This window comes from Chrysemys picta, chromosome 7, assembly GCF_011386835.1.
Source record: "Chrysemys picta bellii isolate R12L10 chromosome 7, ASM1138683v2, whole genome shotgun sequence".
Classification (NCBI taxonomy): domain Eukaryota; kingdom Metazoa; phylum Chordata; order Testudines; family Emydidae; genus Chrysemys; species Chrysemys picta.
Window position 1 is genome coordinate 102,232,133 of NC_088797.1, and position 72,089 is coordinate 102,304,221.

The 72,089-nt window shown below is 42.9% G+C and overlaps 1 long non-coding RNA gene across 2 annotated transcripts; it reads left to right on the top strand.

Moving 5' to 3' along the window:
- Positions 1 to 8,049: 8,049 nt before the first annotated feature.
- LOC122174331 (uncharacterized) lies at positions 8,050 to 41,844 on the top strand. 2 transcript variants are annotated; one of them, XR_010589559.1, is made up of 4 exons: positions 8,050 to 8,215; positions 8,444 to 8,530; positions 38,944 to 38,992; positions 41,727 to 41,844. It is a non-coding gene; the product is annotated as an uncharacterized LOC122174331 (long non-coding RNA). The 2 variants fall into 2 exon arrangements; XR_006175999.2 differs by lacking the exons at positions 8,050 to 8,215; positions 8,444 to 8,530 and adding an exon at positions 17,313 to 17,462.
- The last annotated feature ends 30,245 nt before the right edge of the window (positions 41,845 to 72,089 follow it).

Here is a 72,089-nt window from a genome sequence, read left to right on the forward strand (position 1 = left end):
TATCACAGCAGTTGGGAGGATAAAAGGACTGGGAAACTAAAGGGTGGGTCCATGGGGTGGCTACAGAGGAGTGAGCAGGCTGGAGAAAGGGGCACCTGCCTGAGCAGCTCTTTAGCAGCTTCCTGAGACAACAGCCCAGAAGGGTATGAACTGACCGACAGACTGGAGAGCCTGCAGAGACCAAGGGGAAGGTAGGAAGGAGCTCAGGGTACTGTCAGAATCAAAGAACCCTGGTCCTGCTTATCTAGCTTGAGGGCCCTGAGCTGGAACCCCACAGAGTGGGAGGGCCTGGGTTCCCCTACTAACCCCTGATAAACTTGGGAGTGAAGAAAGGTTTTCAGACTCCTGGGCACCAGGAATAGACTGACAGCCCTGCTAGGCCATGTGAGCCTGGGGGCTGTGCCATGCTTGGCCAGAGGGGGCACTGTTAAGCTGATGCACCACTGCACACAGTGGGGTCAGGCAAGGAATACATAACTGCTCTGACTACTCCTAGGATCCCCAGATCCCAAATGTTTCCTAGCTTGCTGTTTTCAGTCAATGATAAGCTTCAAAGCAATAATTAATTTAATGACACCGAACCAGTTAGGAAAGGCTCAAAACAATGATTTTTGCATACTTCCTTCCTTTGTTGCATTATTGCCAATTTAGTTGCTTATTACTACATATTTGTGTTTGTACATTATTTATTTAATAGATTTGCTTTTGCTTTTCATGTTCTTCTGTAGGCTAAGTGTAGCCAGGCTCTTGGTTACAAATACTTTTCATCAGGGATGGATGTAGGCTCTCTCTCTTACCCTAATGTCCTGTGTACACTATACTACTATAGTGCATGCCTTGTTTTAAGCCACTCTGTGGGACTGCATTTCTTTCTATGATGTACTAATTGAGGTGCCGTTCATTCCATTAGCAGTATGCACTACTGCTAATGAAGACTTTGCATGGTCTGATTCAGTCTCATCTCATCTTCCATTCTCCATATCTGCTGAATTCACAGATCTCTTTTCTGTAGTTTCTCATCAAACCCTCTGACTGACTGGAAATAATAGCTTTGTCCTTTACTCCTCTCTAGGCCTAACTTCACTAGTCAAGTGTGTTCCTGGTGATGGTGGGGAAACATAGCTCAGTGCTGAATGTGGATTGAATTTCTTACTTTCTGTTCCAATGAAAAAAGAAGAACAGGAGTACTTGTGGCACCTTAGAGACTAACAAATTTTAAATCTGTACAATTATCTCTGCCTGACACACCTGGGATGAGATGTAGAGTTTAATTAGTAGAAACATGGAGGAGCTGATTATCCTATGAAGAGCAGCAGGATGCTATGCTCAGGGAGAGAAAAACAATGGAGGGAAGGGATGGCAGGAGAAGACAGTTGGAAGCAAGTAGACTCTGGCAGGGAACAGGTTTCAGGCAGGGAAGGTTTGGAAGGCCTCCCGTGGGAAAGACTGGGAGCATGTACTTGATGGATATCTTGAACTTTGTTTTGGAAATGAGTTTATTTTAATAAATCCAGCCTCAAGGCAGGATATTGTTGAACCAAAGCAGAGTTGCTTTGATTGTTTGATTTAAGGATCCCTGAGCTAAAGAAGCTGGGAAACTGGGGTATGGTGCCTGCAGAGCAACCTCAGGTCATTAGTGGGGGTTCAGGAGGCAGCTGGTCAATTCACAGTGGGGTTATTTTAGGCCTTTCCTTAACATTCTCTTATTGAAGTTGGTGGCCTACTTGATACATTTGTATGCTGTATTTGTAGTGTGTTGTACTAGAGTATTATTTGTATATTTAGCAAGAATAATGGCTTGCATTTAATAGTACCTTGTGTCAGGTCCTACCTCTACTCAAGTCCACATACAGCTCCAAGACCTCTTATGCTGGTAAAACACTGAATGTAGTTTATTTACAGTATTAGTTGCCACCTCCCTTACACGCTATGTAGTCACTGCTGCCTCACCTCCTCTCCTGAGGCAATTGAGGAGGGGGCTAGGAGAAGAGCTCACATGCTCTTTACTTCCCCCTTTTCCTACTTCCTTCCTGTGCCTTTTGTATTCTCTGGCTAATGGCTTAATTAGCCTCTTAGCTGTCTTCAGCCCCTCAAATGGCTTAATTAGCCTCTTAGCTGTCTTCAGCCCCTCAATTCGGCACAGCTCTCTTTAGAGGTTTGCTCTAGACAGAATAATTAAAGAGTTGCAGTGATCAGAGTGCTAGCACAGCAGCTGTTGCTCAGGGTGTAACAACCTCTCTAGCCAGGACCCCTCTTGCTGTCTCCCTGGCTGGTTGCTAACTTCAAGGAGGACGAGATGCTGTTGCTACTGCAGGGGTGGGAGTGCTGGACTGAGTAACTTTATTGTCATCTTTGTTATCTCCTGGGCCTGTGGTGGTTGCTGTTGTCCTTGCAAGGGGAGGGGGGAGTGATGAGTGGCCACTCCTCGGGGAGTGCCTCCACTCCCTGGCCCGGCTGCTCGCCTTGATCCTGCTTCCACCTGGGACTCAATCAGCAGTGGTGAGTAGTGACTTCTTTGCAAGCACACGTACCCTCCCACCCCCTGGGCTTTCCCTCCCCTCCCCCCCCCACTGTGCTAGGCTGGTGTCCCTCCCCCCCCCCCACCCCCCGTTCTGTTTGCCCATCCACCCTGCAGCAGTTTGCCACCTTTCCCTTTTTGGTACCCAACTGTCCCATAAGACCATAAGGAGGGCAGCCCCTGCTGAGCCTTTCACTGTGCCCCCTGGCACAGTCCAGCGTGTGGAACTAGCTGAGGAGATCATGGCAGCAGAAGGGGGTGGTGTTGCCCCCCCCCCCTTTGGAGACCCTTCCTGAGGAGGCAGCCCCTGCCCCTTTGTTATCTGTGCCCCTGTCGATGCAGAGGTGGATATCGCCTTGGTCGCTGACGGGAAGAACTCCATGGTGGTGGGCAAGGACCTATGCTCCATCTTTGAGGAGATCAAGGCCCTGGGTCTGACCTCTGTCAAGGGGGGTTCTAAAGAGGATGGAGCTCGGCTGTTCTCAGTGGTGGCAGATGACAGAACAAGGAGCAATGGTCTCAAGTTGCAGTGGGGGAGGTCCAGGTTGGATATCAGGAAAAACTATTTCACTAGGAGGGTGGTGAAACACTGGAATGCGTTACATAGGGAGGTGGTGGAGTCTCCTTCCTTGGAGGTTTTTAAGGTCCGGCTTGACAAAGCCCTGGCTGGGATGATTTAGCTGGGAATTGGTCCTGCTTTGAGCAGGGGGTTGGACTAGATGACCTCTTGAGGTCCCTTCCAACTCTGATATTCTATGATTCTATGATCCTCTGTGAGGACAGCTCCTTGCCAGTGGGCCTTGGTCTGGACAATGACTTTGTCATGTCACCCTCTCCTTCTTTCTCCCCACTTTCCTGGGCTGCTATTCCTGCTCCCCCTTTCAGGGTGCCCCTGGGCTCATCCACCTCCTCAGCCATGGAAGGCACCCTGCTTGAGGTCGCTGTGCCCATTGTGGCAATGGCTGATGCTGAGTGGGCTTGGAGCCGTTGGGCATGCCTTGTGCCCCCTACACAGCCTCTAGTTTAGTGTGCAGGTGGTGGAGTCCCCCTTGGTGCACCGAAGATTGGTCCTGGTGGGTACTATCAGGATTGGAGACCTCCTGGGCTATGAACGGAGGGACTGGGTGAATCCCCTTGTACTCAGCAGGTGCAAGGGGCTCTTCACTCCTTGTGTCCCCCAGCGCATACTCCAGGAGACGAGGGCAGCCTTACTTCCCTCCTCATGGGTCTTGCTTGAGCGGCTCCTGTGGGAGAGAGCTCCCTGTCCACCCCTCACCTGTGGCCCTCCAAACATCCCCATTGGGTGTGTGCCCTGCCACCCTCCCTGTACCACCCAAGCTGGCTGCGTGACCTGCAGCTGGTTTGTTTCTGAGCTGCACTCAGGAAACAGGTGTACGCGCTTGCGCTCCATACCCCTCACTTCCTCACCGTAGTGTGTTCCACCCCAACACCAAGTGGCAGGACCATCTACCACCTGTGGTATAGGTATAGTTTGGCTTCTGTATTTGCAGGGGTGAGACTTGGCAGGGGATCCAGGTGTGTCTGTGGGGGTGGGGGCTTGATGGGGCAGGGGCACTGGATGCTGGGGGTGAGTCTAGTGGGGATTCAAGTGCGGAAGGGCAGAGTGGGGGGATCTGGATGCAAGGGTGTTGGGTGGCTGGGGGGACAGCTCCCCATATAGTGACTCCTACCCCCAGCAGCTGAGGAGCGATGGAGGTAGTAAGTGGGGTGGGGGGTGCGGAGCTACCTGGAGATAGGGGAGGTTCCTGCGGATGGGCCTGAGATGGCCCCTGTGGATCCCTGCAGGGGCAGTCCTGTCTGCCTTTCTTTTTTGGGGGGGGGGAGAGAGAAGAAAACAGCTGGGACTAGCAGCTGAGCACTCACCTGAGTTGGGAAGCACCTCAGCTGCCTGACTTTTGTTGAAAGCCAGAGCTCTGCTGTGAGGGTTGCTGCACCCCTGCCCTCCCCTCACACAGCCCACATGGAGAAACTGACTAGCAGCCCCCCCAATCATTCCTTTGTGCCCCCTAGAGGGATGGGGAGGGGACGGTGAGTAGCAATGCCAGGCTCTGCCTGCTGGTCAGTTCCCCACATGGGCTGTGCAGTGAATCATCAGGAGCTGCTTTCCTGTCCTCCCCTTACGCAGACCACGTGGGGGAAACTGCCCAGCAGGCACAGAGCTTCTGGCATCACCCCTCGCCCCCACTCGCCAATGTTCCTCTGCAGAGAGGAAGCAGGACCATCTACAAGGGAGAAATCCCCCACGCGTCCTATTCAGTTTGGGGGCAATGTTCCCCCCTGCCCTCCCAATCTCCGCTCATGGTGAGGAGCCTTGGTAGGCCAGTCTGTATTCCACCCTGGTCCCCTGGCCCATAGAGGATATAAATTGATGGCTCCTTCGTGGAGCTGTGAGCACAGGCATGTATCTGACTTGTTTCATCCCCTTCCTGACACTTACCCCTTTTGCTGCATGAGAGAGACCCTGGTGCACGTTTATATCGAGCCCCTCTTCTGTAGGGTTACCATATTTCCACAAGCAAAAAAGAGGACACTGGGGGGGGAGGAGCCCTGCTCTAGCCCTGCCCCTGCCCTGCCCTCATCCACTCCCTCCCACTTCCCACCCCCTGACTGCCCCCCACAGAACCCCCCCCCGCTCTTTGTCCCCTGACTGCCCCCTCCTGGGACCCCTGCCACTAACTGCCCCCTAGGACTCCGCCCCCTATCTAAGCCGCCCTGCTTCTTGTCCCCTGACTGCCCCCTCCTGAGAACCCCCCACCTTAACTGCCCCCCTAGAACCCTACCTGTCCCCTGACTGCCCCGACCCTTATCCACACCCCAACCCCAGATTCACACCCCCGCCCCCAGACAGACCCCCGGGACTCCCATGCCCTATACAACTGCTACCCGCCCCCTGACAGGACCCCCAGAACTCCCGACCCATCCAACCCCTTCTGCTCCCTGCCTGCCTCGACCCATCTCCACACCCTTGCTCCCCTGAAGCCCCCCCAGAACCCCCGACCTATCTAACCCCCCCCGCTCCCTGTCCCTGACTGTCCTAACCCCTCTCCACACCTCTGCCCCCCTGACAGCCCTCCCCCGAACTCCTGACCCATCCAACCCCCCCTTCCTGTCCCCTGACCAGGGCCGGCTTTAAAGAGCCCAGGAATCAGGCTGTGCTCCGACTGGAGCTCCGGCCAGGGTTGCGGGGCTTGGGGCCGGGGCGGGAACCGGGCCTGCCGCCCTGGGGCCCGAGCTGGGCCAGAGCCACTGGGTCCAGGGCCGGAGCCACTGGGGCCATTGGGCGCCGCTCGGCCCGGGCCAGAGGGAGCCATTCGGCCAGGGCCGCGCCTCCCCGGAGCTCTCCTCCTCGCGTCCCCCCTCACCCCAGCCCCAGCTTACCTGCTGCTGCCTCCCGCCTGCCCCTGCTTCTTTTCAGACTTCCCGCGAAGATCTGATTCACGGGAAGCAGGGAAGGGGGAGGAGCAGGTGTGTGGAGCGTTCAGGGGAGGGGAGGAGGGGGAAGACAGCTGCGGGGGGACGGCGTGGTAAGGCTGCAGGGGCTGCAGGGGATGGGGGGGAGCTGGGAAGAGGCTTTGGCTGCAGAGTGGCGGCTTTTCTGTCTATAAATAGCCAACCGGGGGGAAGTCCCGGACATTTTTAGATTTTTAGAAATCCCCCCCGGATGGCTATTTATAGACCGAAAAGCTGGACATGTCCGGGGAAATCCGGACATATGGTAGCTCTATCTTCTGGCTCCTCCAGAACTTTTTCTTTAGGTTCCGGCTGCACTTTTCCTTGCACCTCCTGATGCACACTCACCCCATCCATGGCCCCACGAAGTCACAAGACTTCCTTGTCAACTTCCCCCTCGTGTTGGCCAAGGCAGCCATCCGTCATACCAGGAGGAGGATGCTGGATGGGGAGGTGTTCTGTGGGTGTGGGGCCTATTTCTGCTCCTCCTGCTCCTCCCTCAGGTCATGTATCTGGGCAGAGTTCCTCTGAACTGCGTCCACTGGCTCCCTGGATACCTTTGAGGAGCAGTGTCCAGGATCCTCTGCTTCGTGTCCCCTCCTGCCCCCCTGACTTTGACCCTATGACCTCACTCCTGTCCCTGTTTATCATAGTTGTCCCCTGAGCTTAGTGGCTTCTCTGTTTAGGCTGGGAGAGGGGCTGTTAGTTCCCCCCAGGAACTCAATAGGTGCTTTTGCCAGCACTCTCACACACCTTCATAGATTCCAAGGCCAGAAGGGACCACTGTAATCCTCTACTCTGACATCCTGTATAGAACAGGCCATAGAACTGCCCATAAATAATTCCTAGAGCCAACCTTCTAGAAAAACATTCAATCTGGAGTTAAAAATTGTCAGTGATGGAGACTCCACCATGACCCTTGATAAATTGTTCCAATGGTTACTTACTGTTACTGTGGTGGGGGGTGGGGGGGGGGAGGGGAAGGGAGGAGGGGGAGTTTAATTCTGCTTGTTTCCAGTCTGAATTTGTTTAGCTTCAACTTCCAGCCATTGGATTGTGTTGTACCTTTCTCTGCTAGGCTGAAGAGCACATTGTTAGATATTTGTTCTCCATGTAGATATTTATAGACTGTAATCAAGTCACCACTTAACCTTCTCTTTGTTAATCTACATAGAGTGAGCTCTTTGTGTCTATCACCATAAGACACATTTTCTAATGCTTTATTCATTTGTGGGTCTTTTCTCTGAACCCTCTCCAATTACATCCCTCTTGAATTATGGACAGAGTATTCCAGTAGTGGTTGTACCAGTGCCAAATATGGAAGTAAAATAACTCAGAGCCAAGTTTTACCTGTTTATGTGAGACCTCCAAGGATCTTTGAGCATATACAAACATTAATAGAAATTGCAGCACACCTGTGAGGCAGGGAAGAGCAGAAGATTCCCATTTTACAGATGGGGAAACTAAGGCCTGGTCTACACTGGGCGGAGGGTGTCGATCTAAGTTAAGCAACTTCAGCTATGTGAATAATGTAGCTGAAGTCGACATACTTAGATCTACTCACCGCAGTGTCTTCACTGCAGTGAGTCGACTGCTGACGCTCTCCCGTTGACTCTGCCTGCACCTCTCGCTCCGGTGGAGTACCAGAGTTGACGGGAGAGCACTTGGCAGTTGATTTATTGCGTCTAGTCTAGACGCGATAAAATGGACTACCCTCCCCTCCTGCGCTGGATTGATCGCTGCCTGCCGATCTGGCGGGTAGTATAGACAAGCCCAAAATAACACTGATTATATGAGTTGTTTAGTATCACAGTATATTGCAGTAGTATTGAATGCAAGTTGGTCCCAGGATACTAGAGAGACAAGGTGGGTGAAGAAATATCTTTTATTGGACCATCTTCTCTTGGTGAAAGATAAGCTTTACAGCTATGGCATAAATAGAATCCAGGAGTCCTGACTCCTAAGTTTTCCCTGCTCTTGTCTCCAGACACACTACTTTTGCTGTTACTACTAAAACAGTTTCTAACCCTTAACTTGCTTTTCTCTTCTTTCCAGTAAAGGCAGACTCAGCTCAAGTCTGGGTAGAGAGACCTGATAAATGAAACTGATGAGCCAAATGAAGATGAGTGTATGGGAAAGTAATAAGTAATTTCTGGCTAATACTCCAGCAAGAGGAAAGAGATACAGGAAAAGACCAGGAAAGATTCAGTATCCCTCTTATTACTAGTATGTCCTTTTTTAGAGGCCATTGGTAGTTTTATACCTTGGTGAAATCATGTATAATGTGTTTTACAGACACGATAACCTAGCCTGTCAGCAACCTGCAATAAGAGATTAACTTCCTCATACATTATCAGAGCCTAGATTTAACCCTCACTGTTTCTTCTTTGTATAGCATCCTTTATTTAAAGTCATCTGATGATATAATTCTTTATCTCTACATTTTCCCTGCAGAATGAACAGCAGCCTCAGAGGTCAAATAGTCTTTCTTGCTGAAGAATGGACTGCACATGGAACACGGGATCTGAAAATGGAAGACAAGTAGGTCCCGTTGTAGTGTGACACCTTCTGTAAAATTAGGTGTTTCAAACATATGAAGATTAATTTTTCATTGCTAAATAGACTTATTTCTATCTACTACTAGCCTGGTTTTATCAACTCCAGCACAACATATGGTTTATACTCAGAACATGAACACAGAAATATAAACTTAATTGTATTAAATATTTCATATTAAGACCCAAACGCTGCAGGGTTTTCCCACCTTGTCTTGTCAATTACACAATTGTTATATCTCTTAGTAAGGTACCTGATTGTGTTTTTGTTTGTAGGAAAGATAAGCCAGAACCAAGTCCCCATCTGAATGCTCCCAACACTTGGGAGAGGAAGATAGTATTGTAGTAGTAGTAGTAACAATAATAATAATACAATTATTAGCAATTGTACAGTGTTTTTTCTGTCCATAGTCCTCAAATCTCTTCACAAAGTGGTAAAACATGATTTTCTGGATCCTAACCGAGACCTTAATTTTGTGACTCACCTATATCTAGGGATTTGGCTTTTATGCAAACTAGCATCAGTTCTGCAGGAATCAGAAAATCCATAGATCCATATCTAATTGACTGTATTTTAGGTGTTTTGAGGACACCTATAATCTACATATAGCTAAGAGTTCAATACAGTTAGACAATGTTATCACAATGTTATCACAAGAACTGTTACTTCTGTGTTCATTCAAGTATAATTTAAAATGGTTGTCTCTTAACAGGGCACTCTTCCTGGTAAATAAGGAAGTGCACCTTTGTTCTGATGGCACAGGACACTACCTTTGACTTCTTCTCCAAAGAGCATTTAACAGTTTCAGTTCTGTCCTATTTATTTGCTCTACTCTTCCCCCACGTCTTTTGGTTCTACCTCAGTTCCACTACAAAAATGGGGGGGGGGGGGGGGGGGGGAAGGGCAGATTTTTAGCTCAAACCTCCCACCCGTTGGAGAGCCTTTAAAGCTACAGGGATGTTTTTTCATTTTTTTTTTTTAATTGAGCCACCAAACCTTTCAAGCCTTGCAGGTCAACTGCAGCCACTCTGTCACATTAGCCCCAGTGGCACAGCCAGCAGGTCCTGCTTCAGCTGCCACTGCAAGCAAGCAACATTCCAAGGCTGTCTCACAAGATTTGTGAGATGTGCACCTTTTTATACCCCTCAAGCACAGTTTTGAGATCCCACAACAGGATTAATGGCCTGGCTGCTGGTTTCCTATTGATATTGCTCCCATTTCTCCCCCCTCCCCCCTTTTCCTTTTCGAAGCATTTTACAAATAGCAGCTGGAAAATGAAATCTCTTAACACTCCCGTGAGTCAGTACGCTCATTCTGCAGATGGGGTACCTGCAGCACTGAGGTTAAATGACTTTCCTAAGGCAACAGAAGGAATGTATGTCAGAGCCAGGGCTAGAGCTCATGTTTCTTGATATCTGCTTGCATAGAAATTTAAGTTGTCCACTCCAAAACATTTAAAAATCATGAATCAGGTCCAATGAAACCCTATTTAAAATTACAGTACCTTGTCTCCACTTGGATTTTACAGAGGGAGAGCTGATGTGCACTAGCTATCCCATGGTAATGAACCTTTTTGTAGCAGTGAAGAGTAAATTTCTGATTAACGTCAAGGCTTTGAGAGGGGCAAGGATGAAGTGAAAGAATTATGGTTATCTTGAGTTTGTTCTGTGAAATGCAAATAAAGACTGTTCCTAAACTTACCACTCCATTGAATTTCTCCATAGATCTCTTCTGAAGTCATTAACACTGGAAAAGGATTTTAACTGTAATTAACTTTAAATTTTACCTGTCTGTTAACATGGTGATACTCAAACAAATTAGTTTATGAGTATATGTGGCACTCAGATATGCATGCTGTACCTTAATTGCACTCAATGGGAGGTCCAGGAACTCATCCTCTCACAGGATCTGGCCCATGTAACAACACTGAGGGTGTCAGTATTATTAACATTACATTAAGTTGAGTATATTATTGATGTGCCAATACTCTATAGTGGAGAGGAATGATGGCAGTGGGATAATGGCTGGAGACTGGCAGTGTCAGGATTTCCTTGCTAGTGTTGAGAACATACTTGAGCCACCTTCATTTTCTTTAACAAGGGTGTGTGTGTATAATACCTATCTATACATCTGTATGAATTTTTAAACAACTCTTAATATTTAAAAAAATCCCTTCTCCCCTCATTCCTTCATCATCTTAACTATTAAAGGTATTTAACATCAGCAAGGCCAATAAAACATGTTGAGTTGGTATGTTGCGTCCTTTCGGAGGTACAATGAACAAAAAGAAATTTGAAATGTTAGGAAAATATACCAAAATACCAGGCAGGCATATTTTCTAAACACTGACTTTGAAACTTTGTGTGTGGCGTTGTGTTTTTTTTTTTTTTTTTTTTTTTTAAACCTTTTCAGGAAGACTTCAGCCTCGGCTGAAATGCAGCATGTGAAATTTCCAAAAGATGGGTTTGTATCTGCAGAAGTTGCAGGGGAAGAGTTTTAAAAACAGGATTTATAAAGGGAAGCCAGCTTCAACCTTAATGCTGGAGTTGTTACGGCCATGCCATAATGCAGCCTATTGTTTTTGGAGCTTGCCTAAGAACTTGAATGCGTTGAACAGGTGTTTTGTTACTGCTTGGCTTATTGGCTGACTATCTCTGTGGATTTAGCAAGAGCGATTGCTTAATTAGGGACTGTCGGAAGTCTGGACACTCTTGTCAGGGAATTTATTTTAGTAATTTACCTCACAGATGGCATGGATATCAGTCACACATTAGCTGCACTTAAGTTTGCAATACTTTTGGAGAATCACTTTTTGGGGGGAGACAAAGCCATAAAATGGATGCTGTGGTAGCACAAATAGTAGGATGGTGGATTATCATAGTGAGATACTGGTCTTTTTTAAGAGAGAAGAGGCCAGTGCACCTGTGAGTGATCAGTTGACCATAATTAGGCTTCAGAGAGCACCTAGCCCTGAGAAAAAGGGAGCAGGTGAGTTCTGCCTGAAAGACTCAGGAAGGAGGCAAGTGACTGCTGCTTCAGAACCAGGGCCGGCTCCAAGGTTTTGGCCGCCCCAAGCAGCCAAAAAAAAAAAGCTGCGATCGCGATCTGCGGCGGCAATTCGGCGGGAGGTCCTTCGCTCCTAGGCGGAGTGAGGGACCGTTCACCGAATTGCCGCCAAATACCTGGACATGCCGCCCTCTCCGGAGCGGCCGCCCCAAGCACCTGCTTGACAAGCTGGTGCCTGGAGCCGGCCCTGTTCAGAACAGAGGAGTGATAGAAGAAGCAGAGTTGCCTGAGAGGAAGAGCTGCAGGAGAGCAGTAACTGAGCTGCTGGTAATGAGTTCTGTGGAAAACTGTTGGGAGGATGGACTAGAGCTAGGGCCAAGTTGTAGGAAGGCTTATGCATTGCCCTTAGGAATGAAGGGAAGAACCCATGTGGGCAGTATAAGCCCTACTCAGAAGCAAGGGGTTGACTCTGGAGGGATGTCCTGAGGAACAGGGGTCAGACTCGCAGACAAGGAGGGCTGGGGACGATAAAGCTACAGGGAGCCCTCATAAATGTATAGATTTCAAGTCCAGAAGGGAGTAATGTGTTCATCTAGTTTGTATAAAATAGGCCATAAACTTCTCCAAAATAATAGGCCTGGGGGAATGAAACACTGTAGGGAGCCCTTTCTGGGGTTACAGGAGAACTCTTAGGAGCAAAGTAGGTGGTGGAACTCTCAGGGAGGAGGCTTGGAGAGTAGGACCTGGGAGTGGGTCTAATGGACGTGGTACAGTGGTTACTGGAGCTGGAGTGGGTGATCTGGGAATGGTGACCTATGAATGGCATGGAAGAGCTGCTGTGTTGTAACCTTGTTTTACTTAGCAGTTTTAAGAGGAACTATCTTTGCTACAAGCAATTTGAAGACCATGGCACTTAATATTAAGGGTTTGAATTTGCTGCTGCGAGAGACTAATATTCCTTTGTATGGCCCTTATAAAGGGGAAACGGAGGCAGTTGTGCATGGCATGCCAGGGTTTGCCACAGGAGGGCACCCCGGGCAGGGGTAGCCTTAGACAGGGATGTTTAGGACTGCACTATACAAAATCAGATCTGTGCACCAGATTGTGACACCAGGTTACAATCCAGACCAATGAGTAGCTGTGTGACTCCTGTCCTGTGACCCAGGATGCCCTTTACAATGCCTTGCTGCTGTAGCCTCCAACTTGGACTACTCACAAACAACCTCCAGCATTTTAAGCCCCTCCCAACTATGCCTGTGTGTGCTGCAGCCAGCCACATCTTGGCTTCTACTAGCCTTAAAGATTTCTACAGGGTGACCCAACACATTCCCAGTCCCAGATTTCCCCCATCCCCTGAAATGTATGTCCAGTACTGCCCAGCCCTCTGCTGTACAGTACAAATATATTGAGTCCCTGTATTGCTTTATGGGAATAATATGCACACAACTTGTTACCCAAACACTTCACCTTAAACACATTGGAGTAGATAAAACAGTAAAACAAGTTTATTAACTACAAAGAGATTTTAAGTGAATAAAAGTAATGAGGCATACGAGTCAGAGATGGTTACAAATGAAGATAAAACACCTACTGGTGCCTAATTTATCAAACTATATTAGGTTCAAAGCAAAGTTTTCTCCCCACAAGCTTCAGCAGATTACTGACCAAACTCTCAGGTCAGGCCCCCTTCCAGAGAATCTAGTGACTGCTTCCTTTGTCTCTTCAAGTGCAGTGAATGCAATGGGCACTGAAAGGGGGCGGGTGCTTTGGGGGGGGTTGCCCCTTTTTTATAGTCATGTTCTCCCTTTGAAAAGCATTTCCAGCTGGGAGCAGGGCAGTGTGTGTGGACAGGAACTACAGCCTTGGCTACACTCAGGACTTCACAGCGCTGCCGCGAGAGCTCTCGCAGCGCTGTATGTACTCCACCTCTCCGAGGGGAGTAGCTTGCAGCGCTGCAGGCTCTGATTACACTGATGCTTTACAGCACTGTACTGGCTGTGCTCGGGAGGGGGGTGTTTTCACAACCCTGAGCGCAGCAAGTTGCAGCACTGTACAGCGCCAGTGTAGCCAAGGCCTACGTTCTGTTTGTTTGCTAAGATGTAGGGTTCCCCCCCCCAGCCCCTGTCCCTTTTCTGCCAAAGAATAGACACTTAGCAGATGAAATGGTCCATCAGATTTGTTTACATGTGCCTGAGGCATCAGCTTACACTTGGTCTCTGAGGAGCTGGTTTGGCCACTCCCCAGACTTCTCTGGAAAACCTACTTTTGTTCATGATTTCAGCTGATGTTTATAACATTATATATAACACTGCTATGTGCATATTGCCATTATATACTGATCAGCAAATTATATCACAAGTTTCTAAATGATACCTTACAAGACATACTTTATAAAAAGATTATGATAATAATGTATAGGGTGGGAACACTGGTATATTCTGTTACACGGATATGTATAACTTTATATGTGCCACTTTTGATCCAGCTTCACTCTGTACTGCATGCTCTAACTGGATGCAAGTGGTACATATAATGTAGGTGTATGTACCCTACTTCCCTCTAAGGGGGAGAATGGGGCTTCCAAGCTTCCTTGTAGGGGAGGGAAAATATCTGTTGCACCTAGAATTGAGTGTACAAGTTCTCAGTCCTGGAGGAATGGGCTACCAGCTGATTCTCATTAAGCATGCAGGCCATTAAAGGAATTGTTTGGGCTATGAGACAGACCCTTAGCTGCAGGGTTGGCCATACTGTTCCTGGCTCTGGGTCAAGAAGACCTCTGCCTAAAATTGAACCGCAGAGAGAGAGCGAGAGAGAAACAGACCATACTGATGCTGCCTGGGAGTCCTGGGATTCTTAATATTGTGCAACCCTTCCAGGGAGATTATTACAGAATTCTACTCAGTACATATGACTAGGCAATGCCTCATTGCGTGAACCCGAAAGTCAACTGGAGGCTGCCTACCTCACTTAGTTTTGCTGAAGATGCATTAAAAAGATTAAAATCCACAACAGAGAAGAAATTTATTTTCTTCTTTCCTTACTTCTCATCCTTTGCTTTTTCACTGGCTATGCCTCTAATACTGTAAACTGATTCAACTGCAGTCAAACACTTTCAGGAAATTAATTCACTTACGGGAGACATGAGCAGTAATAACGCAAACTTCCTCACTCTGTCCTCTGTCTCTCCCTTGAACACTGAAAATTTGGCTCAATAGTAACAATTAAACTATATTAAAAAGATATAAAAGAACATTAAGGTTGGAAAAAGTCAAGCACTCAAATCAGTTACGGTTGTCCATGCAATCTTAATTTTGTTCCATATTTATTATGAAACTGTCTCTAATTACATGATCAAGTGCTATTTTACCACAAGGCTGTTTTTTGTTTAACTTTGAACTGCTGTTTATACCCAGAGGGGAAAGCTGTAGGGGATGATTCTTAGCCAGTACATGTGACCATGCAAACCTAGCTTAGCTTTAGACAAATTGATTAGCCTCTTTGCAGTTGCTGTCCCTGGACTAGGTTTCCTCATTGTCTCCTATTTTCCTTTACTATTGTAGCTAGATTTTCTGAAAATCTTCTAGGTGCAAGGATATGCTCTAAGCACAAGGCAATTGCTGAGTTAGGTCCCCACTTAGTCCGGACTTCGGACTAAGGTACGCAAATTCAGCTACGTTAATAACGTAGCTGAATTCGAAGTACCTTAGTCCGAACTTACCGCGGTCCAGACGCGGCCGGAAGTCTCCCCCCGTCGACGCCGCGTACTCCTCTCGGCGAGCTGGAGTACCGGCGCCGACTGTGAGCACTTCCGGGATCGATTTATCGCGTCTTAACCAGACGCGATAAATCGATCCCAGAACATCGATGGCGTGCCGCCGGACCAGCCGGTAAGTGAAGACTAGGCCTTAGTGTTGAAAATTTTTGTTCCCACTTCATTTTTTCAATGACTGCATTTTTTATCAGGTGCAATTCCTCATCTTCGAACATTAGTGAAGCTAATGCTTTTATTTACTTGAGGGACACATAAGACATCCACAGATGTTGAACACATGACTGTGGCCTCTGCATTTTAAAGAACCTAGTTCGTAATGGCTAAAATAATGAAAACAACAATTTAAAAATGGGATAAGTCTGTCTGAACTCTCCTGCCATGTACAACAGTAATAAGGCACATTCCACTAAACATGAATCAAAGAAATAGTTTGATATATAGTTCACTAACAATTCTACAAGCTAATTAAAAGAAATGGAGCATTAGAACAGAAAATAGATAATACCAAAGGTCTAGTGGGTGAGATGGAATTGAATAGCAATGTACAGGTTCCAAGAAATGACTTTGCTTGCAGGACACCTTGAAAGTCCATATTAGTTTCATGATCCTAATATCACCAAGCCTCAGCTGGGTGGAGGAGTATATGAAACATATTCTAGTGGAGACATTACTTTATGATGCTTTCCATGCTTCTGCTATTGTCTCAATGTCTGTCTGAGAAGATACTAGGAAGTTTTTCCTGACCATTGTGTGCTTGAATTCTCAGGCTCTCCAGCTAAGTCCCCAGCCTAGTAACATAGGAACAGTTACTGTAGAATTCACTGCATAGTGCTATCTACTAAGGGTTTGTTTTGGAAGTACAAAGAAGCAGATGTCTCTTAATATAGTCAGGGAGCTGCTTAGGGGTAAGAAAATTAAATCCAGCACATTCTGAATGGCTACACTGCAGATTTAACCTCTAAATTCATTCCCAATGTTTATAAAATCTTTTAGAAAGAAGAAACCGAATAAATGAGCTGAAAATCCACACTCGCATGTATGGCAGGGTAAAGTACAGAATTCCAGTCAATGAATAGAGAAAAGGATAGAAAAGTATCCATTGCCTCTTCCCTAGAAAATCTACTTTAGAGGAACTTGTATATAGTGGGTTTATAATTAATAAGCATATTAAACAGAAAATGCATTTTAAAATATTTATACTAGCTTAAGGTTACTGTATTGGCTATACAGTACCTGAACTACTCGGTGAGCTGAGGGGTGAAAACATTATTAATCAGATATATAGATGGTGCTATTGCCATGAAACGGGATTCCTCACAGAGATAAAACATTGGGCCAGATCCTGGTTCTGGCTGTACCCATTTTGCTGTAAAACAATAAAAAACAACAACAACAACAAAACCAGTTTAACTGGCTACCCAGTGATGCACACACAGTGGGAAGGAATTCTCAGGCGGTATACAGCTGGCATAGCAGTTCCTGCGCCACCCTATCTTGACTGCTCCCATTGTAGCAGGGCATTGCCAGGAACCTGCTATTTCTGTTTGGCAAAATGGTTCTGTGGCATCAATTACAAGCCAGGGAGCCCTGAGTCTGCTGTAATTTAATTAAATTAATAATTTTAAATTAATGGAGATATCCTATCTCCTAGAACTGGAAGAGACCTTGAAAGGTCATTGAGTCCAGCCCCCTGCCTTCACTAGCAGGACCAAGTACTGATTTTGCCCCAGATCCCTAAGTGGCCCCCTCAAGGATTGTGCTTTGGTCTGGCCTGGCATCCCCAGGATCAGGAAGGTGTAGAAGTGCCTTAATGTCCCTTTCATGACTTTGAAAATCACTTTGGAAGCATTATGTATATAAAGGTTGGAGTTATAGTCTGTGTATCATCTTGATTTCGGAAGTAAATGGCAAAATGTGATTCCTGAGTATTTTGTTCTTGTTTTACGTATTGACAGCAAATGAATTTGTTCTTTTTATTTACCAGATCAAATTTTGACTACACCTCTACCCCAATATAACACGACCCGATATAACACAAATTCGGATATAACGCGGTAAAGCAGCGCTCCGGAGGGGCGGGGCTGCGCACTCCAGCAGATCAAAACAAGTTCGATATAACGCGGTTTCACCTATAACACGGTAAGATTTTTTTGGCTCCCTAGGACAGCTTTATATCGGGGTAGAGGTGTATTTCCTTGTGAGTATAAATACATTATTTTATGTGGTTGCTAAACTCTGAGTCAGCTCCAAAGAAAGGCCCATTTGAACAGACTACTTATTTATTTTTAATGCATTCAAATAAGGCATTCTTAAGACTCAATATACAACAGCTCAGGTCTTGGTTTTTATATATTTGGTTGAACAGGTCAAGAGGAGATTTAGGATTTCGTCATTAGGCTACTGGAGAAATCTATAGAACAATCACAATCCACTGACTGCTTCAGGAAACAAGGGAATCTTAGTATCAGTACACCCTATAGAACAGATGATTTTTATATCACAAGCATTATGACCCATTAGAAATTTATGAACTATTACTCAACTGGTTTGCCCCCAGATACCTTTAACCTAACATCAAGACTACAGGAACACTGATAGTATATGTTGGTAATTCATTTTACAGTTATCTTGGGACCCCCGTTCCTCACCCATCACAGTTTATTAAACAATGGATCAAAAGATTTTGAGTCAAAATGCAGACACAGATGCTTTTTTTGCTAGTGGTTTGGGATGCCCGCAAGGTGGTCTTCTAATAGAGAAGCGATTACATATTCAACTAATGTCACAGTGGGATTAAAAAGGAACTATTAAATAGGTAAGGAAATATCAGCATATCCTAACGGATACAGTTACAGGACCCCAAATCCTCATTCTCTTTGAGCTGCCTCAAAAGAGACGTTAACAGGTGCTAAGTGCCACATCAGATGAAATGGCCATATTACACCCTTGGCCAATTATTATGAATGAGAAAATAAAACTGGGAAATTGTTAACTTGCCAAATAAAGAGCATGAGAGACAGTCTGGTGAATAATGAGATTGCCTTGTCCCTTCAAGTAATTACTTCAGAGTCCTGTGAAATAAATAGTGTAGTAAAGAATTTCCCCACTCCTTCTGCAGCAGGGATTGGAGCCGGAAGTTCTGGGCTTTCCTCCAGAGGCTGTACTTGATAGCCAACACTGATACAGGCTTGAGGGAAATGTCTTTAAGGAAGAAATACAAGAGGTAATACAGGAGTTACAAGGATAAACACTAAGTCCTGCAGAATAAGCTCCCTGTAAAATGATACAAAGTTTTCTAAGGTACATTGGCCCCATGTTGAAAGTTGCACTGTACTGAATTACATGATACAGAAAAAACAGAGTAGAAAATGTTGATGTCTCTGAATCAGTCCAGTATTATGTTAACAATGAAAAAAGATAAAGATGATTCACAAGCTGAGCAGTCAGAACCTTAGATAGTTTGATAGGTGCTATTTATAATTTTCTCTCTATATGCCAAAGCTTTTGATTAAGTATTTGGGCATCTTTAGCCTATGCACACCTCAGTTTAACTTATGAATATGTAAAGTGGTGTTCTTTCCATCCTATCTTGCACAGGTGTTGTGAGCTTAAAGTGTGCAAGGAGATGTATTATTGAATGAAAGGAACGGTATAAATACGACGTGTTAATTATTGTTTATTGTTTAATTGTTAATATGTTTAATGGAAAACATATGCTTGATAGTTTAATTTATGTTCTTTGGAATTATCCACTTGATTCTATTACTGTTAAAGGAAGGTCCTAAGTTTTCCCACTTTTGTGGAAAAGGGGCAGAGTTGCTCCCTTTCACATGTTGTATCTGGACTCATTATGTAATACAACAACTGGCCAAGACAGACCAAGAGGAGGGAATGTATTTGGGGTAAAAAGAAAAGACAACTGGAATACTATGTCAAATTTTCTAAAGGGTCTATTTCCTTCCCCGTATTAGTAGAAGATTGACAGCTCATTTCTGAGTTAAAGATTAATCAACCAAAAAGGGAGGTGATACACATGCTTGCATATATGAATATTAAACTCTGACAATGGTATCTTTGAAAGGAGACAAGAACACTAAGCACCAGTTATTAGGGAGTGAATAAGAGTGCAAATTACAATGAGCTGAATTTGAACTATGACACATTCTTCTCTAAAGATCTTTGAAATTAAACTGATCTTTTCTTGCACTGTAGAAACAGATAGTACTATAATTAAAATGAATATTTAACCGTGTGTTTCTTGCCTATGGATGTTTCAAGCTTCCTGAAGTGAAGGTAGGCTCGACTATAGTTTCTGGTGGCTAACCAGCAGGTACTGAGCTGGACTGTGGCTTGACCAAGGCCTTCCCTCCCCTTCCCCCACCCCCCACACCTCCTGATCAAAGAGAGTTTGGTGGCTTGTCTGGCATTGGCTGTTTGTTGGGGGTGGGGGTTCCCTCTTTCTTCTTTTCTTTTTCTTTTTCCTGGAAAAGGTAAACTCCTGAGGAACTCAGCTGGAGGGCAGAGAAGCTGTCCTAGGCCCTATCCTACTCTCTGCCCAAATCTAGATGACTGGAATGTGAATGAGTATATAACCCTGTCACAACCTAAGGGGGCTCATCCATTCACTGTTGAGTGAGTGGCTTTTTTTAGGCTTATGTTTCATTTATCCAGGGACATTGAGCCAATGGATAGGGGGGCTCTCCTACATTGGTTTGCCTATCTGCTGTTGGACTTCAGGGGCAAATCTCTATTTTCAGTTCTGATCTTACTATATTTTTATTTTTTAATATATTTTTTTCATTCTTTTTTTCCTAATTCTTTGGGTCTATATTAGGCACAGCCCAGCCAAGGATAGATACCCAGGGCACATATAACTATATTTCATGAACTCCAAGAAATAAATAATGATTCTGAAATTATATTACTGGCTTTTTTTAGTTTTCCTAGATATTTTTGATATATCTTTTTGGCATGTGATGTGCTATTAAAGTAGCCTCTTTCCCTTTGTCCATTCCCCTATTTATTGTAGTCTTTAAAAGGGATGAGGAAAGAGGGGAGATGCAACGGACAAATTTATATCTATATCTAGAGAACCTTCAGCCAGGATGAATCATCCAAATCCCAAACCCAAGATTTGGTGGTGATGGGGGACTTCAACTATCCAGATATATGCTGGGAAAATAACACAGCGTGGCACAGACTATCCAATAAGTTCTTGGACTGCATTGCAGACAACTTTTTATTTCAGAAGGTTGAAAAATCTATGCGGGGGGAAGCTGTTCTAGATTTGATTTTTAACAAATAGGGAGGAACTCATTGAGAATTTGAAAGTAGAAGGCAGCTTGGGTGAAAGTGATCATGAAATCATAGAGTTCGCAATTCTAAGGAAGGGTAGAAGGGAGTACAGCAAAATAGAAACGATGGATTTCAGGAAGGTGGATTTTGGTAAGCTCAGAGAGCTGATAGGTAAGGTCCCATGGGAATCAAGACTGAGGGGAAAAACAACTGAGGAGAGTTGGCAGTTTTTCAAAGGGACACTATTAAGGGCCTGAAAGCAAGCTATTCCGCTGGGTAGGAAAGACAGAAAATGTGGCAAAAGACCAGCTTGGCTTAATCACGGGATCTTGCATGATCTAAAAAATAAAAAGGAGTCATATAAAAAATGGAAACTAGGACAGATTACAAAGGATGAATATAGGCAAACAACACAGGAATGCAGGGGCAAGATTAGAAAGGCAAAGGCACAAAATGAGCTCAAACTAGCTACAGGAATAAAGGGAAACAAGACTTTTTATCAATACATTAGAAGCAAGAGGAAGACCAAGGACAGGGTAGGCCCACTGCTCAATGGGGAGGGAGAAACAGTAACAGGAAACTTGGAAATGGCAGAGATGCTTAATGACTTCTTTGTTTTGGTCTTCACCGAGAAGTCTGAAGGAATGCCTAACATAGGCCTTGGCTACACTCGCAGATTAACAGCGCTGCCACGGCAGCGTTGTGAAGCGTGAGTGTAGTCATGCCGCCAGTGCTGCGAGAGCTCTCTCGCAGCACTGCAAGTACTCCACCTCTCCGAGGGGAATAGCTTGCAGAGCTGCGAAGGAGCGTGCAGCGCTGCAGGCGCTGATTACACTGATGCTTTACAGCGCTGCGCTCGGGTGTGTGTGTGTGTTTTTTCACACCCCTGAGCGCAGCAAGTGCAGCGCTGTGAATTGCCAGTGTAGCCAAGGCCATAGTGAATGTTAATTGGAAGGGGGTAGGTTTAGAAGAGAAAATAAAAAAAGAACAAGATAAAAATCACTTAGAAAAGTTAGATGCCTGCAAGTCACCAGGCCCTGATGAAATGCATCCTAGAATACTCAAGGAGCTAATAGAGGAGGTATCTGAGCCTCTAGCTATTATCTTCGGAAAATCATGGGAGACAGGAGAGATTCCAGAAGACTGGAAAAGGGCAACTACAGTGCCCATCTATAAAAAGGGAAATAAAAACAACCCAGTAAACTACAGACCAGTTAGTTTAACTTCTGGGCCAGGGAAGATAATGGAGCAAGTAATTAAGGAAATCATCTGCAAATACTTGGAAGGTAGTAAGGTGATAGGGAATAGCCAGCATGGATTTGTAAAGAACAAATCATGTCAAACCAATCTGATAACTTTCTTTGATAGGATAATGAGTCTTGTGGATAAGGGAGAAGCAGTGGATGTGGTATACCTAGACTTTAGTAAGGCATTTGATACGGTCTTGCATGATATCGATATACTTATCGATAAACTAGGCAAATACAACTTAGATGGGGCTACTATAAGGTGGGTGCATAACTGGCTGGATAACCATACTCAGAGAGTAGTTATTAATGGTTCCCAATCCTGCTGGAAAGGTATAACAAGTGGGGTTCCACAGAGGTCGGTTTTGGGACCGGCTCTGTTCAATATCTTCATCAACGACTTAGATATTGGCATAGAAAGTACGCTTATTAAGTTTGCAGATGATACCAAACTGGGAGGGATTGCAACTGCTTTGGAGGATAGGGTCATAATTCAAAATGATCTGGACAAATTGGAGAAATGGTCTGAGGTAAACAGGATGAAGTTTAACAAAGACAAATGCAAAGTGTTCCACCTAGGAAGGAACAATCATTTTCACACATACAGAATGGGAAGAGACTGTCTATGAAGGAGTATGGCAGAAAGGGATCTAGGGGTTATAGTGGACCACAAGCTAAATATGAGTCAACAGTGTGATGCTGTTGCAAAAAAAGCAAACATGATTCTGGGATGCATTAACAGGTATGTTGTGAACAAGACACGAGAAGTCATTCTTCCACTCTACTCTGCGCTAGTTAGGCCTCAAGTGGAGTATTGTGTCCAGTTCTGGGCACTGCATTCCAAGAAAGATGTTGAGAAATTGGAGAGGGTCCAGAGAAGAGCAACAAGAATGATTAAAGGTCTTGAGAACATGACCTATGAAAGAAGGCTGAACGAATTGGGTTTGTTTAGTTTGGAAAAGAGAAGACTGAGAGGGGATATGATAGCAGTTTTCAGGTATCTAAAAGAGTGTCATACGGAGGAGGGAGAAAACTTGTTCACCTTAGCCTCTAAGGATAGAACATGAAGCAATGGGCTTAAACTGCATCATGGGAGGTTTAGGTTGGACATTAGGAAAAAGTTCCTAACTGTCAGGGTGGTTAAACACTGGAATAAATTGCCTAGGGAGGTTGTGGAACCTCCATCTCTGGAGATAATTAAGAGTAGGTTAGATAAATGTCTGTCAGGGATGGTCTAGACAGTATTTGGTCCTGCCATGAGGGCAGGGGACTGGACTCGATGGCCTCTCGAGGTCCCTTCCAGTCCTAGAATCTATGAATCTATTAATTCAATGGCTGGATTGACACAACATAGCCTTTATTTCATTCCCTTTACAATAGAAGGAACAAGCATAATACAAGTAATGCATCTTCTTAATAATCCAGCTAAAAATAGCCCAAGACCTTAGTAATGCCACAGAAAAAAAGTTACAATGGAAGAGAAAATAAAGATATAGGATGTTAGGATTTGGTCCTTTCTAAGATTTTACTCAAACTGTCCTTGACTCCAAACTAAGTACAGATCTCCGAATTTCTCTCACATTTTCCTAAAGGATATTTCAGTATCTTTGAGATTGTGTTGGGACGTGGCATCTGGAAGGAGAGCAGCAGTGTGTGAGGCCACACTTTAGGCAACCTTACATTTCTGTACCTGGGTAAGGAATTTGGAATTCAATGTTTGACTATATCCCCCTTCCCCACTCCTCTAACTTGCTGATCATCCAAATATGTTATGAATCAGTCCATTCACCTTACACATTCTAAATGGCAAAATGTAGCAGTGATACAGATCGAGATCATATCCTTTCATGACATCTCACAGTCTCCCACACACTTCAGTGCCACGAGCCATATCACAGGAATCCGTTTCTTTATTAAAATAAGTGACTATAATTTTACTTGCTTTTGGCAGAGGGATTGGGGCCTAAATGCCTGAGTGGTTGCATTGGAGTGCTTGGTTTCTAATTTGACATTTTTTGGTTGAACATGCTGCCAGTGATTTTGCTATGGTGGGCACTTTAGGAATAAAACTAAATGATACCTACTCAACCCCCCATTATTTCCATGCAGTTTTTCTTTCAAAGTTGTAAGTTAACTGTTGCATGAGCGGCAAAACAAAGTGCTCTGCAAGCTCCCCCAGGCAGCTCTGCCAGTGCACCTGCAATACCCATTAGCTTTTTGGACTAGACACAACACTGTGTAAGAGTCAATGAAAGGACTCCCATTGGCTTCACTGGGCATTGGATAGGGCCTTTCATGAGCAGAAATTGTCAAGACTATGAAACTGTGTGGCAGATTTATGACCTGGGCAAATGGGACAAGAATGACATCACCAATCACATTTTCATTTGTGACCCAAGGTAGGATCCGGTTTACAGACATGAAAGATTGCCCCTCGGTTTCTGCACTATATAATGTCCTACCAAAAAAAGTACTTTTTTTTTGCATGAGAAATCCCATATATAATCACTTGAACCCTTTCAACTGTGGCTAAGGCATTACTTTGTATTTTAAATACAAATGTTTTGCAACTCCTGCCTGATCATGTGAACCATGATCGTTGTTTTAGCAGGCACACAAAATGTTGTGAACAAAGCAATGCAGTTTTCAAATGCAAAATGAGCCCAGATCCAGCTGTGCCATACACTTCAGGATTCCCACAGTGCATCTGCAAGACATTGCTTTTCTGCTCCAGATCTGCCTGTTAATTTTTTAGATGATCTCTTGACAATCTGCGAAACTGAGAACAAAAAGAAAACAGAGCAGCCACAGAGCCCCATTGTAATCCAGAGTTAAATGAATAATCTTTCTCTTAAACTAGGCTTAGATTTAGAGTTATGAATTCATATTATGTAATGCTTGTGACATGGAAATAAGTGGAGAACAAAACTGCTGGTATGGTCATGGAATCTGACATCTACCTTAAAAGAAGCATCTACAGATGTAGATTAAAATCAGTTCAGGGGTACAAGAAAGGGTTATGTTCAGGATGGGATAGCTTTTTTGGTTTGTTTTTATCCTAGATATAAGATTGTATCAAGTTCATGCAACCAAGTAAGGGTTACAATTAGAGCCATTTCATAAGATCTTTTCAGGGAACAAGCTGTTCTTGGGACTCTGCTGGGGTTAGGGTCGAGACCAATTTGTTTGCCTAAAATAGTTAATTGTATACTAGTCCATGGATGTGAGATAGGATTATGTTGAGCCTCACTTCATGAGACAGGGCTAGGTTTATGTTAAATTTATGAGCCAGTTAAGGATTAGGATTGAGGCCAGTTCATAGGTTTAGTCTACCTTTAAAGTCTGTGCCATTTTACATGTCCAATCAAGTGGTAATTTTTGGGCTTGTTCTTGGAATAGGTGAGGGCTTGTTAGGTCAAAGTTGTATTCTCTGACTAGGTTTAGCACCAGATTGTAAAACCAATTTGAAGGTGAGGGCTAGGATTAGGCTTGGAGCAAGACCATGTGCCTGGGATAGGGTGGCTAGTTTTTGGATTTTGTAGGGTTAGAAGTGAAATGAAATTTGATTCCCAGATTAAGAGTACGGAAGGTCAAGTTTTCTGGTCTGGTGTAAGGAGAGGGTTGGGGCCAGTTAGCTTCTAGCCTATTGTAGTACTAGTTCATGAGCATGGGTTAGATGGCAAATTCATGGGTCCAGACTAGATTTAGGGTGTGTGCCAGATAGTGTACTTTGGGTAAGAATAGAATCGGGGCCAGTAAACAGGCCCTGACTAGGGTTAGGGCCATCCAATTACAGTCTCTGATATGTGACATTTATGACTCTATGCAACTACTCTGTAAAATTTACTTCAAAATGAAATGCCAGGACTAGTAGAAATATTAATCTGTGTATTTTTGGTATGTAAAAATTCAAATGGCTTTAAAGAAAAGCTTGAACAACAGTTAAGAGCATTAAATAAAGTAGCGTATTACTGATTAGCACAGATTTGATGTTTACAGTAAATTATTAAGGAAACTTCATTTAGTAATTATGGAATTAAAGTCACCAAGAAACATAAAACACTAATTTACTTTTAGTAATCCATTAGGGCTTTCTGTACCATTTATGAATCCTGATTGATATTGCAAAAATTTTCGGTTAAAAAAATTGCTGTATCATGAATATCTCTATGTATGTGGATCATTGCTGACGGATCATGTAGCAGGGACATACCAGACAGATACAAAGGGAAATACTTAAGGTTAATGATGTTACTTAAACCTTACAAGGCTATGCTAAAAAGCCGTTCAAGCCTTGGAAATCCAGTTTAGTTGGATTAGGCAGGAAGGTAGGACCAGTAGAAATTAGGCTCGGTGACCAGGAGGGATTTAACTACACACTCGAATAGTGGGATGCGCGGGAAGAGGAAATGTGAGACAGGAAAACATAATATCACAAACTGGGTAGGGGGCTCCATGAGAGACAGAGACCAGGCAGCATGTAACAACCTGTATGAGGAGATGCCCTGCTAGCTTGCCTTTTTGGATCCCAATGGTTCCCCAAGGACTCACAGGGGAAGGTTGAGATAGAAGTGAGGGACATTGGGGTTTGAGATGCTTATTGTTCTGTAGAATCAGTAGTCTCTTGTGCTTTATGTGACTAAATGTTAAAGAGCATAAAGGTGTTAGACACTGACTCTGTTTAACTGCTTACTATTGCTGCATGCCCTAGAGAGAGTTAAACTGTAAACCAGAAGCTTCACACCTTTGGCATGGAGTTCTGGGGGAGAAGTGTTTAAGTAACTGGGGTATATCAGGGATCAGTGCTGGTCCTGGGGCTTAGGATTGGTGGGCTGAGGAGCCCCATTTCAGAGAAGGGGTAGCATACTGAGAGTCAGTGCCCAGGAAATGTGCCAGAGAGGCCAAGGGAGGAACTAGTCTGCAGCCTGCTGAGGCCCTACAGCTTAACACATCACAGGGGAGCCAGAAGAGAGATGCTTTGAATTCCCCTCATGACTGACCTCGTGGTTGGCTGGAAGGAGGAACTTGCTAGGATCTGTGGCACTGACTGCTTGATTTCTCAGAGAGAAACGAACTGGGCTAAACTCTGTTCTGTTATACTTGTGCCATCCTGCCCACTTCTGTGGAGTTGGAGGAGTATAACTGAAGGTAGGCTGTGTTGCACAGGATGGCAGTAAGGGGAAGCAAGTCAAGGCTGGTAGGATTATAAACTACTGGGGTCAGATCTTCAAGACCAACTGAACTGTCTCTGGTGCAAGACTTGAAGTGGGAGGACAGAGATTGGGTTCTTCAGTATGGAGGCCACTTTGGTCTGAAGTGCAGGTGAGGCTTCTATAAATTACCCATTTATGATTGCCAGAGTGCAAAGCACTCTGAACACCCCTGATGCTGATGAAGAAAGTGGCTTACAGTCTGTTCACCATCCAGGTATTCTGCTATACAAGGAGAAGGTAGGGCCTGTAAACTTCCAGGAAGCTTCCTCTCCTTCATTGTAGATAACAGGATCCTTCTTTGTGCTGTTATATTTTGTAAATTCCAATACTCACCCTGCAAATAAGAACTGAACTAAACAGCCAGCCAGAGAGGACAGTGAAATGTGCAAACCAAAACCAAGTTGGTAGATCTAATTTGAGGCCTGAGCGGTGACAAAATGCCTTTAATGCAAGCAAGTCCTTATTATTGTAGGTTTATGTCTCAAATATAAAGTTTTATTTAAAGACAGAGTCACCTGAAATGAGATCCAAATTATTTTTGCCTTTTACAGCTGAAAATTACTAAACAAGATTTGAACTACTAGTCTTAGTTGAACCTGGGATGACTCCTTGCGTGTTGTTTTAATGTGATTTGAAATGTGGAGACACTGAGCCATCTATGGTGAGCTCCACTTTAAGGAGAGCTGTGTTACTCTTCTTTATACACTTGCTTTGTTAGTATTTTATCATCTTGCATACAGTACATCAAAGAATTTCCAAGCAGTTTAGAACATAATATAATATTCATCCATTTCCAGCATACCTTCTTAGCAAGTGTGCTACAGAAGTGGCAAACCTTGTTCCCTTTACAAGGTTACCAGCTGTCATAAAATATAATGCACCAATCGGCTGAATATCACAGAAGAAATGGATAGAGAGGAAGGGAAACAAAGAGCAAAGTACTGTGAATCAAGAGAAGAAAGATAAACAGGAACATCTATGAAAAAAAGCAATTTGTATTAATATTGTTACTCCTTTTTGATCTGAGCAGTTATCCAAAGTTCAGGGCCCTGCAGGTGGTTTCTGCTAGGAGGAGAAATTGATGATAGTCTGTATTATGTGTCCGTGGGTTTTTTTTTGTTTTTGTTTGGGTTTTTGATGCAATTTTTTTACAAAGAATAAAGTTCTGGTTCCCTGCACACAGCAGGAATCAAATAGGAGACCATTTATTTGCTCACCGCTCCAAACCTCTTTTCAGTCAGTACTTAACCCAAAAACTCTCTCTCAGCTTTTTCCTAGGGCCACTATACTGGTGCTCCTGTGTCTGTCTGGAGCTTCTCTGGTTTTTTCTTCTCTCTGAGACCCAGATGTACACAGCTCCACTACTTTCTGCCTTATATTCTGTGTTTGCTATCTCAGTCCCCATGGTACCCTCTTGGGCTATACAATTTAGCTTCTCCTTTAGACTTGCCATGTCCCTGTGTTTTGAATAGTGCTCCTATTATTTCTGCTGCCTGGTTACATAAAAGAACTGAATGGCTTCTTTACATTTATCGTGAAAGAAAGGCAGTGATTACGCCCACTGACTTCCACAAGGTTTAAACAACATTTAAAAATATTTATGCTTCAAAGATCAAAGGCAAAACTTAATATGGTCTAACCCAAGGGTAGGCAACCTATGGCACATGTGCCGAAGGCGGCATGCGAGCCGATTCTCAGTGGCACTCACACTGCCCGGGTCCTGGCCACCGGTCCGGGGGGCTCTGCTTTTTAATTTAATTTTAAATGAAGCTTCTTAAACATTTTAAAAACCTTATTTACTTTACATACAACAATAGTTTAGTTGTATATTATAGACTCTTAGAAAGAGACCTTCTAAAAACGTTAAAATGTATTACTGGCATGTGAAACCTTAAATTAGAGTGAATAAATGAAGACTTGGCACACCACTTCTGAAAGGTTGCCGACCCCTGGTCTAACCAAACCTCTCATACATAAGTGTAAGCTACAATGGCTTGGATTCTTACAGCTGGGTTTTATTTATGGGAGCTATGAAAGGTCTCTGCTCCTTTGGGATGGCCTGTGGGAGCAGCCTTTACTTTCAGGGGGGCACAAGGAATCATGGCTGGCATTAGAAATTAGGTTTTATGTAATTTAGTTTGGATTCTTATAGGTCATCAGGAAAGAAAAATAAACAAAAAGAACCTGAAACAAACACCAGGCAATGACATGTCACACAGAAGATTTGCCTCCTGACTTGCTAGTGTGCTCCTACAGTATACTATTTAAATGAAAATAAACTAGTAGTGAAAAGTCTAATTCAGCTTGTGGAAAATAGATGGATAAATGAGTAATATTGAATTGATCATGATTCTTAATGTAAAATGATTCTGCAGCCAGGTATTTAGGATTTTATTTCACTCCCAAACTGAGGTTTGGTGAGAATCTTGGCTTCTGGAGAGAGAGAGAAGGTTGTGCTTTATGTCACTGGGTAAAAAAACCTCACTGAGATCAGGTGTGATGATGCACCCTACAATTAACATATGTGTGAGGATGAATTAATCAGAAGAAACCACCTAGTACAAAAGGGGGTTGTGAACTCACCCAGAGTTTAGACTGAATGGGCAGAGGGCTTTTGGGGGGGAAGGGAGGAGGAGATTAAGGGAAGGCTGTAGATACAGGAACTGAGAACAGAGAGAGTCAGAGGCAAAAGCATGAAAGTCAAGCAATTGCTGGTGAGCACAGTGTGACCCCGGAAAAAGCTTGAGAGAGCTTTTGAGTGAGTTGGCTATAGAGGTTTGTGGTTGTAAGCTAAGATCCTACCTACACTATGGTTACTAGAGTAGCATAGCAGTGGCACCATATCTATGCCACCGTACTTCGATAGTGTAGATGCAGACTACAGTGATAGGGGTTCTTCCATTGATGTAGGAACTCCACCTCTCCGAGCAACGGTACCTAGGCTGCTGGAAGCATTCTTCTGTTGACATAGCTGTGCCCGCACCTGAGGTTGGGTCAGCATCGTCATGGTGCTCAGGAGTGTGGATTTTTTCACATCCCTTGGTGCCATAGCTATGTCGACCTAAGTTTTAAGTGAAGACCAGGCCTAAGAAACCACTCCCTTTTTTCTTGCTTCTTCCTGAGTTTGGAGAAGCAGGACTTCATACATTCCTTGTAAAGAAACAAGATTCTATCAAAGAAAATACCAGCTTCCATCAATTTCTGCTTCCAGCTGGAAGTCTCCAGGCTCCAAACTTTGACTAGCTGCTCGTGTTAAAATGAGACAATGGCCTGATAGAAAGGTTTCCTGTGATTATACATTGTCTGTGGATGGAATACAAATGCAGACACTGGGACTGAATCTGGTCTCACTTGTACCAGTTCTACACTAACGTATCTCCACTGACTTCATTAAAATCATTCTGAGTTTACACTGGTGTAAACTGGAACAGAATTCAGCACTTTACCTACTTTCTAAGGCTTAGTTGCTTTTCAATTAAGTTTGTGTTTGCTATATGTTATTCTTACTACATTGGATTACAGATATTTATATCATGTTGGCTGTCAAAGTAGGGTATGACAGGTCACAGCTGCTAATAAAATAAAGGACTTTGGCCAATGTCAGCATTGCCTGGTACAATATACAGTAGAGTAGTTGAGTAGCACAATGTGCAAGAGACCTGAAAAATCAAGTCTAATACACATGCAGCAATTTCTGTTTGCTGTAATTGACTTACCTAGGGAGATTCAAAATCTGTATCTTTTTACTATTTCCCAAATGAGTTAGCTGAGGTCAGTGGAGGCCAAGTTATTTGCCCAAAGCTATTGAGTGAACTAGTTGCTCAGCTGGGATAGGAACATCCTAGATGATGTAGGGAGGGCATATTAAAGTAGTTCAACAAGCACATTTTATTTTAAGTGCTTACATAGTCAAAATCTCTTCTTTTCCCAACCCCCTGGTTTCCTGCTTCTTTAAAGCTGGTTCAGAATGGTTGAGAGAGATGGTTCTAGTATAAAGTACTAATGCCTAACAATCTTGGCCCCTATTCCATTAATCTAACCTCGCTGCTTTAGGTAGTGCATACTGGAAGGTTCCTAGAATTGTTGGCAAGTCGAAAGGCATATAGATACAAAAATAAATGTTCAGGGACATATTCTCACTTCATTTTGTCTGGATTCATACAACTCCCAATACTGCTATTGAGAATTATTGTGGCCTATGTATCAACTTTCTCTCCATCAAGGAGAGAAGATCTAATTCTGCCTTCTACTCAGCAGAAAACTACTTGGTTTAAGGTGCCCACATTTATTTCAGCTTTTAACACTCCTTCAATAAAAAAAACAAAAAACAAAAAAAAACCCACACCAACAAATGAACAAAAACAAGGAAGAAATGAAGTGGTCATCATTCATTTACACACGTCTTTGTGATGAACAATATGTACTGCTGAAAGCAACCCTATGGAGAATTGTAGGACAGTGTTTTGTTCAGGAAGAATTATAATATTGACATTTCAGATGCTAACTTATCCTACAGACATCTGTGAGGCTGAAGACTAAACACTGATAATTTAATTATGTTGCATTCTAGCAAGCTATTGCTATTGATTGTTGTCATGTAAACAATGAATTTTAGTCCGCAGGGATTTTGCTTAGGATCCCATTTTTAAAAACAGTCTGTCATCTTTAAATTGTTCAGAACGTTGAGATGCATCTGCCATGTTGATTTATTTACTTAGATCCAAACCCCCTTGATAGCAAGAGAAAGATTCCTATTGCTTTCAATGGGCTTTGGATCAGGTCCTTGAAGTGTCAGGAACTGGCCAACTCTCACAATCCACTTTTCCATTTTTGGGGGGATGGTGGGGAGGTAGAGGTAGAACTAAACAAATTCTCTTAAAGCTATGAATTCTTTCATCACTTGTGCCCACTAACTTTTGAAAACTTAATTTAAAAGAAAGCTCTGCAGTGTATGGATACATCTTTGTGGGTAACTGATATTACGAGCAGCAGAATCTAGTGCCATATAACTAATAATAATATCCCTTTGTGAGATGAAAGTCAGAAAATTTCCCTCATTTGCTACTATCCAAGTTATAAACACACACTGACCTACTTATAATAAAAGACACAGCTAAGTATTGCACAGCCTTAACCTTTGCAACAATAAAAGTTTAATGTGGGAACAACAATAAAATTAATCTGGAGATAGTGTGAGGGTTCTTGGGACACCCAGGACTGAGTCATCTTGTTACCTCCTGCCTACATAGAGACAGAGTCTTTCTTGGGTGTCAGCTCCCTAACACTACCAGCCTTTCAGCCTATCACGCACTCTCTTCCAGGCTATGCCAGCCCTGTCTTCACCTTGCAGGTGTACCTCCATCCCCAAGTCCCTTTAAATTGTTCCACTGATATATCCACCCCCTGACACTGACTACGCACAGAAACTCCAGCTCCTCTGCACCCAAAGTTGCAGTGTACCCTAGAAGTTTACCAGTTTTACTTTTAAACCACTGCTCCTGTGAGCCACACAGTACTGGAGAACACTTAAAATAAAACGAAAGAAGGTTTATTTAAGAAAGGATAAGGATTTAACTAGACTTGAGAAAGTTGTGGAAACAAGTAGTTACAGTACGAAACAAAATCATAAAATACGAACCTGGATCTACACTTATTAATAGTTACCTTTCCTATGTAATGAAGTACATTTCCACCCCTCCCAACCCACCAGGTTCAGCCTGTTGCAGAGCTGGCTGGTTTCTCAAGAACCAGCATCCAAATGCTTGTGAAAACACTCCCTACCCCATAAAGTATTTTCTTCAGTGAATGGATACAGTGTGCTTCTCCCTCCTCTAAAAAAGACCAGGAGTACTTGTGGCACCTTAGAGACTAACAAATTTATTTGAGCACAAGCTTTTGTGGGCTATAGCCCACTTCTTCAGATGCATAGAATGGAACATATAGTAAGAAGATATATATATACATACAGAACATGAAAAGGTGGAAGTAGCCAAATCAACTCCCTCCTCTGTCATACTGAAAATAGTCTCTTATTTCTATTCACAGACAGGGCAAACCTCTGTTTTGTTAAATTTCTTTTTTACCTTTAAGTGGCTTTAATTGTTTGTCATTACCTCTGATGGCTTCCTATTCAAACTCTTAGGCCTTGTCTACACTAGAAAATTAGGTCAGTTTAACTACCTCAGTCAGGGGTGTGAGAAATCCACACCCCTGAGTGACATTGTTAAACCAACCTAAATACTCCTGTAGACAGCACTAGGTCTATGGAAGAATTCTTCCATCAACCTAGCTACCACCTCTTTGGGCGGTGGATTACCTATGCTGATGGGAGAACCCCTCCTGTTGGTGTATGTATTGGTGTACATATACACTGAAGTGCTACAGCTGTGCAGCACAGTGGCTAGCCCAGCAGAGTTGGTGTTTCATGACCTGCGCTTCTGTACTGCTGATGTTGGCTGCAGAGAGAACGCTGATGTTAGGCCTTGTCTACACTGCTACTTTAGACGCTGCAACTTTCTCACTCAGGGGGGTGAAAAAGCACCCCCCTCAGCACTGCAAGTTTCAGCGCTGTAAAGTGGTAGTGTAGACAGTGCTGGAAGCTACTCCCCTCGTGGAGATGGGTTTTTTTTATAGCGCTCCCAGTGCTGGTGCCACGACCACACAGCCACATTAAAGTGCTGTTGGAACTACGCCAGCCGCTTGAGATGTCATCTATAGGTTACTCAGGTTTCACCTCATAGAGAAGGATGGGGATGACAACTGCCTTGTAAACCAAGGTTCTTGGTGCCTGTTTGCAGATCCCTATCATTGAAGACTCCTTTGAGTCATATTCCAAAGGATGTTCTGGCACAGTGGATCCTGTATTCAATTTCTGTGTCAATGCTGGCTATTTGGGAGAGGTGGCTACCAAGGTATGGAAAATGGTCCACATTTTCCAGGGGTTCTCCGCTGATGGTGATTTGTGGAATATGAAGAGTGGTTTGTGCAGATGAAGGCTGGTTTTACTCAGACATAGAAATAAGCACTATTGGGGAGGGAGAGGCAGATTTTTTGTGGTAGTGAAGTTGCACTGATTTACACCAGCTAAGGATCTGGCTCGATATTTCTAGTGTCTTCTCTCAATAAAAAAAAATAATTTTCATGATTTGATCATTCACTCATTGATTCCCCTCCCTCCCCCCACCGGTCAGATAACTAATCCACCCTGCCCAGGCAAATGAAACTGAGAGGTTCAAGCATATAATACTTCAGGAATTTACAAGCATAGTAGTAGTATATCTCCTATCTGTATCTGGAGCATTCAGTGCCTAAAGAACTGTCTGCGTTTTTATTCATCATTAGCAATACAGCAATTTGCCACTTTACCAGTTCTCTTGTAGAAGAGAAAAGCTGATAGTCAGGTGTCTATACTTGCACTGTTGGGAACTGTCAAAGCATAGGCTGTCCGAAATAGTTCCCATTGCATAACACAGAAGAACAAGGCTTTTATTTTGCGATTATACTTTAAGTTGAGCATAGTCAATGTATAGACAGTGAATGTCATGGCCTGTTAATACATAGAATGATCATAGAATCATAGAATATCAGGGTTGGAAGGGACCTCAGGAGGTCATCTAGTCCAACCCCCTGCTCAAAGCAGGACCAATTCCCAACTAAATCATCCCAGCCAGGGCTCTGTCAAGCCTGACCTTAAAAACCTCTAAGGAAGGAGATTCCACCACCTCCCTGGGTAACCCATTCAAGTGATTCACCACATTCCAAGTGAAAAAGTTTTTCCTAATATCCAACCTAAACCTCCCCCACTGCAACTTGAGACCATTACTCCTTGTTCTGTTGTAACCTCTTTTGACCTGAGCAGCTAGCCAGTATTTGAGATCTTGCAGGTCGTGTCCGTTAGAGGAGAAAGTGATGATGGAGTTAGCTATTTCTTTGATGCAGTTCTGATTATTTGCAAAAAAATTTACATAAAGTCCCATTTTCCTGCACACAGTTCCAAGCCTGTTTCCAGCCAGCACTCTTTCCAAAAGGTCTTAGCTTTTTCTCAGGACCATGCTTCAAGTGTTTCTTTTGCTGTCTCTGGGGTTTCCTTTAATTCCCTGCTGCCTTCTCTGTGCACTTGTATCTGCTTCTATCACGCTTACACAGCAATCAAATCAGTCAGACCCTGGGAAACCTCTTGGACCTCATGGCCCAGGCACTACCCAGTTTGCATCCACTCTGGTCCTTGGGTGGTGGTTTTGCATTGTTTCATCTGTCGCCAAACTAAGGGACATTTAATTATTCCATCATTTAGCCTAAAAGGAAAACAACTATCATGCCCAACAGCTTCATTGTGGTGCCCAGCATAACAATATTATATTTAATACAACAGTAGTAATATCTGCGTTTATTTAGCACTGTTTACCTTCATGGACCCGAAATACTTTACAGACTGTATGTACAAGAATCATTTTACCTATTACTGACTTGAAGCACCTCTAGGGTAGAAATATTATTGTCCTTATGTACCTAAAACTTTAAGGCACAGTAGACCAGATCCTCAGCTGTAGTAGTGCAGCTTGGTGCTGCTCTCTGGAACAAAACTATCCTAAGGCTGCCTTAGACAGCTCCTAGAAGAACTCTCTTGTGAAGGATCCTTTGGTCTTCTAGAGCTGTTGTAGTGACTCCTAACAACCTGTTTCCTCTGAGTGGTAAAGAACATGTAGACATAGGAAAGGAGATATAGCTGGGGGTATTCCTATCATGCCAATCGTGCTTCTGGATTAGACCCTTGATCTTGTTTCAGTCTGTGCAGCTCAGAATAGTCTTCAGACTAATATAAGTTATGCCAATGTGTCTATCGCAGTGCAGATTAGAACAGGGTCGGGGATAAGCAATGGTTCTAACGACACCTTGACACCTTTCCTTCTCCTTCATTCCTTCCATCTTGAGCTGTGCTGAGTGCTCCTGGGCTGCAGCTCAGGTTCTGGCCAATGTACTGAAGACCCAAGGGAATAACACATCATATTGAAACCATAGGTGCACTTAAGGCAGCCAGACTATCGCTACAGAAGTTGAAATGTGGCCAGTGGTTTAGCATATGTATTTTGTTGGGTGTTAAAGATGAGAAATTGAGTCACAAGTCCACATAATTTAGACCCAATAAATTGTCACATTTATTCATAAATTTTGAGACAGAATTATTGTCACTTATAGTTTCTGAACATGTTCATGCCAGATAATAAACAGATAAGATTAAATGGGTAGCAGCTCAAGTTACTGATTTCTGGAAAGTTCTCCTGCACTTCATGATGGTCATCTCAGCCTTTGATGTCTGGTCTTTCAATCTCCCTCCTTCAGTTTTTGGTCTAGTATTTTTCCTAACTGGGCCTTGTTCACTTTCTTGGGGATATCTTTCCACATTATATAATCATTAGCTTTTCTCCACTTAGCATTATGCAATAGTTTTACAAACTTCAATTTAAACTTTTTTGTTTTTTTACCCCATTTTCATGTCATTATGTTTCCATGGCTTCTTTTTCCCAATAAATGGACTCTTAGCACTACCTTTTGTGTAGTATACTAATTCACTTTCTTTTATCTAAATCTTTCAATGCAATAACAAAACATCCCTTTTCTATTGTCAGCAATAAGCAAAGCATTATCTGCATAAGTCTATATAAGAAAAAAATTGTCAAGACAACGCTCATCATGTTAGGCAAAATGTAGTCCAAAGCCTTGGCATAGATATTGTCCTATCCAAATTCATTCACTATCCATAATTATAAACTATTCAAGAATAACTAACAAAACTTTTATTTTTACCATGCAGCAATTCTTAATATTTATATTTCTAAAACGTTGTAGCGGGGTGGTTACCCCGCTCCTGCCCTGAAGGGCTTAAAACAGCCCTGGGGGAAGGTTGTGGCTGGGAGCTGCTAAGCTGGGCTGATTGGGAAGTGGCTGCAGCTGGGCTATGCCCCAATCTGGTCACAGCTGGCCCTATATAAGAGGCTGGGAGCCAGAAGCTAATAATCTTCCTCTGCCTGTAGAGGGAGAAGGGCCTGACTGCAGGGAGCTAGAGACAGCGTACCTGAGTGGAGCAGGGTTGGGGAAAGACAGAGAAGCTGGGGAGCTCCAGCCTGGAAAGCCCCAGACTGCAGCCTAGCAGAAGGCCAAGGGGTACTGGGGGTTGCAGATGGCAGCCCAGGGGTAGGCCAAGGCAGCAGGTCCAAACCCAACCTTGCCAGTGATGAGTAGGCTGATACTGCAGTCTGCCCCAGGGTGTGGGGCTAGATGATGACTGGCAGTAGCCTTATACTGAAATGAGGTGGGATTAGTGGGTTGGGGTTCCCTGGGGAGGGGAGACCCTAAGACTGAGGGGTTACTGCTAGGGGGCAGCATCCCAGGTAAAAGGGCACTGGGGTCCAGGGTGTGACACAGAGCCAGCGGCAAGGCGGATCACCGGCCTGCAGAGGGCGTTCCAAGGCTGGCAGAGCTAATTCCCAATAGGAGGCACTGCAGCGGTGAGTCTTGCACTGCTACAAACAGGTATCAACATAATCTTTATTTTTTATTTGAATGAGGAAGTTATGGTAATCTTTAATGTTAAAAGTTTTTCTTTCTTAAACATGGGTTTTCAGGGGACTCTTTACTTGAAGTCCAACATCATGTTTGTACTTTTATTTAAAAGGCTTTGTCAGTAATTTTCCCACTGCATTTTGAGGGATACTTTTATTACAGTTTAGTTCAGGATATTTAATTGTATTCAATCATTTTCTAATATTGTACTCAGGGCCTGCGCAACCCATTAGGTGACCTAGGCGGTCACCTAGGGTGCTAAAATTTGGGAATTTTAGCTGGATCTTCCGCCGCCCCGGTCATCGTCAGCATTTCGGGGGCGGGACATTTCGGGGGCGGGACATTCCGCCGCCTCTGTCGGGGGCGGCATTTCGGGGGTGGGACCTTCCACCACCTAGGGCGGCAAAAAAGCTGGTGGCGCTCCTGATTGTGTTGGTTAAATACTAGAGCAACTGAGAGAATTCTAAAGCTGTGTTTTAACATCCCTTCATTAGTGTTGTTGTCATAATGAGTTCAGCATACGGTACCAGATTATAAAACTCAGAAATAGAAAAGATGGGTCCAACTATGTGTAAGTCCTGGAATTATTAAATAATATTGATTCAGTAGAATAAGGTTCCTCTGTATTGCAATTAAACTTTAACTCTGCATAGCTGAGCCAAATATGATTATAGATCAGAACAAAAGAGCAGTTCTCTGCTCTACTGTTACAGGGGGGAACAAAGAATAATTTAAATGTCTTCAGAATTTATATTCTTTTAAGAGATGTCATCCAAGATTTTACCAGTTGGAAATATTGGTCAATAAATATCCACTTGAACATCAGTCAGCAATATGAAGATACTTGTTAACAATGTATATTAGGTAGAAGTGGCCATCAAATGCCCTGATCAGGTTTGACAAAACCTGAGTCACTGTTTTGGTTTCAAAAGAACAAAAAACATCTTGATTTCATCCCATTCCTCCTATTTATGCCCCCATGTGCTAAACTGAGGCATGGTGTGGGGAGGAGGAAAGAAAGTGGCCTTCCTATATTACCAGCAAAATAGACATGTCAACAGACTGGCAATCTCATCCCTTTGACTAGGTCTCCAAGCACAATGCCCACTATCAATTCAAAAATCTCCAACACAATTCCAAATTCCACAACCCTTGTCTTGCATACTGTAGCACTCGGACCAATGGGATATTGGTCTATCTCTTCTTCTTCTCTTTTTTTTTTTTTTTTTTTTTTTTAATGTCTGAGTTGATTGCAGAATAGTGGTGTCCTTCTCACCATAGACTTGCTTCTATGTCTTCCTACAGGTACAACTGAAGTTCCTTCTGGGCTACTAAAAGGGAAATTGTCTGCTGGGTAAGTTTTTCTACTCAGTGCTCTTCTTCTGCATAGACAACTAAGTTCATTCAGTTCCCTTAGCCATTCATGTAACATAGTAATTAAGACAATTATCAGTACAGTGTTACCACTAGTTGCATTACTACTTTTTTTTTAAGAGTAAAACTACTAGGTGAGATTATGATGCAACAGCAATTTTGTTTAAAGATAGAACTAATTGCAGCAAATGGAATTAATATCAATATACATGCATGGTGGGAATCAGGGCTGTGTTGTCAATCTGATAATTTACATAATGGCTTGGTAAACTTGGGTTTGTCTATTTCAATGTATTTTGGAGAAAAGGGTAAGACATTATAGTAAGCGATATAAAATTCAGCCAAAGGCATCTTAATCAACACACATAAAAATTAAATGAGCAATTCAGCATGCTGTAAGATGAAGTCATTTTTCATCATGCTGGTTATACTAATACTGTAGATTTTTCTGATGGCTTTATTAATATTAAAAAGCATTTTAGTGCAGAAGTGTTCTATTCTTCTTCTTGAAGTTCAGTTCTGTCCCAATATACATTTGAAATTTCAGTCCTATCTAGCTACACTAAGGCCTGGTCTACACTGCAGCGAGGGGGATGGATCTAAGTTACGCAACTTCAGCTATGTGAATAACATAGCTGAAGTCAGCCTACTTCAGCTATGTTATTACCGTCTTCACTGCGGTAAGTCAATGGCTGACGCTCTCCCGTCGATTCTGCCTGCGCCTCTCGTCCTGGTGGAGTACCTGAGTCGATGGGAGAGTGCTCGGCGGTCGATTTATCGCATCTAGACTAGATGCGATAAATTGACCCCCGCTGGATCGATCACTGCCCGTCAATCCAGTGGGTAATTTAGACAAGTCCTTAGAAATGCAATGATTTTTTTATTAGTGTTTATTGAGTATAAACATAGCTAATGCTTCAGCATGAGTAGGGCAATTAATCCTTTCAACACATTTTTACCATGGTATGATAAAATTACTGATACTTGCAATATGTAAGAAGCCCAAATGGATTCAAAATAATAAACAAGGTATACAAATTTGCAAGATAACACCTGAAATGCATTGCATATACATCTCTAGTCTCACATGTCAAACCCTTTCTGCATTACTACTTGAATGAGTTGTAAGTAGTAATTTGTAATATGGGGTGAAATTCTGGGCCTGCTGAAGTCAATGGCAAAAGTCTTACTGACTTCAATAGGGCCAGGATTTCACCCTTAATGCTTTGGACATGTGATATTGCCAGCAAGTTAAAGTGTGGATTGGATGAATGGAGTATAAGGCTTGGTCTACACTAAACCCCCAAATCGAACTAAGGTACGCAACTTCAGCTACGTGAATAACGTAGCTGAAGTTCGAAGTACCTTAGTTCGAACTTACCTCGGTCCACACGCGGCAGGCAGGCTCCCCCGTCGACTCCGCGGTACTCCTCTCGCCGAGCTGGAGTACCGCAGTCGATGGCGAGCACTTCCGGGTTCGACTTATCGCGTCCAGACAAGACGCGATAAATCAAACCCAGAAGTTCGATTGCCAGCCGCCTAACTAGCGGCTGGGTATAGACGTACCCTCAGGTGCATAGAAAGCTGGCTAGATTGTCGGGCTCAACAGGTAATGATCAACAGCTCGATGTCTAGTTGGCAGCCGATATCAAGTGGAGTGTGCCAGGGGTCGGTCCTGGGGTCAGTTTTGTTCAACATCTTTATTAATAACCTGGATGATGGGATGGATTGCACCCTCAGCAAGTTTGCTGATGACACTAAATTGTGGGAAGAGGTAGATATGCTGGACAGTAGGGATAGGGTCCAGAGTGACCTAGACAAATTGGAGGATTGGGCCAAAAGAAATCTGATGAGGTTCAACAAGGACAAGTGCAGAGTCCTGCAGTTAGAACAGAAGAATCCCATGCACCACTACAGGCAGGGGACCGACTGGCTAAGCCGCAATTCTGCAGAAAAGGACCTAGGGATTACCGTGGAGGAGAAGCTAGATATGAATCAGCAGTGTGCCCTTGTTGCCAAGAAGGCTAAAGGCATATTGGGCTGCATTAGTAGGAGCATTACCAGCAGATCGAGGCAAGTGATTATTCCCCTCTATTTGGCACTGGTGAGGCCACATCTGGAGTATTGCGTCCAGTTTTGGGCCCCCTGCTACAGAAAGGATGTGGACAAATTGGAGAGAGCCCAGAGAAGGGCAACAAAAATGATCAGGGGGCTGGGGCACATGACTCACGAGGAGAGGCTGAGGGAACTAGGCTTGTTTAGTCTGCAGAACAGAAGACTGGGGGGGAGAGGGGGAGGGGATTTGATAGCAGCCTTCAACTACCTGAAGGGGGGTTCCAAAGAGGATGGAGCTAGGCTGTTTTCAGTGGTGGCAGATGACAGATCAAGGAGCAATGGTCTCAAGTTGCAGTGTGGGGGGTCTAGGTTGGATATTAGGAAATGCTATTTCACTAGGAAGGGCTCTGCTACTGGCCCCTCATGCAGAGTCCTGGCTGCAGGCCCTGTGCTCGGGGCTCTGCTCCTGGCCCCATGCCTTGCCCCCCTACCCCTGTACAGGTCCCCCCCCTCCCAGAAACATGGCACTGCTCCTGGCCCCAGCTAGGGGGAAGGGGGACGGACAGGGGTAAGAGGGCTGGCTTTCAGCACCCACACTATTAAAAGGGTTCCAGTGCCACTGCTTCTGTGTGTGTGATTTGTCTATTTTTGTTTTCTAGGAAATGGGATCAAATTTTAACAAGAACAGCTGTGACAGCTCCAGTCCATCACTTAACATCTCTCTAACTTCCATAATAATGTAGTGTAATGATTGACTAATAACAAATCTAAATGAATACATTTGCATTTATATTTATTTAAAGACAGCCCTAACACATCATGAAGCAAGCAAACAATTGGAGCAGCAGAAATAGAAATAAAGGTGACATTGGTAATTTAAAGTAGTGAGTTTATTCTAAAAAGTGTTAAGTGCCAGAGGCATAACCAAGAACATCAGTACAATATTTCTAGCTGAAATCTATCTTGAGGATAATTGAGCAAATTTTAGTTTAGAAAGTGACTGACTTCACAGATGCAGGGCTTATTTTTGGAGGATTCATTATTTTGTAATACCTTGTGTTGATGAGTACGTAAAGTACCTACTGCAGGGGATCTTACCAGTCATTCCCTGTGTCATATTTTGTTCAGGCTAGCTGAACTTTAACTATTCTAGCTTAGAAATGGGTTGTTCACCTTTTTTGTCCTTCAGCCTCTCCTTTTTTTCTCACCCACAAACTGCCTCTCTTCACCATCTCAAAGGTGTTTTCCCCTCTGTCTTCTCCAGTCAATGTTTCCCTCCTGCCACCACCCATTTATCTAGCATAAGGGTGCAGGGATTTTTTGTGGAGTCTGGTGAGTTGAAGTAACTTCTCCTGCTTTTCTTTGTCTAATATCTAACAACATTAATATAAGGATCCCTTCCCCAGACTTTCCAAACTATATACGATGAATGACAGGGAAATATATTAAACAAAAGGAGCAGAAATAAATGTCATTCACTAAAGCTGTATCCCTTTACTTCCCCTCTTCTATTTATCTCTCCCTTTCTTTTTCTCTCCTCACAGCTTTGCTTCCTCACTATCTCAGCCCATCTCTTTCTTCAGTGCCTCGGGAGAAGCTGAGAGAGAGAGAATTAACCACAGGTGACAGTCACATCACTAAATGCACTATGGGTAGGCTCTCGGATACTACAATGATGAGGACAGTATAAGAATCTGAACAGAATAGAATGCCTTCTGCTCAGAGGTCACTGCCGGTCTCCCTCCTCTCTTCTCACTTCCCCTTCTCTTTTTCTACCCTTACAATAAATGTATAGAACTTGGTAATTACTCTTTAGGAATTCATCTGTGTGTCTGACCTGAACAGGTATGATACTAGCTAGAGGGGGAAAAAAAAAACAATATAGGGCTTGACTGGATCCCTAGCAAACAACCAGAGGAGCATTACTAGGAGCATTACTAGCTGCCACAGGAGCTGTGCAAACAGGGAACTCTGGACTCAAGTAGCCATAATTCCTGCCCTGTTCCCCCTTACTTCGAATTTACGGCTGACCTATGCTAGTAGTAAATCTCTATTTCAGCATGCTGGATCAGCTAGCTGTACTAGCCTATGTTAGGAGGGATGGAGCCATGGTGTCGTATCCATTCCCCACCACTCCTTGCCCACCTACTCTGGGGGAGACAGATTCGCAAGTATGGAGAGCTCCTTACCACTGGACCCAGATTCTAGGTAGCCTGCACAAGAGAGTAAGAATGGAAATGTTAAGTGCTATACCCAAGAAGACTTTCGCAGTGCACCTCAAGAAGTTTGTGTCCCTACAAAAGACAAAAATTATGCTATGTCTTCTTGAGTGCCATTTACTGGCACTTTATCATCCATATTTTCAATAGAGCACTCCTTGGAGGGAGGGAGAAGGAATTACTTTTCCTTACTCACCTGAGTAGGCTCAGATACACAGAACAGCATGTGCTGTGATCAGAAGTAGCTGGGATTGCAATTTTACTTATGTTGTGCACAAATTGTTTTAGAGATGGCTCCTTTCATTAATATTTTCAATGTACCCATTAATTTATTAAGCACTTGCCCCTTTCCTTAGTGCTCTTCAGAGCTTGAATGCCAAGAAGACTGATTTCCTGGTAAATCTGTGTTATAAGTAGGGAGGAGCTGAATTTAATTTAATTTTTTGATCTCACTGTTTGCTCTGGTCATATGTATTTGTAATATTAGTTTAAACACCTGCAGGCCCCACTTGCAAGGAGTCCTATTTTGCCTCTGGTAAGGCAGAGACACTGTCCACTTCTGAGGTGACCTACATCCGGAGAGCTGGCCTGTAGCTTGGAGACAATACCTTTGAGGAGGATAGGTCAATGGCTATTGGAGGAGATGGGCTGGCTGAGACTTGTCTGTGCCTTCAGTCCTATCCTATTCCTCTCTTCCCACCTGATATTGGCAGGACAGTAACTCTTCACTTAACATTGTAGTTATGTGCCTGAAAAATGCGACTGTAAGTGAAACAATGTTAAGCAAATCCAATTTCCCCATAAGAATTAATGTAAATAAGGGGGGGGTTAGGTTCTAGGGATTTTTTTTTTTTTTTTGGCCAGACAAAAGGCATTATATACATTTTAAACAAGTAATTTAATACAGGTATAAGTTTTAAAGAAACAATTTAATACTACAATCATCACTGCTGAGTATGAAGCTTGGTTGAGGTGGTGGAGTCAGAGTGGAAAGGGATGGATTGTCCAGTTGCTCCTCTTGCTGTTCTTGCAAGCACAGGCACTGACTTTGCTGGGGGCACGGGGCTCAAACCTTGGCCCATCCACTCCACCCCTGCCCCCAAGCTGCCACCCTTGACCCACCTCTTCTCCCCCCCACCTCCTCCGTCTTTACCTCGCTTGCTGCATCCTCGCTCCTCCCCATTCCCTCCTAAATGCTGCAAGCCAGCTGATTGCCACGCGCAGGAGGGAGGGGGAAGGTGCACCGAGTCCTCGCTCTTCTCCCCTCCCTCCTGCCCAGGGCAATCAGCTGGCTTGTGGCATTTAGGAGGGAGGACTTGGCGTGCAGGCTACCCCTTCTCTTCTCCCTCCTCTCCCCCCCTCCCCCCCCCCAGGACAATCGGCTGGTTTGCAGTGTTCAGGAGGCAGGGGAGGGAGCGGGAGCCTGTGTGCCGAGTCATCGCTCCAGTTGACTTAGGAGGAGCAGAATTATACCAGTTTCAGAACCTTCAAAATGGCTTATCTTGGGTATGGGGGAAGAAATAGGTAAAGGTTTGAAAAGGTGTTAGGTTCTGACCTCAGATTGTCCATTTCTACAAATTTTACACAAATCCTATTTCTTCTTGTAAGAAGGAAGAGTAGTTTTAATTCATGACACAAGGTAAAATGAAACATTACAAAATATCCTATTTAAATGCTCTCATATTTCAAGAATTCTTTTCATTTTTATTAAGTCTTTTCATTTAGTACACTAATATTATTCAAAATAGTACTGATTACAAAATCAATCACATTAAATGGAAGCTGTATAGTTTAATCTGGGAGTACAATATTCAGTAACATTTCATTAATTAAAATGCCTTTGGCACAATGTGGAATATTTGCCCCTCTCTCTCTCACACAATAGTTTTAAAAAACATTCTGATGATTACTATGAAATACAGGTGAAGGACTTTGGTTAATATTCTTTAAACAGCCCTTCAAAACTTGTTTCAAAGTAATTTTCTCTTCAACCAGAAAAAGTAAGTTAGATCTTTGGGCCCAATTACCTGAAATAGCCTTCGATTTTTTGTGCCTGCAAACATGTGTATTTTATACAGCACGGAGGTGTCTGTTTACCAGATTAGTCCTGCAAATCAGGTAGCTAGACACCCAAGTGCTATAAAATGCCCTGTAGTTATGTTTGCACGTCTGTGCTCACAAATGAACAAGTCCTAAGCACCAGCTAATGGGGGCTGGAGGGTGAGTGGAGGGGGAAGCAGAGGGATGGGGGAGTGCAGGTGGAGATGGAAGAAGCAGGGACATGGAGGTGAATGGAAATGGGGAGGAGAGAATGGAGGGGCAATAGTATGGAGGGAGGGGAAACAGGGGACACAGAGCCCCCGGCATGGGGGATTATGGGAGCCACACAGAGTCCCTGCCATGGGTGAGAGAATGGGGCACAATGGGGGGAGGAAGAGGTTGGGTACACCCAGAAGCCTGGTCATAAGGGAGTGGGGGGGAAATGCAGAGAGTCCCTGAAAGGGAGTGGGAGGGTAGCCCACAGGGAGCTTGTGTGGGGGAATGGAGAGATGGATAGAGTCCCTTGTGTGTGCAGAACACTTGGCCTGTGTGAGTTACAAAGTGTGCACCCTCCTAGTGGAGCTAGGAACATATACAGCTGTGCTGGACTACAAGTCTTCACATACCATTTTAAAAATTATTTTACCCCAGTTTTTGTGAACAGTCTGATACAATTACATTCTTGTGGGATTAGCCAAACTCTTCTGACAACAGCTTTCAGCCTGGAGTTGTATCAACTGGGTATTTTGCTCAGTCTTCTCCCACTAGTGTACTCCCCTCCTGAAGTCCATGTGAGAGGGGCTTAAGTTAACAGTGTTGTTAGTTTTTCATACTATCAAAACAAAATATACTAGTCCCTATGATAGATGGCCAGGTAGTAAGTCATGCTAAAGTTTTTTTACAAATGTTATCCCATTTCTGCAGAGGGAAAAACTCCAACAAATAGGTTAAATAACTTTCCCTTGGCCATGGAGGAGTCAATGTGAATGCTGACGTTAGAATTCTGGAGTCCCCGCCCCATTTTCATATTAGGTCATACATCCATCTCTCTCTCTCTCTCTAATGCCTTTATCTCCAACTTCTAGAGTGTCTATTTAATATAATTATGTTCTTTGATTTAATCCCCTTAAGGGATGGCTTATCCCACATGCTTATTATTCTTTACATGAAATAGTTCTGCCTGAGTTCACTGGTCACCATCATTTTTATATTATACCTTTAGCTTTTCATCTCCTCACCAGTGTGAAAAAATATCTCTAGCATGAATTCCCTTAGTGATTCTGAAATCTTGTTGCATCTCACTTTGAAGTCTCTTTTCCCATGGGAATAAACTCAACTTCTTTAGTTCTCAGATTCATAGATGCCAAAGCCAGAAGGGATCATTGTGGTTGTCTAGTCTGACCTTCTGTATAACACAGCCCATAGAACTTTCCCAAAATAATTCTTAGATCATATCCTTTAGGAAAAATATCCCGTCTTGATTTAAAAATTTTCAGTGATGGAGAATTCACCACAACCGTTGGTACATTGTTCCAATGGTTAATACTCTCACCGTCAAAAATGTATGCCTTATTTCCAGTTTGAATTTGTCTAGCTTCAATTTCCAGCCATTGGATTGTGTTATATCTTTCTCTGCTAGATTGAAGAGCCCCTTATTAAATATTTGTTCCCCATGTAGATACTTACAGACTGTAATCAAGTGGCCCCTTGACATTCACTTTGTTAATCTAAATATACTGAGCTCTTGGAGTCTATCACTATAAGGCATGTTTTCTAATCCTTTAATTGTTCTCGTCGCTCTTCTCTGAATCCTCTCCAAGTTATCTTGCAGCTGTGCATCACCTCGGTTTTCCTACTTATCACCCATCCAAGGCAACAATATCTTTTTGATGATGGAAGACGGCGACACAATCCTGCAAATCTTTCCTTATGCGAGCAGTCCTTACACAACTAGTCCTATTGTCCTCATTTGAACTACTTACCTGAGTCTTAAAGACTTTTCATGTGAGAAAAGTCTTGTAGGAGCAGGGCCAGTACTGTTTAAATGGGCCTGATTCTCATTTACTCTAAGGCCCTTTACACTACTCTGGCAGTGGAAAGGAACCTCAAAGTGAAAGTAAATGTAATTTGTTCCCACTTTAAGGGACCTTTCCGCTGCCAGATCGATGTAAAAAGGCCTTAGTGTAAATGAGAATCTGGTCAATATTTTGTTTGAGAACTAATGTGCATTCGATATTAATTAGAATTATTCTGTGTTCTCTTATAGTGGGAGTACAGCTCACTATCTTGCTTGCTTCCTTTAGTGCTGCTGTGCAATGGCTTGATTGTTCCAACAGTTTTTCTCTAACAGCTCGCCCCTATTTCTAATATTTTTTCTCTGATCAGCATACTGGGTGATCGTTCGAGTTAGCATACATTCCTTGGCTAGCCCTTTTGTACCCAGATGAATAATTATTTTATTTTATGTCTCTATTTAACTATAGTTGCTAATCAACAACCAAGATTTTCAAAAGTAACTTGTGATTTTGAGTTCCTTAGTTTCTGGGGTGCCCAACTGGGGCACCTTAAAGGGACCACATTTGTAGAAGGAAAGTCAGGCCACTTTAAGCAGTATGAAGTTGAGCACCCATGAATGGGGGCATCTAAAATGGTGACTCACTTTTTTGAAATTCTTCATCCAAACCTTTTGAATTTTGTTGTATTGTTACTTATTTGCTCAGCTTCCACTTTTAGTGACACTTCTATATTCAGAGCTCCTGTTTTTAATAACATTGTCCAAATCATTTATACATAGCATGAATAACTGGAGTCTTAACATTAATCCCTCATACACTCTACTCAACATCTCTTTGCAACTGTACAGGGTTAAATCTCTGCATATTCTTTGCCTTCTTTCTCTAAGCCAGCATTCAGTTTAACACCTTCTTTTTATTTCATGGGGCATAATTCTAATTTAGGCACTGATCCTGCAAACTGCTGTACTTGGGCAGACCCTTGCACCTATTTCAACTGGGTTCCACATGAGCATGGGTTTGCCTTAATGGAGCAGTTTGTAGGTTCAAGGGCTTAGTAATTAATCCATGAAGTTGAACTATGTCAAATACTTTTAGAAATCTAACTATGCTTCATCCATTGAATGTCCTCCAACATGACAGTGATATAGTTCAAGGACACTAGAAGGTTAATAGAGCATGGACATTGCTATCTGAACTCCCTCTGATTATACTTAATGAAACCAAGTTTTGCTAGATAGTTTTCAAGCTTGCACTCACAAACGAAGTTAAACATGTTGGCTTAAATTTTGTTGGTTTATCTTTCTATCTCCAGACTAAAGTATTCATGTTTTCCATTTACTCTTTCCAGTCTTCGAGCAACTTTTCTGAAGCTTCCAAAATTACAAAAATGCCCCTTCATCAGTTCTCTGGGTCACTTCTATTAATGTGTGCACATTTTTGTATCTATAAATGGTGCTGTCATAACTATAAAGGGAAGGGTAACAGCTGTCCTGTGTACAGTACTATAAAATCCCTCCTGGCCAGAGACTCCAAAATCCTTTTCCCTGTAAAGGGTTAAGAAGCTCAGGTAACCTGGCTGGCATCTGACCTAAAGGACCAATAAGGGGACAAGATACTTTCAAATCTTGGGGGGGGGGGGGAAGGCTTTTGTTTGTGTTCTTTGTTTGGGAGTGTGTTCGTTCTCGGGACTGAGAGGGACCAGACATCAATCCAGGTTCTCCACATCTTTCTAAACAAGTCTCTCCTATTTCAAACTTGTAAGTAAATAGCCAGGCAAGGCGTGTTAGTTTTCCTTTGTTTTCGCAACTTGTAAATGTACCTTTTACTAGAGTGTTTATCTTTGTTTGCTGTACTTTGAACCTAAGACTAGAGGGGAGTCCTCTGAGCTCTTTAAGTTTGATTACCCTGTAAGGTTAATTTCCATACTGATTTTACAGAGATGATTTTTACCTTTTTCTTTAATTAAAAGCTTTCTTTTTAGAACCTGATTGATTTTTCCTTGTTTTAAGATCCAAGGGGTTTGGATCTTGATTCACCAGGAGTTGGTGGGAGGAAGGAGGGGGGATGGTTAATTTCTCCCTGTTGTAGATCCCAGGGGGGGTTGGAACTGTATTCACCAGGAGTTGGTGGGAGGAAGGAGGGGGAATGGTTAATTTCTCCTTGTTTTAAAATCCAAGGGGTTTGGATCTGTATTCACCAGGGAATTGGTGAAGGTTTTTTCAAGGCTTCCCAGGGAGGGAAAATTGATGGTGGCAGCGGAACCAGAGCTAAGCTGGTAGTTAAGCTTAGAAGTTTTCATGCAGGCCCCTACATTTGTACCCTAAAGTTCAAAGTGGGGATCCAGCCTTGACAGGTGCATTGTCTACTTTAAGTGCATCTAACTTCTAAAAAAAAATAACGACTTCTTTTATGTACAGCACAGCACCAAACCTCAATGTCATCCTGGAAATTGATCCACTAGTTTAGCAGAACTCTATCTTCTTCCATTGTGAAAGGTCTAAGGCTGAATTCCACTTAACTCTATCTCCTTATGCCTGTCTCTCCACTCCCTCTTCCATCATTTTTAGTACCTCAACTGTCCAATGGTTTCTTTTATTCTTTATCTACTGTGTTTATAATTGGAAAAAAGACATTTTAATAGAGATATTTTCTGCAATTTATTTATGATCTTTTAGTTTTTGATTCAGAAAGTTATGCTTGTTTTCTGATCGAAAATATGTAAAGTTATTTTTACAACCTTTTGTATTTTAGAACATCTGTTTGTCATAAAGGCTCTGTAAAACCCGTGGGAGTACTAATGTGCTTTAAGTTAAGCACGTGTGTAAGTGTTTGCAGCACTGAGGCATTTTAGACTGCTCTTGACTTCTCTACATAGTCATGCGAGTTTCTGATGCATTTACCATTTTATTTTCCTGGGATGAGGATTACAGATATATTGAAAACATTTAACATTTTTCCATTGTTGACTTCCCATTCATTGCTGATTTGCAGCAATCTTTATTTAGGTCATTTTTGATTCCTTCAATGTCTGCTTTTATTTTTGTCGTCTTTTCCTTAAGACTTCATCACCATTTCAAACTGGTATTGTTGCTATTAGTTCTTAGATGATCAGCAACTTAAACTTTAATTTTCAGATCTGTCTCACTTCCAATTGTTAGATCCAGAATAGATTGGGTGGATGGCTGTTCAATATCTTTTATCACCAGGATAAGTCACTGTAAGCATTACACTAAATCGCATTTACAGTATTGACAAGTTCCCACCTCAGCCAAAAAGGGGTTAACAAGCTCCGCTGGGTGCAATCATCTCAGACCTGCTGCACCTGTGAAACCTGCAGGAGGGTGGCTCCTTAACAGGGAGGAACCAAACACAGTGAGAGGTAGTTGAATAGAAGCAGAGCTTATCACAGCTATGGAGTGGGACCTGCTGACTCAGGAACCTGCTGCAGATCATCTGCCACCTGGAACCTCTGGCTAAGTAGAGGGAACCTTCTTCACCTTGTTTTTCTTTTCCTTTAGAACCCAGGATGTTCCGCCTGGGCCTCTCAGACTGACAAAGGCTTAGAAAACCCTGCCCTTCCTCAGAGTATTACTTAATTTGCCTTATGAACTGGGGGAGGGGGAGAATCCAGACTCTTTGTGGATTACAAGACTATTGTATTTTGCCTCTTTTCTTGTGGTTTTCCAGTAGTCCACATGAGAGGGAAAAGTGCCTCCCTGAAACTTGTAGCTGCTCCTGCTGCAGCACTTACAGCCAGGAAAAGACATCAGACCGAGAAAGGTGCCCAACTCTGACCTGAAGAGCATCGTCTAGTGGCACAGCCTATGACGGGTCCTTAGAAAGCAATCCTATGTTTTGGGCATGCATACTTCCTTAAGTAGTCCCTACTTAATAGTCAATCCCATTGACCTCATCTGAGCATGAGTTCTTTACAGGATTGGGCTTTCTGATTTCTCCCCACATGTATTGTTTACATAATTATTCCTTTTTGCAACACCTAAATTAATGTTGCTCTGAATGCAGGGCCGGCTCCAGGCACCAGCTGACCAAGCAGGTGCTTGGGGCACCAAGGGGAAAGGGCGGCACGTCGGGCTCTTTGGTGGCAATTCGGCAGAGGGTCCCTGTCCCTCTCGGAGGGAAGGACCTGCCGCAGAAGAAGAAAGTGGCACGGTGGAGCTGCTGCCGATCGCGTTTCTTTGTTTTTTTCCGCCGCTTGGGGTGGCAAAAACCCTGGCGCCAGCCCTGTCTGAATGGAATTTATTCAGATAAATTGGGTTCTGAAATAATGTGTTGTTGTTCTATGCAAATCTATTAGACTCTTTAAAATCCCCTCTCACCCTCCCCCACCTTTTCCTTCCTTCCACATTCACAACGTTTGTGTTCACCTCAGATTATTGGTACCCAGTAATGTGCTAATGTGAAAAATAATGAAAACAAAGAGAAATCAAACTTAAATTAAACATGGTATTAGCTTGTGTCCCTCTTATGCCTGAAATAAAAGTCCTGACTTTGTGAAGAGTATGTGATGTCAAACTATATAGAAACCTATTATTTTGCAGCACACAGATGTGTAAGATCTGTCAGCCCAGTGAGTCATTAGCCCTTTAAATAAATGAGGGGTTTATTGACCTTTCAGTGATTGAGACAAAACTAAAAGCCAAAAATACTCCAGCAGTGGATAGGTAGCAAGGGTGAGCAGACAAAAGTTTCTTGTTTGCACAAAATATTGCAGTAATGAAGGTTACTGTGCTGGTTATTGAAAAGCAATAAAGATTACATTGATTTCCTAGAAAGTTCTTCAAAAAGTAGCCCCAAAATTTCCAGCTTTATGCCACTTAACTCTCTGGGTGGGTGGGTGACCTCTATCTCTCTTTCTCTCATTTGAAGTGGAGCTGCTAGGACGGTCCTCAGCAGTTTTGGAAAATCGGGCTACTGAAAGTGTGTCTACACATAATTTGGAGTGAGCTGGAGCAAGCTTCTCAGCTTGGGTTGACAGACTTACGTTACAGAGTTTGTACTGGTGCTCTAAAAATATCTGTGTAGACATACCCTTCAATTCCCATCCTGCAAACACATGCATAATGAGCTTTACTGTTGTGAGAAGTCTCCGTGATTTTTTGATTGGTACTACTTATTGTAATAAAGTTAAGCATGTTCCTGTTTGTAGGACTGAGACCCTTGTTAGGTGCTGTAACGATGCGGTTCTGGCGGGACCCAACTGAGAGCGCCAATTCAGGATAAATCACTTAAAACAGGGCAGTTACAGCCCTAGGCTGGGGTTTTTCCACCTCTAAGGCAAACCAAACCAGCCAGACTAAGAGGACTTTGGTCTCACCCCACTGGCTAACCACAAGTCACACAAGCAATTCCCTTAGACACTCAAGTTTCCCAGTATCACCACTAGTGCCACTCATTATGGGGACAAATGGTTATGAAAACCAATACCCCACTAAAAGAAAAAAGGTTCTCTTGATCCCATAGGACCAAGACCCGGACCCAGGCCAATATACAAATCAGATCTTACCCACCAATCACGCTGTTGGCAATCCTTTAGAATCTAAAATCTAAAGGTTTATTCATAAAAGGAAAAAGAGATAGATGAGAGTTAGAATCAATTAAATGGAATCAATTACATACAGTAATGGCAAAGTTCTTGGTTCAGGGTTGTAGCAGTGATAGAATAAATTGCAGGTTTAACTCAAATCTCTGGAATACATCCCTAGCTGAGATGGGTCATCAGTCCTTTGTGTAAAGCTTCTGTCTGTAGCAAAGTCCCTCCAGAGGTAAGAAGCAGGAATGAAGACAAGATGGAGGGAAGGCATCAGCCTTTTTATAGTCTTTTCCAGGTGTAAGAACACCCTTTGTCCTTACTGTGGAAAATTACAGCAAAATGGAGTCTGGAGTCACATGGGCCAGTCCCTGCATACTTTGCTGAGTTGCAAGGCGTATTTGCCTTCTCTCAATGGGTCAATTGTATAGCTGATGGTCCTTAATGGGCCATCAAGCAGCCTAGGCAGAGCTAACACCAACTTGTCTGGGAAGTTTCCCAGAAGCATAGCATAAGTTTGAAATACAGACAGTATAGAGCCAATATTCATAACTTTAACTACAAAATTGATACACACATATAGACAGGATAATCATAACCAGCAAACCATAACCTTGTCTTAGACACCTCATTTGACCCCCTTTATACAAGATTTGGTGCCACTACAGGACTTTGGTTGCAACCATGTTCTATATGGTCCCAAATTAAATCAATAACGTGACAGGTGCCTAAATATTGACCTAAGATCCTAACTGTAGACATTCAGTTTTGAAAATCTTGGCCCGGACTTCTGTTGAATTTCCTTCCTTGAGAATTATTGCTTAAAAACCCCACGATTTTAAATAATGAATTGCAATGCAGCAGGGATGACTTGTGAATATTTCAGACCCTCCTAAGTTAAACTTCTTTCACACACACTCCTCCTGTACATGAAAGTTGTGCCAATATAATTACCCTGGGGCAATCATCTTGAGTTGATACTTTTAAACCAAAATAAGAGTGCCCACACAAGGTTGTTGCACTCATTTAACTAAATCAGTTTTTTAATTTTGTTAATCCAGTATTACTTTTCCATGTAGACAAGACTAGAGAGTTATTTCAATGCCTGGGTGAAAGATAGAAGTATATAAAAAACCCTTTTTCTTAATAACTATATTGAACAGTTTTAAAAGGCTTTTGTTTTACAGAACAAAATAGAAACGGGTCATGGCGAAAATACAGCAATATTAAAAATTCAACAGTAGTAGGGGGCAAATGGGTTAAGATAGATTTCAGCAGGGGAAAAGGCAAAACTTTCAAGATGTTCAGCCTGAATGTTCTCCTCCAAACAAGTGCATGATGAGGGTAGGAGTTAAGCAAGCAGGGACTTTTACTTAGAAATAGAGTAAAGGCAAGGCTGGGGACAAAAGGTCCAATCAGGCTATCAGAGGGGATGCAGGAAACCCTTTAAGAATAATTTCTGAGTAATCAGAAAAGGAGCAACACCTTTAGAAGGTGACACACTATAGCTAGTGATCACAGGACTGAGATGTATGCCAAGCTGGGGAGAGTTTCTATTTCCAATCCCTATAAAACAAATTTATTTTTCTTATTTCAAAATGTACTGTCCCCCACCAAGAATAAAACATCAAACTTGTGGAAGGGAATTTGCTGGCCAACTATTTAGTAGTTGTTTTTTTTTTTTTTTTTTTGCTGCTGCTGAATTGTCAGATTCACCCCACTATCATACAAATCAACTGTACATCCAAAAAGGAGAGTAATTGCACTTGAGTTTGGGGAAGACACTCAACAAGTGGTGCTTAAGAGCATACAACTCCATTCCAAACAGCTGGGAAGTGGCTGCCTAAACAGGAGTTTGTCTTGAGCAGTACATCTTTTACACATAATTTGACTGTGTTTTAAGCTAAAAACTAGATATTACACAAACCAAAAGCCTGCAGGCTATGCTGTGAAACTTTTGAAGTGGTTCTTTGCAAGAGGAAAACATGATGAGTAAGAAACCACCAGAGAAGATCTGCCCCATTTCAAAGAAAAATATGAGCAGGTAAGAGAAATTGATTATTCTTCAAACAGATATTTATTGGCAATGATAAAATGTGTCTGCTCGGCTGGTTAACATGAAGTCTTCCCTTTCAACACTAGCAGAGTATGGATAATGTAACAGAAACAGTGAAAAAGATGGCCAGGGACTTGGTATCAAGAGTGGAAGTTTTTTCTGGAGTAGAGATCAAGACACAGATGGGGAGAAGTATAGCCAGGATATATAAGCAGAGATCATGAGTATCACAAAGTTTCTGGTCTTTGCTGAAGGAGATAAGATTGTTTTATCTTTCCTGGATTATAGCTGTGAAGGAGAAGACCACTTTGATCTCCTTCTATGAATACTCCTAAAGGAGATGTTAATGGGAGGGAGGCATTCGTAGGACTCAAACCTGAGGCTAATGGTAACCGATACTGTATTCTGCCTTCTTCAATCTAGTGCAGGTTTGTTTGATAGTCAAACAGAAGCAGTAAGGGCTAGATTTTAAAGGTATTTAGACACTTAAAGGTACCTAGTAGGAGTTTGAAAAAATGTTTGGGCACCTGACTCCTATTGAAATCAATTGGTGTTATGTGCCTATGTTCATTTAAGGGGGGGGGGGAAGTCTACTTAGCTGGTTGATGTATGAAGCCAGGGCAGCACCGGCTCCAGGGTTTTGGCCGCCCCAAGGAGCCAAAACCAAAAAAAAAAAAAAAAAGCCGCGATCGCGATCTGCGGCGGCAATTCGGCGGGAGGTCCTTCACTCCGAGCCGGAGTGAGGGACCGTCCGCCGAATTGCCGCCGAATACCTGGACCTGCCGCCCCTCTCCCGACCGGCCGCCCCAAGCACCTGCTTGAGAAGCTGGTGCCTGGAGCCGGCCCTGTATGAAGCCTCCTCCAGTTTCTAGCTATGATATAGATTATGAAGACAGAACTCTATTAGTAAGGTTTCTTTCTTTTGTTACTCTTGGGTATATTTTGTGCTAAACTATGTTTGTATTTAACATGACTTGCAGTAAACATATTATAATAAGTGTTGAAACATTTTATATATACACACACACACACACACTTTCATTTTTTTCTGTGCGGTGGCTCATCTGAGAGGGTACTGTGGTGGACTGAATGGGCACTACTTCAGCTGTTGCTATAAGTTGGTATAACTGTCTTATCACATTTCTTTGACCCTCTTAAGATTTAAAGGACTGTTTGGAGTGGCTGTTATAGGTAATGCCAGATCAGAAGTCCAGGCATTTGGATACTATAACAATAAGAATGGTATAAAAACCTAGGTAGAGAGATTGGAGGAACAGGTCCTGGCTAAGTAGCTGTGGTCTCCATTTGGTTGGAGCATTTTGTAAAATAAATTTAAAAACTTTTCCTGAAGCATGAACAGAACCAAAACAATACATACCTGTAATTTTGTAAGGGAATAGTGTGTCTCTAAAACAACCTAGAATTTTCATAAGCATTCTTGAGGCTTGCCCTGAGTATTCCTGAATGGTGCCTTGCTGAAGTGCTCAGATCCTGCTTTTGTCTTACTGCCTCATCTGCGGCGAGCACTACAATGGAACTACATCTCAAGGTCAAAGCTGCCTTTAATAGCACATAGATCTGCTGGGTAATGATCATCCTTTTGGACAAGCTTAACTGTAAACTTGTGCAGGATAACAGAGAGCCAATTCAGTTTAATAACCTATTACTTATAAAGAGCTCAATCAGCTCCCATTGACTTCTTTGGAAGCTGGAACAGATCCTAGTTCCCAATTCAGGAAAGTATCTCTTTGGGGATGTGGTATAAGCACATTCTCAAATGTTTTCCAGAATAGGAATGAACTTAAGCACATAATGAAGAGCTTTTCTGAATTGGTGTTCAGATTTTTAACTATAATTTCTTATATCTCCTTTTGGAATCTTTTTTCCTTTAAAAAATTAAGAATTAAATAGCTATCTATATAACCAACCCCTCATTTTAATGTCAAGGAAACAAGACACATGAAAGGGCTGAGTGGATGATAGGTGGGTGCGGGGGAAAAGGAAATTATGCACCTTTCTTGCAAATTTGTTAGCCATGCTTACCCAGTCACTATAGTTTGCAGTAGGAAGTGAGCTATAATGGCTGATCCAAGGTCTTTAAAATCAATGGAAGTGTGTAGCCCCCTGCATTTTCTGACAGCATGTGGATGCAAGTATCCAACTGTGCAGAGAACTACAAAACAACTGAATAATGACTAAAAAACCCAAAATGTCTGCTTTGGGCAATAAGAAATCTGATTTTTTTAAATAAGCAACTGATGGAAACATTTTTTGAGAAGAGGTTTTGTGTCCAATGATTCTGTACTAGTTAGACCTAAAAAAACCTCTGTCTTTAATTGGCTGCAGATATGAAATGGGAATCCTATTTTATTATATAGGTTTTTAGATGTAATGCAAATTTATTTTTCCATTCTCTAATTTTTTTTTAAAGGGACACTGTCAGTTTGAAAATCAGTTGAAATAAAGGGTATGTTGGATGTGATGCAATTGAACATGTAATTTCCAGCTTACTTGCACTAGCTCTGATTGACTCAGCATCTTAAAAAGAAGAGTAGCCATAGTGGTGCAGGTAACAGGGGTGTGTGCAGCTGCCCGAGTACATGCTTCACATTTCAGATGGGATTGTACTGAGGTGGTAAGCCCCCACTGGTTGGTCATGCCACCACAGCTATACTTCTATACTTAGGATGCTCATTGATCCTAACTCAAGGTATTTCTACTCAAGCTGAAAATTAAATCTTCTAGCTCCAGTGCTCTTAGGTACTAATAATGCTTCACTTTAAATCTGAATCTTAAATGTCTAGTATACTTCTTGCTATTGTTTGTATATTAATTCCATATATCTCCCTCATCTCATGTGAGAGCACAGTGTGTGTGTGTCCATCCACAACATGCTGCATCTTAAAACAAAAGGGCAACTACCTTTGCAGCATTTAAATGTGCAGCACACTGAACCTACCTTGCACATTTATTTGCCCCATTACCATAGTAGCTGAGAGCCTCAGAATCTTCCTTGTATTTAGTTTCTGTATTTGGGAGACAGGGAAGTACTATTAGCTCCATTTGTACACAGGAACTGAGGCACAAAGGATGAGATTCACAAGGGGGACTTATTTCAGAGTAGCAGCCGTGTTAATCTGTGTCCACAAAAAGAACAGGAGTACTTGTGGCACCTTAGAGACTAACAAATTTTATTTGAGCATAAGCTTTCGTGCGCTAAAACCCACTTTTTGTAGTGGTAATCAAAATGGCCCATTTCCAGCAGTTGACAAGAAGGTGTGAGGAACCGTAGGGATCAAGGATCTACAACCTATCCTGAAGGACGATCCATCACTCTCACAGATCTTGGGAGACAGGCCAGTCCTTGCTTACAGACAGCCCCCCAACCTGAAGCAAATACTCACCAGCCACCACACAACAAAAACACTAACCCAGGAACCTGTCCTTGCGACAAATCCCGTTGCCAACTCTGTCCACATATCTATTCAGGGGATACCATCATAGGACATAATCACATCAGCCACACTATCAGAGGCTCGTTCACCTGCACATCTACCAATGTGATATATGCCATCATGTGCCAGCAATGCCCCTCTGCCATGTACATTGGCCAAACCGGACAGTCTCTATGTAAAAGAATAAATGGACACAAATCAGATGTCAAGAATTATAATGTCCAAAAACTGGTTGGAGAACACTTCAATCTCCCTGGTCACTCAGTTACAGACCTAAAAGTCTCAATATTACAACAACAAAAACTTCAAAAACAGATTCCAACAAGAGACTGCTGAATTGGAATGAATTTGCAAATTGGACACCATTAAATTAGGCTTGAATAAAGACTGGGAGTGGATGGGTAATTATACAAAGTAAAACTATTTCCCCATGTTTTCCCCCTCCCTCCCCCCCTCATGGTTCCTCACACTAAGGTGCCACAAGTACTCCTGTTCTTTTGAAGGGGGACTTAGGCCTCTATAAGTGGCAGCTGGGCACCTCAGGCTAACATTTAGGCACCACTGGCATTCATAGAATCCCTTCTCTGCTTCTGCCTAGCTCTGTAGGCACCAAGTCCCCAAGGCACCTACATTTTGGGTGTTTGGGCATGTGCACAGTTGCCTGACACCACATTTGGCACCTAGCTCACACTTAAGCCTCAGGGATTCACAAACAAGGTGTTTCACTGCCTATCTCATGTTGGGTTTAGGTGTACGTTGAGCCCCAGTGGTGCTGGTGCCAGTGTCCCCCTTTATAACCTTTAGTCCAGTGGCTAGAGTACTTACCCAGGATGTGGGAGAGGAGGGATTCAAACTTTAGTATGCCTTAACCACTGGCTGGAAAGACATTCTCTCCTCTTACCCTCCCCCTCCCCCCCCCCGCGTCTTTCTACCTTTTGTGCTCTGGAGGCTGCAGGGGAGCAGCAGGCAGACCACACACAACTACAGCTATTGCATAGGATCACCTAACTGGCTGTGCGGAAATGAGTATAGGCAACTTCCTACCCATGGCTCCCTGTTTCGCCTTTCCCACACTTACATTGGGTATGCCAGGTCTCCTGTGCTGCTGGTGTCTGTCACCAGTTTTGGAATCTGGAAGGGATTTTCTCCACAGATTGCCATCTGTTTGGTTCTTCCTGCCCCCCACCTTCCTGCTGGCATCCCAGACATTACATTGTTTATTTTTGGCAAGCTCCAGTGTATTTTGGTGGCTTGGAAGGGTCTTTTGGGGTCTTGTTGAATGCTATTTCTGAGCACTCACGTGGCATGGTTAAGGGAGACAGAGGGTCTGGCTAAGTGTCTGATGTGGAGACAGCTCCCTTTATCTTCACTCCTCACCTACACATAGTTTTGAAGTAGGGGCATGGTTTTCTCATTTCTGAAAACAATGCAGACTTTAGCATATGCTTGGGGGGTGGGTGGGATATGGAATAGGCTTCATTCAATTATCATGCTTTGTCCCCTACTTGAATTTGGTTTTCGTGTCATGTTTTCTATAAGAACCTGTAAGTTAAAATGAATAATAGGGCTCAATCTATAAACCTTTACACACTTTAGCAAGGGAAAAAAGTAAAATGCTCAACTGAGCTGCAGGAGTGCAGTGCCACAACATCAGTAGAAATGAGCAACTCACAGGAAATTTGTGCTTTGGAGACTTTCAACCTGAGGAAAGCACTCATGATTATAAAAATAAGCATGAGACTGCAGATGTAGAGTACTGACCTTCACTTGTCATAAACAATTGCCAGTTTGTTTTCCTTTTTCTGTTCACTAGAGGTTCAGATCTACATTCTGAAACAACTCTGAACATATATTGTAAACCACAGGATCTCTTCACCCCCCACCCCTGCCCCCATAACAATTGTAGAAAATGACTCTTAAACTTTTACAGATGGCGTTATAATAAAGATGCTGAACAGAGAGAGGCTTTTCTTGTCAAGAGTGTTTCATCCGTATTTGAAAGACAATAACATTTCCACTATTGGTCTCTGAAAGGTGATTCTTGTAATCAAAGTAACAAAGACGAAACACCATTCCATCTCTTCTATTTGCAGATAGTCTTACATTAACCTTGACCCTTGTAAAATGCATATAGCTTTCATAATTTTTCTAGTTTGCAGATTCTAACCTTTGTTTAACCAGACTGCTACTCTTGCTCAAGTAAGCTAACTACAGTGTATCTAATAAAAATGTATAAGTAGTAATGCGTGCTTTGTATCTAAAACAGTGATACTCACACTGAGGGTCCCAGGCCGCAAGTGGCTCTTCAAGTGTCTCCTGACTCTTTAGACCATGTGAGAGTAAAACACTGTGATTTTAATTATTAACCAATCAGTATGCTTTTATTGTTACCCAATTGCAGTTGATAAAAATAATTCTTGGTCAGTCATTTTGCTGTGAGAATAAAAATACACATAACTAAATATTTCCCCTATCATATTCTTTTAATATATAGTAAATGAAACAAAGAATTCACACTCCTATGGCTCTTTTTGGGTCCTGAACCACTGAGGTCTGAGTATCACTGATCTAAAAGTATATTCTCATCCTAAGCATCCACACACGTTTCTAAAACAAATGAGTCTCATATTGAAGGGTTAGGGAAAGGATCAATTAATCCATTTTGCTACTATCATACATTGGGGGGGGGGGGAGGGGGAGGAGTCTGAAACAGAACTAAGCAGGGAACATTTGAAAGGTTTGGAAAGAACCTCTTTCTGCAGAAAATACATTCACTCTTGTTGGTAATCTATTTTTCTGAGGCTTGAACAGTACTGGCATAATGATACTGCAAGGTTTAGAGGACCCATTGGTTTTTGAAGGAAAGGAACTGACTGGATATAGTAACAGTTAAGGTAAATTCTGCTTCTCAATGCACACATGGCTCCAATTGCCAACAATGCAAGTGCATATGAGGGCAGAGGCCTTATTTCTTGTATGCAAATATACTAACACAGGGGATTCTCAAGCTGGGGGAGGCCAGAAAAATAGGAGAGAAGACTGGCTATTTCAATGGGAATTAAAGTCAGGCCAGTAATGCAGAACAAATGAGAATCTTGGACCGAGCTTGATGGCAGAGAGTGGGAGGCAAACTGTATTAGGGAAGGCAATGAAATGCAATGAGAGGATCATAGAAGCAATAAGGGAGGAGTGTTGTGACAAAGGGGAAACTCTCTAGATGGCTAATGTACATGAGGGGAGCAGGGGGATGAAGACTTGCCATTTTGAGTAGCCAACAGCTCCCTGACTCATGTACAGTCGCCTAGGCTGGGAATTCCAGGCCAACACTTGTTTGGTTGGGAGTTTGTGTGGCTTGTTCATTTATTTGCTGGCTAGTAAATCTTTTTTTATTTTTTTTTTATTTGAGCGACCTGGTCAATCCTGAGCCAGACAGGTTTTCACTACCCAAGGCAAGGTGCAGGAGCAGTGGAAGTGCCCTAAAATATATGTATGTGTGTGGGGGAGGGGACGGGGACAGGCGCTTGAACTGTGGCCCTGCCTCCCCGCCCTGGCACCACCTCTTTCCCCTGAGGCCCCACCCCCTTTTGGTCTCCCCTTTCCCTGTTGCTCGCCCTTATGGCCAGTAAAAAGTGTTGGGAGGGGGGGCCATGGTCCCCTGGTCTGCCCTGTTCTGGTGCCCCTGGCAGGGCGAATGGGTAAAAGAAAAGGGCTTAGAGGTGTTTGGATGGCTACTCAAATTATAGGAACAATATAAGGAGTGATTTCTGGGGGAGAGGAGGGGTTGGGATGAGAGTTAGGATGGATAAATGTATATGAAAATAAGTAACCTAAACCTCAATTATGACATGAGGGAAGGGGGGTCATCAGTGAGCTGGTTGTGCTGTATGCTGGCCTTGGCATGCATTAGAGCTGTTAAGGTCTTCTATAACTTACACTGCTTGTGAATGATTTTATGGGGAACTTTGGAGAACTGGTGAATCTGAATTAAGCTTCTGACATGCCCCATGGTTCCCTTGCACATTCTCTATGCCAGGGTGCTGGTGGATGACTAGCACAGGAGTCTACTATAGAAGATTTGCACCTTCAACAATGGACATAAGTTATGGTGCTTTCTAGTATTCAGGAATGCTAGAACGCGCAGTGCTGAGACTGCCCCTCTTAAAATGTTGTCAATAATGGCAGGCAGACTGCGATAAAACGACTATCAAAAGCAAAAGGGAGGATACTTGAGAATGGAGCTTACCCTTTAAGCAGGTAAATCCTCTCCTTCAACCAGATCCCAAGGGCATTACTCAGCCTTTGCTCAGGCAAACTCTCGTGACTAAAACCCTCAGTTGGCCGAAGGAGAGGAGAACCCCAGATAAAGGCTTAGCTCTATTCTGATGAGTTGTATGTATAGAAAAATAGTTGCACAGCAGATACAATACAAAATAAAGGTTGTGGCAGAGTAGGCAGCCAGAAATGGCACATAGGATTTTTTAAAGTATTATGGAATGGAAGGGAAGTAATTCCTTAAACAAAACAACTCCACAGACATGTTGGGCACAGATGAAATCTTCATACAGAAGCTTGCTACAAATTGTGTACCCTTTATAGTTTTTTAAGGCTGGGATTTTCAAAGAAGCCTGAGCTAGTAAATTGTCCAACTCACATTGAATTTCAGGGAGGGTTCTTAACTCCCTTAGGCTTCTATCAAAACCCCAGCTTAAAAAAAAAAAGAAAGAAAGAAAACCATTCAGAAAAGACTAATCTGATCGACTGGTGATGGTTCTGGTGTGGTTAAAACCAGATCAAGATTTATTGCTTACTTTTCTCTCTAAAATCCTACTTTTATCAAAGGGAGAAGATATATATTAAAATTAATGTAATATATATTACAACTACTAAAATTACACTTTGGGCTAAAATGTACTTTCTATTTCCTGCACTGTTGCTGGCTGCATTGCTCATTGTTTCTTTGGCAACCAACGGATTGGCAAAGGTACATGAACGTTTTTTAAGTCACTGTATTACAGCACTTACTTTGTTTTTGATGATCTAAAGTTTGTTTTCATAGAATCCCACTAGTCATATTCAGCTGCTGGCTGGGAGATGAAAATCTCATTTTACAAACAGCAGGCTAAACTCAGCCCTCTGTTACATCTGTGCAAATCTCATTGATTTCAACTGTAACGGAGTGCAATTTTGGTCCTGAGATGTCAACAGACTTCTGAATTCTGTCGTGTTTCAAATTTTCAGTAATACTAATGACAAATTTTGGCTGAATTCTACAAGAGTCTTCCTATAAATCATATCCTATTGCATTATAATCAAGCAGTGGACACCCTAAGTTGACCAAATCAGTGATATGTCTACACTGCAATTAGATACCCGTGGCTGGCGAAGGGGCTGTTTATTGTGGTGTAGACATTCGGGCTCAGGCTGCATCCCAGGCTTTGGGACCCTCTCACTTTGTACCTCACTCTGTGTGAGTTGACCACTCATTGATTCCCAATCCTACAATTGCAGTTACACTACTTCATCTTTTCATGCCTGTTTGCCTAACTAATCATTTTTCTTCATAAAGTTTGGTTAGATCATTCAAAGTGTCACCTAACGGTCCTCTACTAAATACATTTTTTGTAACTGACCGAGAGGCTGCAACCTGAAAGCCAAGTTGGGTTTTATTGCACTTTTAGCTCTAACAACTTTTCAACATCAATGTTGCATTATTTTAAGATGAGGTCTGATCTGAAACTGTCAAGTGTTGGTGTAACCGTAGAAATGGGGGATAAACAATGTCACAATCAACACATTAAAATGATCACCTTTGGAATGTCAGCCAACACTTTCCAGACAAATGCTGGCACTACATGTGTACCTCCTACCTGTTCACACCATTCAACAAATGAATAATATTGCAGAACACTCAGGGCCTCAAATGCTAGAGTCAAGTCACACAGAGCACAGTTAGATTGCTTTCCAGTAAGGATTTGATCTGCAGTACAAGCTGCATACACATCAGAATCAAAAAAAGGTCTAACAATCCTGTGTCTCCCCCAAAACTTCCCCATACTGCAATAAAATAGCATAGGGTGTGAAAATGACCCAGGCGAATCACACTGGTACCAAGCTCACTTGGGAGAGTCCATTTCACTTGCTGAGCAGCAACACACAGGCTGATCCATGGCCTGAATGGCTTTCTGCTGTCTTAAAGCTGCTGACATTTCCTTACATTTTAGCATAGTACTATAGACTGTGGCCATGTCAGTTGGTTTGGCATCCACAATAGGCACAGCAACTGCTGGGCAGGTGCTCTTCTTTGTTGCAAGCTTGTGGGTGAACCAGTCTAAAATGGAATCCCCTGCATGTGAATAATATCTTCCCAGATCTGGTTAAGCACTCTGTGTAAGCTTGAAAGCTTATCTCTCGCCAACAGAAGTTGGTCCAATAAAAGATGTTACCTCACCTGCCTTGTATCTCCCCAAAGCAGTGTCATTTGGTATTTGTAGGACATACTGAGGAAGCAGTCTTATGGCACCATGAGCAATCTCAGACAACCTTCATTTGTAGGTAACAAGCCTTTATTTTACCAAGTACTGTCTCATGGTGAGTCAGATCTGGACATGTTCTAAGTTTTCAAATACTGCACACTGCATAAGAGACTCTGGTTGCCCCAGGAGGATAAGTGGCATTTCTTTCCCAAGTATGAGAAGAAATATCTGTAGAATGTTCTTGAAATATCATTTTAGCCATTGAATGGACGGTATTCTTTCCATCAGTGGTCTGTACATTGATATCTAATTCTCCTTCATTGATGAGACTTCCACCAGCATGAAATGGTACAATTTCACTTGGAATGAACACCCCTCCCTGGAGTCTTTCTACTTCAGGTTTTTGCACCACTAGTGATGAACCACTTCAGATGATCATCAATTGATGTAGAATCCACGAAGATGTAGTATGTTAAATAAATTGTGAGCTATACAGTAAGGCTTATGTGCAGTGGTGTGCTTACTTTGGAAGGTTAAATACTATGCGCTCTGCAACTGAGAGGCAAATTCTTTGAATGTCTTCTGAAGGATGATACTCTTTGCTGGCTGAATTTTATATGCCTCTCTACCTATCAACCAAAGAACAAAGTCCTGCACCAATTGTGGCACAAAAGTGGCTGACCTCTGTAAACTACAGTCACCTGGTTTTGGATAATATTCTGAAGTTTTCATTTTTGGCTGTTTCAAACTGAAAGATTGAAGCAACACTATGCAAAACTGCTTGAAAGCTGTTAATCAGACTCACTTGCCAGAAGAACATTCACAGAAGAGGTGGATGACTTAAGTTTCTGCTTCAGATCACTATTTTTGTTGTGCTGAATAGCATCAGCTAATGTTCTATCCAAGCTTCTAGTAGACGTGCCTTGTCCATGCTATTCACTGAATGAAACTGCAGAACCATAGTATCTTTCTAATCTTGCCTATAACTTGCTACTTGAATAGCTTGAGGTTGCTACACTTGAGGGAAATAAGGCTTTGTAGCAGCTTGGACAGGAGAGGAGCCTTCTTGTTGGACATAAGATCATTGTATTATCTCAATTGATGGAAGAGAGATGACATTGTCGTAAGGTAATTGTAGTGTTGCAGTGTAACTAGATTGTTTTGCTTTGATTCATTTTATTCAAGTAAGAAGGCACGTTGATTGATTAAACTGCATCCTTAGCAATCAAATCTTTAAGCAATGTTGCAGAGAACATATGTGAATCTCCCCTTTGAAGTGCTGCCTCCCTTAGATTGGTTGCTCTCTCAGATGTTTCTATTTTTATGAAATTTCTTGTCTGTCTTGTGTGGTTCCCCCTTGTCCCCCCCACACCCATCAAAGCAAACAATGCAACAGGACCAGTTGCTAGAGGACGTGCTTGCTTTGGTGACTATAGAGCTAGGTGGACATATCATAGGACTGGAAAAGACCTCGAGACATCATTTAGTCCAGGCCCCTGAATTTAGGGAGGGTCTAGATAATACTTAGTCCTGCAATGAGAGGCGTTTGTATAACCTGCTCTTAAAAATCTTCAATGATAGAGGTTTTACAACCTCCCTAGGCAATTTATTCTAGTGATTAACTACCTGACAGTCAAGAAGTTATTCCTTACATGCAACCTAAACTGCCCTTGCTGTAATTTAAATCCATTGCTTCTTGTCCTATCCTCAGAGATTAAGGTTACAAGGTTCTTGTAACAACCTTTTATATACTTGAAAACTGATATGTCCCCTCTCAGTCCTCTCATCTCCAGACTAAACTAACCCAATTTTTTTCAATCTTCCTTCATAGGTCATGTTTTCTAGATCCTTACTCATTTTTGTTGCTCTTATATGAACAAATGGAAATGTCTAGCGCTTTCCTGAAATGTGGTGCCCAGTACTGGACACAATACTCCAGATGAGGCCTGATCAGAGTAGAGTGGAAGAATTACTTCTCCTGTCTTGCTTAAAACACTCCTGCTAATACATCCCAGAATAATGTTTGCTTTTTTTGCAACAGTGTTGACTCATACTTAGCTTGTGGTCCACTATGATCCCCCTGATCCCTTCTTGCAGTATTCCTTCCTAGGCAGTCATTTCCATGTTGTATGTGTGCAATTGTTCCTTTCAACGTGGAGTACTTCACATTTGTCCTTATTGAATGTCATCCTGAAAAAGAGGAGACTACGGGGGGATATGATAGAGGTATATAAAATCATGAGTGGTGTGGAGAAAGTGAATAAGGAAAAGTTATTTACTTGTTCCCATAATATAAGAACTAGGGGCCACCAAATGAAATTAATGGGCAGCAGCTTTAAAACAAATAAAAGGAAGTTCTTCTTCACACAGCACACAGTCAACCTGTGGAATTCCTTGCCTGAGGAGGTTGTGAAGGCTAGGACTATAACAGGGTTTAAAAGAGAACTAGATAAATTCATGGAGGTTAAGTCCATTAATGGCTATTAGCCAGGATAGGTAAGGAATGGTGTTCCTAGCCTCTGTTTGTCAGAGGGTGGAGATAGATGGCAGGAGAGAGATCACTTGATCATTGCCTGTTAGGTTCACTCCCTCTGGGGCACCTGGCATTGGCTGGGCTGGATGGACCCTTGGTCTGACCCAGTATGGCCATTCTTATGTTGTTATATCCTATTTACTTCAGACCTTTTCTCCAGTTTGTCCAGATCATTTTGAATTTTAATCCTATCCTCCAAAGCATTTTCAACCCCTCCCAGCTTGGTATCGTCTGCAAACTTTATCAGTGTACTGTCTATGCCATTATCTAAATCATTGGTGAAGATATTGAACAGAACCAGACCCAGAACTGATCCCTGCTGGACCCCACTCAATATGCCCTTCCAGCTTGACTGTGAACCACTGATAATTATTCTCTGGGAATGGTTTTCCAACCAGTTATGCACCCACCTTATAGTAGCTCCTTCTAGGTTGCATTTCCCTAGTATGTTTATGAGCAGGTCATATGAGACCATATGAAAAGCCTTACTAAAGTCAAGATATACCGCATCTACTGCTTTCCCACCTATCCACAAGGCTTGTTACCCTGTCAAAGAAAGTTATTAGGTTGCTTTCACAGGACTTTTTCTTGACAAATCCATGCTGACCATTACTTATCACCTTATTATCTTGATGGGCTCTGATCAGATGCAGAGTCTGTTTTCTTTCCTGGCTTCAATACAACTCAGACATGTGCCAAATTTGACTTGCTTGTATATTTCTGAAAGAATCCCCTGTGATGGAGTATTGGTGGCACATCATCTAAATTAGAAAACTTATCCAATAGCCACCAATACAATTAATCTCTCCTAACTTCTGCTGCTAGCATCCCAGAATTCTGTCAAGCACTAGTGGCTTTTGATGCTTTGTTTTTTGCATTCCTTTGTTTCTTCTTGACAAATAGACTTACACTTTTTTCAACATTTGTGGAGTTTTCTCTTTGTGGGGCTTGTATCCTCCATGTCTTCATAGACTAACTTTTCTGTAGAGGTAAAAAATTCCTAAATTATATTGTTAGCATTATCATTCCAGCTACCACCATTTTTCATTTTGTACATCTATACAGACTTGTGCTAAGTTTGAGCTACATGTTACCTAAATTGCCACTTTTGTTTAGTGAAAACTTTGAAGCCCAATATGAAGCTGTATATTGTCAACTCTAATACTAACACTGACCAGTGCATAAGTGTCACTGAACTAAAAAGTTAGTTTCTAGAATATGTCAAAGTCTAGTGCTGCATGCATAGGCAATTACAAGTAAAACTAGATGCGCTAAATTGTATGTACAAAAGCTTACAACTGGAGAAGCATTACATTGGGAATTTACATACACTTGTATCTACCCATTGTACAGTACAAACTATGGACATGCAGTCTACTGCTACTAGTGCACAACTTTTAGTGGGGGATTGATCTGGTCAGCAAATTTCAGCTGAAAACAGAACTATTATAATTGCTTGTGAGATACTTTGACAATTAAGACCGCTGTGAGAACAGTTCATGTGGCAAAATATTGATATTCAACATTTTTTGCCACATCCTAAACTGGTTCATCATTTTTGGGGGGAGGCAGGGGCAGGGAGGGGAAGCTTTGATTAGAAGAACATGCTCTTTGCTGGATTCAGCCTATTGTGCTACTTTAACAGTCAAAAGGCCTCCAGTGCTATTACTGCCAATATCCTGTAGTACTATCAAACTTCACACCCTTTCTTTTTCTACCGGATTGGCAGTTCTTACAGTAATGGAGGTAATTTCCTCATACGATAGTGCTCTCTGGTGCATAACTTTTGGGCTCCATTTTAAAATTTAAAAGTGGCAAATTAGAAGGATTGGTTATTTATCCTGCAGAGCAGTTCCAGGTCTTGTCTTACTCCAATGGAAGAGTAAGTTGTGACCAAAATGTTCTAGACTATTAGAACACTATCTGAAAGGACCACATGTTGAAGGGTGAGGGAATGGGCAACCCATGTCTCTCCCTTAAATAAATGATTTTGGAATTACCAATCAAGGCTGCTGGAGCTTCCTAACCTCTTTCCTGTGGGTAGGAGGATCTGGGGCCTATTTAGGGAGACAGGTCGATGTAAGTGATTACAAGACAGTTGGTTACAGAGGTGGTTGGGAAGAGGAGCATAATCCTTTTTGTGGAGTCTCTAGCATTTGGCTAATTGAAATGAGCATCCAAATTGTTGGATGCTTATCAAAACTATAAACTCCTTTCTCTCCCTCCCCCCACATCACTAACACATCTACGCTTCCATTATCACCTAGGAAGAAAACACAAAAACCTAAGCCATGCCTATTATTGCAGTTATTCTTCCTGGTTAGCTGGTCATTTCTTATTTAGAGCCTTCCTTGAAGTTGTGATTTTTAAAAAGGTGTAAGAAATTTAACACACAACTTTTTCAGGAACACTTTTTTTTTCTTCTTGTGTGTAATTTATTTCCGATACATTCAAGGATTGATTTCTCTTCTCCCTCCCCTCATCCCTCATCAGCCGAACAGTGTACAGCATCATTTCTTGCTTCATAGGTACAAAGAAATAACATAGTAGAGCAGTTTAAGGAACACAGAATTTGTAAGAGGAACTGGTTAACTGGAAGAGACAATGTAGCAGTGTGAATTAGCTGTTCTGATGTTTGCACTACCTGAGGGTAATTAATAATCCTGAATGAACTTCAGTGTAAATCTGTGTGATTAAGCAGATGGAAAAAAACAAAAGCGTAATTGTCATCCAATCATCAAAAACTATTCCATGGTGCATATTTAACATTTTGATTTTTACATGAACAAATGAACTTCAATAAAAATCACTTCTGTATTGTTGGTTAGGCTGGAGATGGAGGGTTGTAAAACCAGGAATCCAAATACAATTTCTTAAATGTTTCAGGACATGATTCTCCATTGCATTGTGTACCTGGTGCTGTCACTTATGCTTACCCCTACCATTCTAATATCATTTTACGTCCAATTTGCACTTGCTGTGTAAAAGTCTTAAATAGCTACCCAAGATGCAAGGTAGCAGAAAATCAGGCCCTTAAAGCTTAATTTAACATATGACTTCCGGTTTTCCTGATTTAGCAAAAGTACAGCCTTAAGTCCTGATCTACCCAATCAAATTTAAAGAAGTTTAGAAACTGATTTAGCTAAAGACCTTCCTTGTCTTTCAGTTTAAGAGCTCCTTATACTGATATAGCTAAGTCCCATAAGTCAATTAAGCTGTGGTGATTAACCTAGTTTAAAATGCTACTCATCTTCCTACTGTGGACAAACCCTGGGTATTTGGCAATATCATCTTTCTTGATGGGATTACCTCTTATTAGACCTTAAACCCCATTCCTGCAGTTTGTCCCCCATTTACCAACATTTCTGAATATTATTCCACACATCAAGCACAGGAATGCACCTCCTTTGTATTTATTTGAAAAAGGCAAAAGAGGTAGGGGTGTGTGTGTGTGTGTGTGGTCTTTTAAAATTCTTATTCAGTGTTTGATGAAATGCATTAAAATGCTGAATAAACATTGCCGAAGTTCCCTTGCACAATGCAGTCACGCTGTCAACAGCAGCTATTCCATGCTTAATTTGTGGCTCAATGACCATGGCAGTGGAAGGAATAGTGGCCTTCTCCCCTTACCATCCTCTGACCTAATGTGGGGATGCTTGACAATGCCAGTCATTTTATTCACCCTTATTTGTACAGGTGTGTCTGGTTTAATTGTCCTAAATGAATGTCTAAGCCACAGGCCGTTACAAATCTAGGCCTATCATGGCAGACAAATTAAGCCAAGAATACCAAATGCTGGAGAACAGATACAATTATTTATGAGATTAGTGTTTTTGTGTACATTCAATATAATTTATCAGATGTATATTTGTTGTAAATTAGAGTGACCAGATGACACAACTGAAATATTGGGATAGGGGTGGGGAGGAGGAAAACAAATGGCGGCGGAGGAAAGAAAAAAAAAAATCCGGAGGCCCCCCCCGCACGCCTCGTCTCCACCTCCCCCCATGCAATCCCGTCAGAGTGGCGGCCCCGGAGTTGAGGGAGCAGGGGCTTTCACAGTCAGGGTCCAAGGCAAGGCTTTCGCAGCCCCGCTCACACCTGACCTGTCCCTCCACGCAGGTTCAAGCTACAGCCATGCACTGGGGAATGGAGCGCAGTGGCAGCAGAGGCTCTGCGCGATTTTACAGTGCATGTTGCGCGGGGCCCAAGAGCCTGCGTGCACCGAGCTGGCTTATGCCCGCTCGGGTCCCGGCTGCTTCCGCCCCAGGGCCGGGGCGCACATGGCGGAGGTGAAGCCCCAAGGAACCGGAGTCCCCATGCGGGCAGCTGCTGCACTCCCACCCCCACCCATGGGCGCATAGGGAACCGGTTCCCCAGGCCGGACCTGGGGCTGCCCCCCTGCAGGTATCGCCCCGTCCTCCTGCCTGTGCTCAGGCCGGGGCCAGGCCGGACTCACCCCGCCATCCCCAGGCCTCCTCCCTCCAGCGCTTGCCTGGGAGGGAGGAGGAATGCGGCGTGCTTGGGGAAGAGGCGGGGATTTGGGGAGCTATCCAATGGGGGAAGGAGGGGGCGGAGTCGGGGCACGAGCCGGAGCGGAAGGCAAAAATTGCTTGTTTGTCCAGTGTCCCGACCAAACATTGGTTGGGATGCGGGACAAACAAGCAAATATCGGGACAGTCC